The sequence below is a fragment of the Silene latifolia genome, chromosome X (assembly GCF_048544455.1).
Source record: "Silene latifolia isolate original U9 population chromosome X, ASM4854445v1, whole genome shotgun sequence".
NCBI lineage: Eukaryota > Viridiplantae > Streptophyta > Magnoliopsida > Caryophyllales > Caryophyllaceae > Silene > Silene latifolia.
Genome location: NC_133537.1, coordinates 36,614,132 through 36,686,220, shown reverse-complemented (window position 1 = coordinate 36,686,220; position 72,089 = coordinate 36,614,132).

Sequence of the window (72,089 nt, the reverse complement as noted above, 5' to 3'; positions counted from 1 at the left end):
GAATAGGGTCCATTCTTGGTCTGGGGTTTTATTTTCTAGTTGGTTGACCTCTTTTATCAGGTTTGGTTCCAGGTTAGGGCTAAAGTCAGCCACAAAGTCTGCTAGGGCCTTCGATTTAATCGCTGCCCTGGGTTCAAAGGAGACGTCGTATGTGTTAATCTGTACTGACCATTTGGCCATCCTGCCTGATAATTCAGGCTTACGTAGGACAGACTATATGGGTAAATTGGTCCTGACTATAATGGGGTGACTTTCAAAATAAGGTCGCAGTTTAGTATATGACATAGTTAAAGCTAAGACATATTTTTCAAGCAATCCTTACCTCAATTCAGCATCTAGCAAGCTTTTACTTACATAGTAGACTGGATGTTGCTGACCATCCTGTTCTTTCACTAGGACTGCGCTGAGTTTTGTGTCGGTAACAGACAGGTATACTGACAAAGGTTCCCCCTTCTCTGGCTTAGCCAGTAAGGGTGGAGATGATAAGTAGGATTTTAGATCCTGAAAAGCTGTCTCATGTTCATCAGTCCATTGGAACTGCTTATTCTTTCTGAGGAGGTTGTAGAATGTTTTGCACCTTTCGGAGGATCTTGATATGAAACGGTTCAGGGCAACTACCCGGCCTGTCAATTTCTGGATATCCTTGACAGACTTGGGTGACTGCAACTCCAGGATAGCCTTTGTCTGTTCAGGGCTGGCTTCTATGCCCCTTTTTGTGACCATATATCCAAGGAATTTGCCTGCAGAGACTCCAAAGTGGCATTTTGCAGGGTTTAACTTCATGTTGTATTTTTCCAATATCTCGAATGCTATTTCTAGATGTTTCACATGATCTTCTGCATTTTTGAATTTCACCACCATGTCGTCTATGTACACTTCCATGATGTCACCTATTTGGTCTTTAAACATCATGTTGACCAGGCGCTGGTATGTTGCCCCTGCATTCTTCAGGCCGAAAGGCATGGCAGTGTAACAGTATATGCCTCGGTCTATAATGAATGCAGTACTCTCCTGGTCAGCAGGGTGCATCTTTATTTGATTGAATCCACTGGAAGCATCCATGAATGTCAGCATCTCATGGCCTGTTGTGGCGTCTACCATGGCATCGATATGTGGCAAGGGAAATGGATCTTTGGGACAGGCTTTGTTCAGGACAGTGTAGTCTACACAGACTCTCCACTTTCCATCCTTTTTCTGCACAACAACTACGTTAACCAGCCACTCAGGGTACATTACTTCCCTGATCATTCCCATATCCAAGAGTTTTTCTACTTCCTCGTTGATAATGGTATTTCTTTCAGCTGCAAATTTCCGTCTTTTCTGTTGTACATGCTTAAAAGATGGGTCAACATTGAGTTTATGTGTAATTATATCAGCGCTAATTCCAGTCATGTCAAAATGTGACCAAGCAAACCAAGATGATTTATTTTTAAGGAACTTTACCAGTTCAGGCCTAACACAATCTGGTGCGTCAGATCCTACTAAAACATACCTGTCAGGGTACTCAGGGTCTAGAATTACCTGATCTGTTTCCATTCTGGGAGGTGCCACATAAGTTCTCCTTACAGGGTGCTGTAATTGCTATGCAAGGGACTTACCTGCCTTGGAAGGTTCAAGGCTGCTGTGTAGCATTCCTGGGCTGTCTTCTGATCCCCTTTGATTGTGGCTATGCCCCAGTCTGTTGGTATCTTGATACACTAGTGATAAGTTGACGGTACGGCCTTGACATTATGAATCCAGGGCCTGCCCAAGATCGCGTTGTAGGATGATAGGCAGTCAAGGACTCCAAATTTCTCATAAGATGAGACTCCTTCCACGTAGGTTGGGAGGTGGATTTCTCCTAGGGTGCTCCTGGTTTCGCCGCTGAATCCTACTAGGACACTGGATTTTTTGGTGATTTGGTCCTCGTTGATCTTCATGGCTTTTAGTACGTCAAGCATGATCAGGTTCACTGAGCTGCCTCCGTCTACTAGGATCCTTCTTACTGTGGTTGTTCCAATCTGCATAGAAATTAACAGGCCATCATGATGGACATCAGGGATGCCCACCAAGTCACAATCATTGAAAGTGATTGTTGGGATATGATCCGGCTTGCAGGGTGATACAGTCCTTGGCGTCCTGGCTATCTTCTTTCTTTCTTGAACTTGTCAGGCCGCAAATCTCTGAACCGCCAGATATGAATTTTACTTCATAAATTGGTGGTGGTGGAGGGAGACTACGATCCTGCTTATGCTCCTGATTCTCTTTACCCTGGTTTGCATTCCTGCCTTTTGTCTTGATTAGGTCTTTCAAGTATCCAGATTTTAGCAGGTAGGCCACTTCCTTCCTCAGGGTGAAACAATCATCCGTGGTGTGTCCAATATCCATATGAAATTTGCACCATTTAGAATTGTCTCTCCTAGGATTGGAATTTTCGACTTCCCCGGGCCATCGACACCGATCCCATGTTGTCAAGTCTCTGGATTAATCTGCAATATCAACTTGGCCGGTTATGTTCGGAAATAGGTAGATAAACTTTAACCTTACCTTGATACTCATGAGCCAGGTTAACTTCTCGACGATCGGCCTGGAATATGGAGTAGGCCTATAGTTGTTTCCTTTGTTGCTCTTCCTATTACTCCTTTCATGATCCTTTGGTCTACTGGGTGATCCAAGTTTATAGCTTTTATCTTCCTCTAGCCTGATGAAGGCAAGAGTCTTGGCCTGAATGTCCTCGAAGGTGTGGCGGGGATACTTAGTGAGCTCATTTGTATAAGTCACTATATGGTAGTAACCCCCGCTGAATGCCTCCACCTTTCTTTGTTCCAACGTCACACCTGGGTATGGATACTTTTTCCTTGTTGAATCTTGCGAGGAATGTCCTAAGAGTTTCATCAGGCTTCTGTGTAACTCGGTAAAGGTCACTGGATCGTTTCTCCAACTCCCTGCTACTTGCGAACTGCTGGTTGAAACTGTTGATCAGGTTGACGAAGGAATGGATGCTCCCAGTTGGCAGGTTGATGTACCATTGCAGGGCAGGGCCAGTCAGGGTTGTTCCAAATCCCTTACACATGCAACCTTGTCTGAATTCGCTGGTAATAGATGCAGCCAGCATTTTTTGTTTATAAAGAGCCACGTGATTTGTGGATCCGTGGTTCCATCATAGACCCTCATGGATGGAACTACGAACTTCTTTAGTAGGTCTACTTTAGCTATTTCGTCTAAGAAAGGCAAAGCAGCGTAGCTGTCAGGGGCAGCTTCTTCCATGCTGGCAGGTACTCCAGGTTTCTTATCGAATTTTTCATTGAGTTTCTTGATCTCCTGAACCACTGCCCTCATGATGGCTGCTGCAGATTCATCAGGTTTCTCCTTGTCATTCTTTGATTCACCATCACCATCAACATCAATAGATTTAGAAACATTTGGGCTCCCAAAACTGGAAAAATCGATATTTTTGATGATTGATGCAAATGGGGTTCCTGGTTGGAATCTAGAGCCTGCCCCTTGAGTTTTTTCTAATTTTTGTTTCAGGGCTGACTCGGATTCTCTTAATTGCGGATTTACAGCTTGGGGCTACTTTTTCTTTCAGGCTTTCCAACTCAGCGATTTGTTGGAGAGCTGCATTCAACTGTTCTTCAACGGTAGGTTGGGCCATTTTTGTAGGATTTTCGAATTTTTGTAGGATAAGAAAAAAGGATTTAAAGAGCTAGATGCCCCACGGTGGGCGCCAATTGTTTTGGTGGATTTTGCGCAAGGCGAAATCAGGTCAGGATAGATTTAAGTAGGGTTAACTAGCTCTAATCAGTCTATTGGTCAGGTCGTCAGGGTAAAAATGTATGCTATGAATATAACAAAAATAACAATAATGAGACAAAGAATTTTGTACGTGGAAAACTCTTGAATGGGAAAAAACCACGGGCACCAAGCCAGGAGAGGATTTCACTATATAATTGGGAGAATCAACGTATGATAATGACAATATTAATATTTCTCTAAGTGTGGAATATTTAGACGTATGCTTTCTCTTGCGTAAGAATGAGATATCTCCAATGTCTTCAAAGTGTTCCTTATATAAGCTCTTACTTGAACGGCTGCTTGATACTGATTTAAATGCGGATTATTCTCCTTAATTGCCTGTGATAATTGCCAATATTCCTCCCTTAATTACTGCATTTACTGCGAGATCTTTCCATTCAATGTTGCGTATATAATCCTTTGATAATACGCGTTTATGGTCTAATATCGTCCTGATATTTTGACCGTTGTCCTCTCCATGGCCTGGCGCCTGTCTTCATGTGTCCTGATAGCCTGACATCCTGACAGCCTGGCAGTCAGGTTTAGATGAGATACTGATCAAGGAGGTCTGCGGATTTCCAGGCCTAACACCTACCAAGAATTCAAACCAAGTGGCTCTAATGTCATGATAGGCAACGACTATTTGACCCAACTAATGCAACAAATGCATAAAGAAGCTCATGAAGATCGGGTAAATGCCTACCGTGCCCAATATCCACCCCTTCTACATCTAGTTAGGCAAGGACTTCTTGATCCTTCATGTACTTTGCCTAGTTGGGCGGATAGGGAGGTATTCTTCCCAAGTGCTTCTTAAGATGCCGAAATGGATAGTTGGGTGGCTAATGGAAAGGAGATTGTTTTTTTGAAGACGGGGAAGGTAATGATTCATGCCAAGAAGTAGAAGAGCAAGGTTCAAGTTCCAAAGTTGATGATGGAAATGGTGAATCCTCCGAGTCAATGGAGGTGGATGATGAAGAAGATAATGAAGAAATTGATGATTCCAATGATGATGATGACGGCAATGACGCCGGTGATGAGGATGTCGCAATGAGAGACAATTGAGGGTTGCCAAGGCTATTTGGAGGATACCACACATGTGAGGTTGATTACTTGACATCAACCTATTCTATTGTGAGTTTCCTACACCTCCTTTAGCTTTGTCTCTTTATCATGTTTTTAATCTTTATCTTGAGTGTTTGTTTTGAGTCCTAGCAAAATTAAAGGCCTCCCACCTCGGTTCCATTGAGGTGTCTCATTTATTGTTCCCAATTGAAAATCCAAAATGACAATTAGGATTCATGCATTGCATCCTTTCCTTGTGCATGAACTCTCCTTATTTTTGCATTAGAAATAGTGTCTTACTTGGTTTGGGGAAGTTCAAACACAAGAGATGCGATTTAATTCAAATTAGCTCTCCGAAAATAGAAAGCATGCATCATATAGAGTAGATTAGAATGCATCACTTATGTATATATGTCATATAGTTTGCATATTAGTGTAGAAATCATGCATATTCATTTAGCTTGCATTGCATAATTTTCTATCGTTTTGGCCATTGAGGACAATGTCCATACTAGTGTGGGGATGGGAAATTCTAACTTAACTTTTAAAATCAAAAATGATAAAAATTGAAAAATTTCGAAAGACACAAAAACATGTTCTTTCATTTCACAAAAACGAAAACCATAAAAATTTTAAAAATTTTAAAAATCCAAAAACATGTTCATTCCTTTGTAGTGTAGAATTGTATATTGTGTATATACTTGTGTTTGTTTGTCCTTTTATCACATTGGATCGACTACGCCACATCTGAGGCATGAGGAATATGAAGACCGCATGGTATGATCTTTCCAATTTTCTTTTTCCTCTCTATGTTAATGACTATGTGGCTTTATTTTGGTTGATGCGTTACAAACTAATGTGATCTTAGGAGTTGCATGTAGTCTATATGGCATACTAGTTGATAGAAGCACATGCATTAGGTTGTATAAATGTTAGTTGCATCATGGCATGTAGTTGCATTTTAGGAAAAGTTTTGTGAAAACATCTATTTGGGAAACTTGACAAGTGTATATAAGGCCCTTGTAGATACTTTTTGTTCTTGAGACTTTGCTCATTAGAATACCTCTAAAATACCGTAGGATGTGTCATGCTAGTATCCTTTGACCCATGGACTAAGGCCTAGTCAAGAGTACCTTGTGATGTGATGACTCCTTGGCTACCGTTTATTCCAAGGTGACCCTTGAAACCATGCAACTATCTTCCACTTCTATCATCATTTTTGTCAACAAAAAAGGGAATGAGCACAAAAATCTCAATTTGAGTTCAAGTACGAAAATGAAAATCAAGAAATTTGCATCAAAGAAAAGAGGAGTACAAAAATAAGAACTCCTATGCTTCAAATAAAAGTACCCTTGTTACAAATTGGGGTGACTTTGAAAATGTTCAAAAAATGCAAAAGTTGAAAATTGTCAAGCATCAAATTGCCAAATATCAAAGAAATGGCAAAGAAAATTGTTCTCAAAAATGTCAAATGCCACAAGAAATTTGGGGGGAATAACAAAACCAAAAGCAAACTCCCACTTTGAAACTCAAAAGCATATTGATCAGGTTTAGATGAGATACTGATCAGGGTGTCAGGCTATCGTCCCCTCTCCACCAGGATGTCAGGCTATCGTCCCCTCTCTACCATGCACAAAAGTGGGAGTTTGCTTTTGGTTTTGTGCATGGTAGAGAGGGGACGATCCTTCTTCTTGTCTAGGAAAGAGGGGGAATTTCGTGATCGTACAGTGTTTCTAACATCATAGGTAGTCTACTCTTGACGAAAGCATTTAGCAATTGAGGACGAAGGTACCCTAGCTTGACACAACTTGGAGGTGATTTATTGTTATCCTTCTAGGCTTAGTAATTTGAAGAAACCATATCTATAATAGAGTGTGTACCCTTAGATTGCTTCCCTTCTACATAATTTCCGCCACTTAGATGAGAAAAGTGGCTATTATTTGTAGATGCATCCATTACCTTCTTTTGTGTGCTTAATGATTGGATGTATCCCCATTTTGGTAAGCCCTACCTTGCCTTGCAAGAAGGCACCCTACCTCATGGATGTCTTGTTGTGAATTAAAGGGGCGGAGTGAGACCCGCTAATTGTCTCATATCGGCTATATTAGTAGATTAGTTTAAATAAACGTCATAGTTTTAGTCACCTCTTTACTCGGGACGAGCAAAGGTTCGGTTTGGGGATGTTTGATGTGACTCATATTTGAGCACATTTAGTCCCCGAATTAACCTCGTTCCCATGCTTTCTAGCATATATTAGGGTCATTTCTTATCTTTAGTTTCCCATTTTGTATATTCTTTGAGGTTTTGTGTCCTTGGTAGGAGAGGATTGCTAACCTTGCATTTCTGGAGCCAAATGGAGCTAAATGGATTGCATCTATTGACAAAGCATCTAAGAGGAGACCGATACTAGAGGCCTAAGCAAATAAATAGAGTGAAATGGGAAATGATGAAAAGATCCTTGCATCCCCAACACAATCCCCGCGGATTGTTAAGGAGCTAAACAAGAGAAGAACCCTATCCAACGATCCAAGCGGCTCGAGCTCAAGACGAGCGGATCAGAGCAACAATCCGAGCGTCCCTGGGCAGAATCCGAGCGTCCCTGAGCAGAATCCGAGCGTACCAGGGCACGATCCGAGCGTTCTGACTGCCAGCCCGAGCGGATCTTCTTACAGGACAGGCCGTGCTTCAGGTGAGGACGAGCGGATCCTAGTGGGAGTTTCAAGCATGATCCGTGCATGTCCCTCGGGAGTTGCAATTCCTCAAGCTTCTCTTAGGGTCTTAATAGTCATTTAAACCCTTAGTAACTCTAATCCTTATATTTAATTTTAGTATAAATACCCCCATTGTACTACCTAGATTATCATCAATTCTTAATCAAGCTTTATCATCTTAATCCTCTCTTAATTTAGTCTTATTTTACTTGTAATACACATTTCAATACTAATCACATCTTAATCTTTCATTAATCTCTCAATTATTCTTAGTATTATTTGGGTAATTAGAAGATTATTTGGGTTTAGTTGGAGGATTGACAACCTTCCATCAATCATCAAGTACTTCTATTATTCTTTGCTTTATTATTTGGATCATCTCTATAGGTATAATTCCTTTTTACCCTTGTTTAATCATTGTTAATCACATCATTTATTTATCATGTTTTGCTTTGTTAGTATGAGTGACAACCTTATTAGCATGCTAAACTTGATCATGAGTGAGTAGTTCTTTAGCTAGGGTTAATGGGGAATTAGGGGAAACAAACATGGGAATTGATCTATGCTTAATCTAATATGTTTTCATAATTAATTTGCTTGCTTGTTGTGATTTCAACATATGCACATGTTATGTTTGATGAAATTCGAGCCTATGAATCCTTGCATTTTTTACCCATCTCTAATCTTTTCAATGGGGCTTGTAAGACATAAACCAACTCGAGCCTCATTAGACCATGCATAGAGTTGAATAGGGGGAGACTAAGTCGACTTGTAGGTGTTGTACAGTCTAGACGACTCGACTCCGGGACCTAAATCTTCCTAGGGATTGTAAGATATACACCAACTCGATCCCATCACAACAATAAGTGCTTGCATCTATTTGAGAACATGTTTGTATAATCTATTTCCATGAATCCCCTATGAACCCATGACACCCTAGTGATTTTAATCAATTGTTTACAACCCCTTTATTTGCTTTACTTTGTTTTCATTAATCTTGTTGATTAGTTTAGACTACATCTCATCTCAACCCATAATTTGTGACACCCTAAGACACAACTACTTGCAATTGAAAATCCTACATCAATACCCGTCCCTTGGGATCCGACCTTTACTTACCTCTTTACTAAGAGTAGTTTGTGAAGTTATAAATATTGTTTTGGTTGGTAGGTTTTGACGACAAGTTTAAACCACACCAACCGCCACCAACAGCCGCACCGCAGCACGAAAATACCCGCATCACAACACGAAGTACCGTGCCCGGATCATGACCCGAGGCACAACAGCCACATCGATAGTTATCGCAACTTACACAATACCCATAAACACTAACTCAAGATAACTTTTCGGACAATAAAACTACTCAAAACCGCTTTACTAGATCACAACAACACATATTACACGGAATAAACAGATAAGAACCTCATGAATATCATCCATACCTTTTCACGGAATAAACATATATCATGAATACACATATAAGTATAACTACCCATGACAGATCACTCAAATTATTACTTTTTGAATATCATTCCATTAGGTTACCGTACCCAACATATATTACAGAACATTTAGATAACAACTTTATAACTATCATACCATACCACTTCTCGTGAGGTCAGAACCTCATACAAACATTTATGCACATCAGAGACCCGTAATCACATCCAACTAGTCAATCCTGATCACGTAAGTTACCACTTGATAAAGGTTATCGCTCGCCCGAGTTTAACTCACACGCCCTTCATAGTACATTCTCCCATTCGCATCACTATCACCTCCTCCTGACAAATGTAACCATGCCATTAATACTCAACTACTAGTAACTGCCTCCTACACCCACATCTCACGCACTCTCACAACCATACATATTAATCCGGCCTCTACAAAATCAACCTCTTTAGAATGGCTATCTTTCCTACTTATCATCACCCTTAACCACTAGTGACAACATCACAACACCACCACCGTTCGTCTAACAAATCTCTTACACCCACCTCTAAATATCACAATTTCTTTCCCACCTTCGGTTAACATCCCAAATATCGAACGTCAAATCCATCAACAAAATTTACCTGAACATTCATTCCAATTCTGTCTTTAATTGTATCATCACCTAACTCACCACCAAAATCTCGTAACGTATAAATACTCTACCATCTTTTTACTCCACTCAATTCCCCAAAACTCATGACTAACATGTCGTCCTGAAGTTCCTAAATAATCATTAACTCACACCCGCATGATAGCATCATGCATCTCGACGATTCCTTATTTCAATATCACATAACTCCAGTAAACATTCTCCTAAATTACTCCCCTCATTCTTTTCTTTTTACACCCGACAAAATCAATTAACAATTCAACTCCTTATTTCTTCTACCTAACTCTTTAGTGCTCCGGTTACCTTCTCATTGCTCCAAAACTCAAACTCGTTTATTTCATATCAGTACCATCTCACTCTTTCTTACCATGGATCTTCTCTCATTATGCTATCACTCACACTTGTCACCAATCCGTCCACACAAGCAAGTTTACTCTCCATTTTTTTTAGAAACCAAAACTCATCGCATACCGTTAGCTGCCAAAGAAATCACACATTAGTTTCACCTCTTGATGATACAAATTCCCAAACTCGGCCACTACCTACACATCGCTGCATAACTCGATCTCACTATACACCATTCGTTTTCATACCTCTATAACGACCTTTCATCACATATATCCTTAACCAACACACTTCTAACCATCTCCCTTCATAAATCCTTACACATTCCAATTTGCCACTATTTGTATCCCTCATCTCATCCTTTTCATTCTCACGTTCCTTACACTTACATCACCCCTGGCCCATATACACTTACCCCATATTACCCAAACTCGCAATCATATCACAAACCACATCTCACAAAACATGCTCCATGCCTCAATAAACTCATCAATCTTCCCTTCCCCTTTTCCACTATCCAACACAACCACATATAACTCATGTCCTTCCTTTCTACCAAACTCATACCCATCACAAGGTGTTACTTATTACATCATAAGATCTGGTAACTTATGCATCAGAACTAACACATACGTAAAACAATGCATAAAGAAACAAAAGTACACTTTTGAATTAAACATGATATGCGACGAGGTAAAAGATAAGCATATGACCCAAAACAGGGGTCACTAGATCGAGTACAGCCTACTCGATCGAGAAGGTGAAGGTCAGAAGCACGTATAATAAATTATTAGGGCTACTTGATCGAGTAAGCGGTACTTGATCGATTAAGGGCCACTCGATCGAGTACCCTATGCATTTCTCAGCACTGTCCAATTTTTGTAAAACGGTTATATCTCACTCATTTCTTGGTCATTTTGGGTGTGTGACCTATCGTTAGAATCATAAAAGAACAAGCTATCACCTCCAAGTGGAATCACATCAAAATGATATATACATATCAAGTTATAACAGTTTAAAGATACTTCTTTGTGATTGAACAACATAACTATTTGATTTTTCCTTTCAAACAACTTAAACATCAAGAAAGTGAACAAAAGCAACTCGATACTTGTAAAACCAGTATCCCTAACTATATGTTAATATCTACCGAAGCTCAAACAATAACATCTATCATGCTCATATAATATTCAACTTATCAATCACGTTCTTCCCGCACACTTTTATTCTATAACTTTTCGCAACAAAATATATATGTATGTATACATCAAACAAAAACATTATATTCACATGTTACTAACATAACAACATTATAAAAATTCACTTTCGTCATATAAACATGCTTAAATCATGAAATCATATTCTTATGCAATATTACTGAAGGAAATGTAGATTCATATACATATTAACATACTCATATATGTCTAAACTAATTTGTCATAAAATTAAAACGGATCTTATGCATGCAAACAATAAAATAAATAGAGGAGAAATCATGTCCTTACATTGTAGATTTCGGCTATTAGGGCACAAGAGAGATCACCTATCTCTCTTGTTCTTGAGCTTTTCCAATGGAAGAATAAAGATCTAAGTGTAAGATCTCTCCCTATGCTTTATACCCAAGGCTCCTCTTAATATAATTAATATTACAAATACTAGTTATAATATTAATCAAGGTAGAAAAATGGAACCAAAATATTTATAAACTCTTATATATTTCGGTTTTTAGAGAGATAAAGAGGAGGATTTTTATTCTCTCTAAAACTATATTTTGGATGATGGAATAATGGAATGATTTTACTACACTCATCAAAGTAGTGTATGTAGAAAAAAATATAAGACAAACCCTTGCCTTGCCCTCTTGGAAAACCGGGTAGGAGGAGAAGAGGAGGGAAGAACACCCACCCAATGCATGCCCTTGTTTGTCTTAACAATGCACACTAGGCTTGCAAGCCTATTCTTTTTAGCAATCATTATGTTTACTAATTATAAAATAAACACAATATGTAGCTAAAACTCCTCCAATTTTCGGCACTTTACATAATATGGATCCCATATTATTTTTGTCAATTGTCTATATGTTACATGTCACATGTCACATATATTTGTTATGTATTTTCAACATATTAAAAATCAACGTATCAATAAAATACGTCACATACAAAAATTGACTTAGTAATTTCATAATTACTTGTGCCAAAAATATTTTACCAATTTATAAATCACAACATATTGTATTTATAATAATTCATTCAATTCCGATTGTTTCTTTAAACAATTATTTCATCCGAGTAATGATACAATTCAATTACTCAGACCGTATCTTATTTAATCACATTTCAATATGATACGTAAATTTTACTTCCAAAATCGTCCGTCAATTTTCAAGTAATTTAATTAACTCGTAACATTATACGATTAATTAAATAATCAATTAAGAGTGTTGCCCTTTAGGTATGACCTAGGGGTCAACTGATCACCACCGTCACACGACAAGAATGTCAAACTCTAGTCAGCCAATCATTACCGATATATGTTGACCAGTTGACAGTAACAATATTACTTCCCAATTGTATTCATTTTAATGAGACTTAAACATGTGATCATTATGATCAACAGTCGTGATCGCATTATTGTCGGAGGACACATATTCCAACAATCTCCCACTTGTCCTCGACAAGTGTGCGTCACCAATTCTCTTGTCCTATTACTATCTCCCACTCAATGCAAGGTGTCTTTCAGGTCGTACTTGCAAGTGATCACATCGAGAGTGGTTTCCTCGATCCGAGAATAACTGATTGACCGGATTTATCCACTCTGGATGCCATCCGAGCGTGGCCACGCATTTCCAGTTCATTACTCCTCGAGTGGCCCTGAGATATTGTTATAACCCTGACTAGGGGTGGACAATTCCTATCGCACTCATTCCCTTCGACTAGCCACAACCATCATAACCCAAAATATGCCCATTTGACCCCATTTACGAAGGTCGTAGTAACACAAATCAAAGTTAATCTGAAACTGTGCCATCTTAGGCGAATAGTCTTTAGTCAAAAGAATCGACTCATTTGAATACTATAGTAGCTCTCGCCACGACCAGGCTATATAAATTTGCCAGAACTCTATAAGCGGTCATTAGGCCCGACAAAATGTTCCTAACAGTCTGCCTATGTGATCGACTAGTCATCTCACATGACTGTATGGCACTTGAACTTGCCATCAATCGCCTCACACTCTAGTCACTTCGAGACGTCACCTCATATAAGTAACTATGGGCAAAACAATGTTAATCCATGTTCACTTTAACGGGGTTCAATTGTCTCTACAACCCGTTTGGATATAACAGTGTTCAAGGTGAGTTAATAATAACTCAAACGACAAGTGTCGACATCACACTCGGGTAGTCAATATCATATTACAACCTTGTGATGTTTATCATAAGTGTAAACACTTATTGATTGCAATAGAAGTTTAACATCCCATGTGTCCACGTGTTCAAACTTCTTACACTTGCAATTTCCTTCACATTCATGTTCTTATACCATGAATTTTACCAAGTACACATCAAGGTTCTCGACCTTGGTTTTGGTTATTTAACTTGAAAGAACTTTCTTATCGATCATCTCATAACGAACGAATTTGCGATGAATAATACAACTTGTACCGATCAAGTATTCCATCCACACACAATGCACTAGGTATATGTTTTGTAGAATCTTGTAATAGTTGACAAGATTATTAGCTTAGTACTTCTCACAAGTCCTAGCTTAACTAGGAAAGATTATCTTTGAATAACTTCTTATTCAACCAACCATCTTTCCAAAACTTCTCATTTCTCTTTTCAAGTTTGAAAGATTTGGGATTCTCATAAATCCTTATATGTGCTCGGATCTTCTACAAAATGTGCAACCTCTTATCACATAATGGAACATTCCGTCAAGCACTGAAATCGCTCATCGGATTCTACTTGAGAGTTCATGACGTTTCTATTATGGCTTATCAATCAATCATCATGCTCTTATGCATATGATTCATAATTGGACATGTATATGATTATTCTAATGGCGGAAACATTAGTTATTGATAATCATGAGATCAACTTCTTCTCGTGTTCAATGAACTACCATGACTGCTAATGGTAATTCCATTTTCATACATATGAATATCCTATGTATATGTTGATACGATGTGTATCTCTTTAATACTAATCCAACATCCCATGATGTAATTGGATTCATCATTGTCCATTTTCATCCAGAATTGAAAACTCAAAAGCTTCTTTATGAAAGAAGGTATTAGCTCGTCATTCTTTAGTGAGTAATGAGTTTTATACATTCAAGGATGATAGCTCCCACTAATTTCCATGTCTTCACATGAGAATTTCCTAACTCCCACTCAATTCAACATATTTCGAAATTGACTTCTCAATCGAAATTTGTCAAGAATATAAATATAAATTGCTTTGCCAAGTTACTAGGATAAAACCATATATGTTCCCATCATATCCTTTCAAAATGCCTATTTTGAAGTGATCTCATCTCAACCTTACGGAAAGAAATTTCAATTCTCTAACACACTCATGTCATAATGATGTGTAGCAATGTCATTATTCAAATATAAACAATATCTAGAATACGTCCTTCGGAATACTCTTTCGGAAGGAGGATTAACCATTTCCTAGCGAGGTTAAGTAATGACATTTGCGTGGTTAAAACGTTGGCTATTTGAAGATATCGGAATATCAATCTTTGCAACTTAATCTTGATCATAACTAGTATGTTACTTTGATTCATTTAGGCTCTTAAGTAAAACTCATGGTTGAAACTAATGGTCAATTGTTTCATAAACTTAGTCAAAAACTTGTTAAGACTATACATTAGTCATTTTTCTTCCAAAACTTTCTTTTGGTCTCCTCGTGTAGTTATCTTGAGAAAATACTCTTATGATTACTACACTTGGTCTCTTTAGTCATATAGAACTAACTTGAGACCACAGATCTCATCTATTCGGCATACTATGTAAATAGATATACCTTTGTTCAAATCATTTTCTTTTGCGTAGATCTACATTTACACAAGTACACAATTTTATCTTGCCTTGTGTGATGTGTCCTCATTTTTCTCCCACTCTATCTTTAGAATAAATACACTATATATTCAAAGATAGCATATGAGACACAAATTAATGACGTTGAAGTATAAGGAGAACTATCTCATAGATAGACTAATAGTTATTGATTTCATATGTGTACTTGGTGATTGACATACCTTTAAGAGAGTTCATAGACTCAAAATCGCTTCAAAAATGATCATACACAAGCCTTAAGCATGTGGACATATAATGAAACCCGTCATTATATTTGTCTATTAGATCACCTTTAAGTGAATGATCTTATGTTTCAAAACGCAAGCATTTTAAAGATGAAATTTAGAACATTAAAAGGATAAATGATAAAACGGGTGACTTGGGTTGCAAACCAAGTCACCATCATCCAAAATACAAACCATTATCCAAAATACCTTTCCATGTCGAACATGGAAACTTAAAGTTCTAAAAATTCAAAACATAACTTAAAATAAGACAATGAAAAACAAAGCTCCACAAAAGCTATCCTTAGCTTCTCCATGGTTTCTCATGCTTGTTTTTCTTTTCCCTTGTCTTTGCTTGGTGGAGGCCCTATTTACAATAAAAAAGGAGATACATTATCACAACTTTGCATCATAATACCATAGTTGAATTTAGAAACATAAAAGAAGGTTAGTCATTTACCTCTTTGGAGTGATCTTTCCAGCTTTGATATCACCAAGGTATTTGGAACAATTCCTCTTCCAATGTCCCATGCCATTACAATAATGGCATTTGTCAAGAGGACCCTTCTTGACTTTGGATGTGCTAGCTTCACAAGACTTAGCTTTGGTGAATGTGGGAGCTAGCTTCTTGCCCTTTCTCCCATTCTTCTTGAACTTCCCCTTACTCTTTGTGCTTATGTTAAGCACATCCTTGGGAGGGTTCACATTTAACCCCATGTCCCTCTCGGCTTGCACAAGTAACTTGTGCAACTCCTCAAGAGACACATCCTTGTCTTGCATGTTGAAATTCATCCGGAATTGCACATATGCCTTAACCTTAGACAAGGAGTGTAGAATCCTATCTACGATGAGTTCTTTGGGGATTTCAACCTTTTGAATCTTCAAGGTCTCGACAAGCTCCATGAGTTTGAGCACATGAGGGCTAACCTTTTGGCCCTCTTTGAAGTCGAGATCAAAGAATGCCGCGGCCGCCTCATATTGGACGATCCGCGGAGTTTGTGAAAACATGGTCACAAGTTTGGAGTAAATCTCATTAGCATTGCCCATTTTAAAGGCTCTCCTTTGGAGGTCCGCCTCCATCGCAAATATTAAGACATTTTTCATTGCGGCGGACTCCTTTTGGTAAGCCTCATAGGCTTCCCTAGTGGCCGCGGTGGACCTAGTGGAGGGTTCGGGTGGAGAGGCCTCGGTAAGGTAACGAAGCTTGTCGTCACCTTCGGCGGCTAATTTGAGTTGGGCATCCCATTCGGAGAAATTTGACCCATTCTTTTCAAGTTTACATCGATCCATAAAGGATCGGAGCCAAGATGAAGTAGCGAGTGGTGTAGCATTAGGAGTTGGTGTTGATGTTGCCATTTGTTATGAAAAAGAAGTGGTCTACAAAACAAAATTTTAAGGAGTAAAACAAATGTCGTTTTAATTATACTCGTAAAAATGTATGATTTAAACAAGTTTTATGCATTTTTCTAGTGACCTCTACCCAACTAGATAAATGATTCCAAGACCCAAATTCATATCGACTTAGGCATGGTATGGCCGATGAAACCTTTATCAATATAACTCGGTGGATTAACATTTTAATCGATTCTATTTTTAGAACTCTTGGTCGATAAAATTACTCTAATAATTATCTATAGCCCGGAACACATGCAACTACGGTCGCGAATACTTCCGTTGAGCTCAATCCAAATTTCGAATAAATGTGTCCATTATCCAAATCCACATCAACTTGGGCACGGTATGGCCGATGAAACCCTCATTAACATGAACTCGGTGGATTAACACTCATCACCCACTTCCCCTACGTAACAAGGTTTGTACCCCGGTAGGGCCGAGTGCACTCCCTCGCGAAATAGGTTTTCATGGTTTCTACTATTTGGTAAGGCTATGTCTCAATTGTTTGTTTTAGCGAGAGGTCATGTCAATTTATTATCTATCACGTTTTAAGTGAACTAAAGCGGTGAACTACGATAATTCGAATTGACACGGTCGATAAACTCGATAAAAGAAGACAATGCATGTTTAGTTATGGCGATTTAGCGATGCATGTGACATAAAATAAAATGTAAGCATAAAGATAAATAAATCCTAGTATGGCCTTTCCTAAAATAGAAAAACTATTAATCTATTACATATTCGGAAACCAACTCCATTGGTCTCTTGAACTTCGGTTGTGGCACGCATCTCGAGGTAACACCGTCCTTTTGTATCGCCATTCTTGAAGTAATCCGCCTTTTGGAACTCCGGAATGAATAAAATTACATAATAAATTACATAATTTCCTATTATACATTTGTAACTAAAATAAAATAAATCTATTAAATTACAAAACGGTGATACGAGATCACAATAAAATTACAACCGAATCGATATTCCCATACATTTCGGGAAATACCAATTAAAATCTAAGGCCATACTAAGTAAAATTACATAATTCAAAATTTCATAAATTAAAATTATGACAATCATAAGGAAAAATGCAGCATTATAATATGTATGACCATGCTCAATTTTTATGCTAAATCGCCTTTTAATTAGCCAATATCGTATATTACTCGGTTTTTACGGATTTGCGTGATTTCAACATTTTATAATCACAAAAATGCATAAACTCATATTTATGCATAAGTTAATTACCCTAACCTCTTAGGACTCAAAATATAGTCTCCACTAGTAATTTGACCATAATTAACTTTTATTTACAAAATTGTTCATAATTGGACCAAAAATTACAAAAATAAGCTATTAAACTTCAAATAAATCTAAAAATTTCAAATAAATTCAAAATTTGAAATTTAAATTCATGAACATTCTGGAAAAAATTCCACGACACTCATAATGTTCAAAATCTTAGGTTAAAAATTTCGAAAATTTTCCGGAAAAACAATGTTGCGGTTTATCGATTTTAATAAAACAATCATTAAAAAACATGGAAAAATTATTTTCATTAACTTTTCAATTTTAGATCTGAAAAATATATTAAAATGCAACATTAGACGTTTTTCTTAAGTCATAGATTATGTTTTTATTAATTTTCACTAATAATGTCACCATTTATGCCATTTTTCTTCAAAAATTCATAAATCATGCAAAAAGACTTCTTTATAGCCAATTATTTTACACACATCTTGTAAAATTGCATGTGACAACATATTAATTTTCTATGACCAGATTCGAAATTTAACTCATATTAACCTATTTTTCACTTAAATCCGAATTTAATAAAGAAAAATTCATTTTTCGAGCATAACAAGTCCAAAAATTATGAAAATTTACAGGTTATCTCAAAATAATATATGTGACCACATATCCAAAAACCAAGTGAAAATTCGAAGTATAGCTATTTTTAGACCAAAAATGACATTTTTACTCATAAAATCACATTTAAATGTCATTATTATAAAATATGAACAATAAAAATCCGAAAAATTAACCAAAATATCCTAAAACATTTTAGGACCAGAAATATTAACATGCATGTAATAATTTCGTGATATATCATAATAACACAAATTTTACAAGTTTTATTTGTTATTCATATAACTCGGAAAAACTTTTAACCAATTTGCATGCAAACAACCGTGGCTCTTGATACCGATTGAAGGAAATGTAGATTCATATACATATTAACATACTCATATATGTCTAAACTAATTTGTCATAAAATTAAAACGGATGTTATGCATGCAAACAATAAAATAAATAGAGGAGAAATCATGTCCTTACATTGTAGATTTCGGCTATTAGGGCACAAGAGAGATCACCTATCTCTCTTGTTCTTGAGCTTTTCCAATGGAAGAATAAAAATCTAAGTGTAAGATCTCTCCCTATGCTTTATACCCAAGGCTCCTCTTAATATAATTAATATTACAAATACTAGTTATAATATTAATCAAGGTAGAAAAATGGAACCAAAATATTTATAAACTCTTATATATTTCGGTTTTTAGAGAGATAAAGAGGAGGATTTTTATTCTCTCTAAAACTATATTTTGGATGATGGAATAATGGAATGATTTTACTACACTCATCAAAGTAGTGTATGTAGAAAAAAGTATAAGACAAACCCTTGCCTTGCCCTCTTGGAAAACCGGGTAGGAGGAGAAGAGGAGGGAAGAACACCCACCCAATGCATGCCCTTGTTTGTCTTAACAATGCACACTAGGCTTGCAAGCCTATTCTTTTTAGCAATCATTATGTTTACTAATTATAAAATAAACACAATATGTAGCTAAAACTCCTCCAATTTTCGGCACTTTACATAATATGGATCCCATATTATTTTTGTCAATTGTCTATATGTTACATGTCACATGTCACATATATTTGTTATGTATTTTCAACATATTAAAAATCAACGTATCAATAAAATACGTCACATACAAAAATTGACTTAGTAATTTCATAATTACTTGTGCCAAAAATATTTTACCAATTTATAAATCACAACAGATTGTATTTATAATAATTCATTCAATTCCGATTGTTTCTTTAAACAATTATTTCATCCGAGTAATGATACAATTCAATTACTCAGACCGTATCTTATTTAATCACATTTCAATATGATACGTAAATTTTACTTCCAAAATCGTCCGTCAATTTTCAAGTAATTTAATTAACTCGTAACATTATACGATTAATTAAATAATCAATTAAGAGTGTTGCCCTTTAGGTATGACCTAGGGGGTCAACTGATCACCACCGTCACACGACAGTAATGTCAAACTCTAGTCAGCCAATCATTACCGATATATGTTGACCAGTTGACAGTAACAATATTACTTCCCAATTGTATTCATTTTAATGAGACTTAAACATGTGATCATTATGATCAACAGTCGTGATCGCATTATTGTCGGAGGACACATATTCCAACAATTACTTCACCCTTTTTCCACCAAATCATCCATCATACACTTTATCCAACATATGCATATGAAATAATAGCAAACAAGTAGCTTAACCCCTAATCATATTACCATATACGATTACTTTCATCCTTTTCACCACATCCTCCATTCCAACATACCATTCATCCGACAAATTCATATATATATACATATTCATCCAACATATGCAATAGAACATTAGTAAACACATAGCGGCCCATAACACCCCCATAGTGACTGGTTTAAAGTTTTAGAACGAGTTCACGACTTTAGAACGTCTCCCAAGCCTTTGCATTAGCTCCTACAACTCCTACCCAGGTTCATTTTATTTTGACTCCCTAGATTCATTAGGTTCATTAGTTATAGGTTCCAAAATCGTCATTCTGATACCACTTTGTAACACCCCCATACACCAAGGTGTCTTACCAAGACCACCCAATGCATGAAAGTGCTACCATCTCGGTTACCCGAGGATATGAATATCAAATAGACCATAAAAAATGTACTTTAATAGATAAGTTTAAGTGATTACAACAAAATCAACTGTAAAGTAAAATACAACTGTTCTAAAACCAAACTACAACTAAAGTAAAAAGGTCTCATGATAACACAACGGAAGACTATTATCAGACTCGTGGCGACTCCATCCCCAGCTAATCCCGCGCACATCCATAGTATACCTTCTAGACAACTGCTCACCACCCCCGAATAGATCACCACGGTTTTTAAAACATTTAAACGGGGTCAGTTACTGATTACACAAAACACAATATATAAGACACAATAAACACATTACCTAAACTCCGTCACAACTCTACACACCTGACTACACACTAAAGTGTGTCGTCCTGCCAGAATACCCATCGCAACAGATATTCCTCGCCGCCAGTGGAGGACCGCAGCCGTACCCACCTAATCCCCGCTCATCTCATCCGAGCGATAACCCATGTTCATTAATGTGCACATCCCCTTCTGTATCGGGTTCCACATAGGGCGAATCAAGGGCGTGAAGCCACTCCCGCAAGTGACTCCACTCAGCCGATGGCACACCTCGAGAACCACAGACAATTACACAATCAATTATGCAACAACAACTCCAACACAAAACCAACATGTTATATATCAACAATAACACAACCAACGCCAACAATTATGTAACTAATAACCGAGTAGGGAAACCCTACTTGGAATAAGCAATCACGAGATCGTGACAAAGCAGCTAATCAAAATCATTCTTCAACGTTAGGGTTTCGACTAAAATCAAACATACTCAATTAGGGTTTCGACTAAAATCATACAATCACCATCTAATAAACACAATACTCCCAAAACCCCCCTAATTTACCCAATTAGGGTTTCGACTAAAATCAATGAAACGATATAAAAATCATACTAGAGGCTTACCCACGATGCGACGGTCTCTACGGCGTAAAGAACTCCACAATCCGACGATTCTAGCCCTTAGAATTTCATAGCAATGTGAGAAGGGAAAGCTACGTAACTTGTGTTCTCTTGTGAAAAGTTTAGAATGAAGTAAGAGTAAAAAAAAATGACGAAATATGTTTTTATAACCTTCTCGCGTTGCTATCAAAACTCGGCAAAACAACCCGAAGAACCAACTTACTCGATCGAGTAAGTCACTTACTCGATCGAGTGACCCTTACTCGATCGAGTGCCACACTTACTCGATCGAGTACCCATCAGCAGAACACTGTTTCGTAAACCAAACATACTTACTCGACAGAGTAAGCCCCACTCGATAAGGTATCCCAAGACATAGAAAACCGTAGTATTACACCTTCTCAAAATACTTCATACTTTAAATTAACTACGAATATTACTAACTAATGCACCCCCTCCCGTCTTAATAGAATTGCACGCTTTTTTACTTGTTGGAGCAGGTAATATGTTCAGTGGAGCCCACCTTTTTGTTTATTTAAGACTTCATCTTCTCCTCCTGTGGACATGGGCCACGGGGGCGCTTGGGAAACAAGCGTTTGCATTTGTGGAGTCGCCACCAATTTATTGTGGAAAATTGGAAACCGTTCGAATACCTCGTGCCATGTCAAGACACAAAGTAGTGACATGAACACCAAGAACTCGTTACCCTTAGCATTCTATGTCTAGAATGGCTCTCGTGGATGCCAATGAACACGGATGTTCATAGAGATCTGGAGTAAGGGGTGAGGGTACATATTAGGAAGCTCTTTTGATCGAACACCTAATCCCGCCCGCCTCGATAGCAGCCTCTACTAATGATTAGGGAAAATCGTCTATACTCGATATATTGTCGATTATATGCATGCAATGCAACATCCAATAAATTGATCCTAGCATGTGAGAATTTAGACTAAGTCGGTGAACAATTAATTTAACATACAATTGAGTCGAAGTAGGGATTTAGATTTAATTACATGTGAAAACATACAAACAATGCGATAAAAGAAATACAATAATACAATAATGAAAATTACAATAATTCCAACGGATTAATGATTTATGTCGAAAATACTTTCAAAACGGATAATTTGAGAAAAAGAATAAAGGAATAAACGAACAGATTATTAATGATAATACGAATGACAATTAATTGAATACGTAAACTAATTAAACTAGGTCAAGGCAGAACGGAAGTTCAGAGACAGAAATCAACCTGGAAGAGGCGCAGATTCTTCGTCGCGTCTGTTCCAAGGTCGAGTTCTGTCGTGAATCCGAACGCAAAATCGTTAGTGTTCGTGGGTGAATTTAATGATTGATTACGATATTCAACTCGGATGAAAGTGATTTAATACATTAATTACATATGAATGAGTCATAAAAACGATAAAACATGGATGAGACGAATGTAAACGAATTAAATACATGAATGAAAGATTGATTATTGACATGAGTGAACTAATTAGGTTAAATATGACGAATTAATGAAGAACTAATGATGAACAAACAGATGGGAATATACCAAAGATCGAATTCCAGAAACTCGATATAAAAGAATCGAATTTCTACAACCCGGATTGATTTTAATGACGAAAACCCGCAAATATTGGATTATAAGGGATTTAAGTCGGGATTTAACGATGAATTATATACTAACAGTGATTAATAATATGTTAAATTATTATGTGAACGAAACAAGAGCAAACAATGACGAAAGAAAATAAAGAAACGAAACTAACAGAGGACGAAGGAAGAAGAAAGGAAGCGAGAATCTGCAGCCTCACGAAGAGGCGTAGCAGTCTGCGCCCCCCTTCAAGAGGCGCAGCGATTCTTTGCGCGTCCTTTCTCGACGTATGTCTCCTGATAATCCGTAAAAAGGGTTTTAAACATGGTTTTACAAATCGGTTTTAGAAGTGCTTTCGACATAAACCTTACATTAATGATTACAAAAAGTAAATAACAATAAATAAAGAAGGATTTACACCCTCAGACTTATATGTTTGACGAAACGAGATGAACTAAGTTTATGTTTTAGTGATGCTCGACTCGAATGTAACGAAAGTGCCCTCGTAAGAGGAAAACGAACAGATTAATTAAGTTGATTATTGTGGAGTGGGTCAAATTGGTCGGTCATGCAAACGAGGCTGGTACTCAGAAGGATCCGAGCTTACGTGGTCGAAAGTTCAAGCATGTAGACGCCAAATAGTAAGAACGTGGTCTAGAATGCAAAGGGAGAAGAGAAGGGCGGACACTCGTGAGAAATATGAGGAGCGAAGGCTCCTATTTATACTAATCACGTGAAGGAATTAGAGTTTTCGGAGAGACTTTGGAAGTGAATCTCGAAAAGATATGAAAAGATATGAAAAATATGCAGAAAAGGACTTGGGAAGAGGCGCAGCATGCACTGCGTCTCTTGTAAGAGGCGCAACACCTACTGCGCCTGTTCCCAAGTGGTTTCCTCCTGCGGAAGAAAGATTTCTGTGTTTAATTTATGGAATAACGGATTGATCTTATTTTCCTTAATATTTTGTGTGAATATTAAAAGATTGTGAAATATGGAATAGAAATATCCGGAACATTCCAGAACATTCTGACTCGGGATTTAGCGGTTATCAGAAAATGAAGACGGTTTTAGGCCCGGACTCCAAATGTACTCTAATTACTGTCAAAACGACCGTATCGGCGCGTAGATGACTATTAAGAGGTAGACATAAATGTTTGAGGAATCACTTGACAATAAACTTACGAACTGTCACAAATCATTCCACGTACCAAACATGCGGCCCAATCATCACTGGGTGGTTTGCGGGAGGTGCAGAAATGAGGTATCTACAGAGCCCCCACTTTGACTGAGGCTTGGACAAGAGTCAAAGTATAGCCATCAGGTCAATCGAAGATTACAGCCTGACGACTATGGCGATGCGAGGCGGCTCAAGGGGTCTGAACCAAGGACCTGTCGTCGGGAACATTTTAGAGTCTGTCGACTATCGGGTAGGGTCGTTTAAAGTCCATTAGACTACGTAAGGAAGCTCGCCAGCCATAAGAAGAGACCATACCTGAAACTTCTTTCTTATGATGCTTCCGGAGGTGCATAAGAGCTAAGGTTAAGCGTAGGAGCTAAAGTTAGTGTAGGAGCTAAGGGTAAGCGTAGGAGCTAAGGGTAAGACCTAAAGGATATATAAGGATTGTGCTCAAGGTATGGGACCCTAAAGGAAAGCATTAATGGGGAGGAGGCCAAATATAAGTTCAACCTGCGGGGTAACCAAGGCTCGAGTGTAAGAACTCTGCCGGTCTGGGAACTTCTGGGGAAGGACACCTTTATCGCACTTTGTGAGGAAACAAGAAATATCGTGAGTAGCAGGACACAGGCGGGAACTGCTGGGAGAAATCTGCTTGGGTCATCTTTAAACAAACTTCAGAAGAACTTGAGAAGGACGATTGTATGTCATGAACTCTCGTTGGGGAAACCTTATCGGGAACTGATCTCCATGTCTCGAGAGGGATTGTCTATCCGCTTACTCTCGCTGGGGGAATATAATGAAGGCGTGTCGAAACACCTGTCAGAGAATACTTGCTCGTTGTGACAAGCAAGGTCTTGGAAGCAATAAATAAGTAATGTACGATAGTCTGCAGTTGGCTTAGAAATGCGGGTCTGAGCGAAGAATAATCGTCAAACGGTCAGAAAAGATAAAATGACATCGGGGAAGAGGCGCACCAAAGATGGGCCCACAAATAACGAACTCATAACGAATTTCTGAAAATTCGTATGAAGGGAAGTTGAGGAAGAGGCGCAGCAAGAGCTGCGTCTCTTAGAAGAAGCGCAGCACCTGCTGCGTCTATTCCTGGGGGTGTCTTTCCTGCGTAAAAGCGCGATGAAACAGGGGTTTCATTTCATTATTTCGAAGCACAAATCATCAATTTCTCTCTCAAATCTCAACCATTTCCGCCAAAAGTTGATCCAAAAGCTTGCATTTGCCATGACCAATCGAGGTATGTATATCATTCTTGCATTAATCTTCTATAATGGACGAATTGGATCGACAAAATTTAGGGTTTTCAACCCTAAAATGTCGAAAAATTGGGGCTTTTCCCCCAAATGATCTTGCCTTGTAAAATTGACCTTGTAAATGGCTAATTGGTAGTATAAGGATCATAACCATGTATTTGTTTCGAATTTTCGTTGAGTTTTGGGCATTTGAGCGAAATTGTGACGGTTTCACAGCTAAACTGTAAATTGCTTTGAACATAGCCTTAGGAATGCCCATTTGCGATGAAAATTGATATTTGGAATCCTTGTATGATGGGTAAACTTTCTACCATCTCGGAATTTTGGTTTGTGACGGCTTTTTCAGGACACTCTTCTAGGGCATAATCGCCGTTATAACGAAATGCTGTTGAAATTTTGACTCGAACCCATGACTAGGCTTCAACTTAGGCTTGGCTTAACCCAAATTACCACATGAGCAGTCAGGTTTGTGGGAATACGACCAAAGATGGCGAGAAAAGAGCGACTTTCGGGCTTGTAAAACTCGAAAATCCCCGAATCAAGGTTCGTCGTCACTTGACGCGGCCTAAAATTACTTTAACATTGCAGGTGACGAGGCTTCTACTTCTGGTAGAGCTCCCATGGACATAGACACAGCCGTTGACACTTCTTGTGCTCTCGAGGAGGCTTTCACTGCTGTTGGGGCAGCTGCTGAGGTTGCTGAGGACGAGGTCCTCGAGGAGGAGGAGGAGGAGGAGGAGGAGACCCCGAGGCGGGCCAACGTTGGGCGAGGTGGTCGTCAGCTAAGGGGAGCACCTGCATGGGCTGAGACCTGGGACAGCAGGCAATTGCTTTGGGCTACGGAGGGTCACTTGTCCTATATGACGGTGAAGAGCTTGGTAATCTTGAATTCATCACTCATCACTCATCTTATTTTGTTTCATTTATTTATATCTTTTCCAATTTCATTCAAACTAAAGATAGCTTTTGTTTCAAATCACAATAGGAGGCCGGGAACATCAGATCGTTCTCGGGCTACACGACGGCGATGACGTGCTACGAGAGGCTGCCGGCGGAGGAGCGAGCCATGATCAAGAGGAGAGCATTTGGCGCCCTGGTGCAGGCTTGGAGTGATATCACGAAGAGGAAGCTGCGGGCTAACCTTAGCCTGGTCCGTGCTTTCTTGGACCGATTTTGGGACACGACTTCCACATTTCACATGCCTTTTGGTGAGGTGGGAGTCACGTTGGAGGACTACGACATGATTTCTGGTCTGCCGTGTTTGACCGAGGCGGTAGAGTGGCCGAAGACTGCCATGAGGGCGGACTCGGCCGAGGCTAGGAGGTTGATCGGCTGGAACTTGGCGCCGAACGCTGCTGCAGTGCCTGGTTTGGTGCCTAGTTCTTACGTCCGAGACTACTTTGCGGGGAAGACGCCGACGTCGGTGGTGATTGATGGGAGGGAGACGGCTCCTCCTCCCTGTACAGCTGAGCAGAGGGCCCGCTTGTGGCTCTGGTGGTTCTTGTCTTCGATCTACCTCGGAGACAAGGGAGAGAGGCTGTCGACGAAGCTTCTTCCCTTTCTTTCTGACCTGAGCTCCCTAGGACGTTGGGGCCGGTCACTTGCTGGTTTTGCAGTCCTCATCCGCTTCATGAGGGCCATGGTTCGTCCGGAGCTGATGGAGAAGGGGACTTCTCCTGGTGCTGTCGGCCCTGGACTACTGTTGGAGGTATGAACCTTCATTTAGACTAAAATCACTCCTTTTCCTTATCGAATTACGAAAGATCGTTACTGACTATCTTGCTTCACATGCGTGGGTGTACTCCTACTTTCCGAGCCTCTCGCCAAGACGACGGAGCCGCTGGAGAAGGCTTATCCCGTTGTGAGGGATTGGGTGATGTGTCGCATGAGGAGCAAGCGTTCCTCTCATGGTGTCTACCGGCGGGACGTGAACGCTCTTCAGCTGGACAGCGTGAGCATCTCACTTATATTCGTTTTGCTTCTTTACTATTTTTTAACCGATCATAAGAATGATTTTTTGCTTGTCTTTTCCCAGTGGATGCCCAGGCCTTGGGCGGAGTACACTGACGCTCCTCCTTTCGTGGCTGAGGTCCTTTGACCTAGGAGCTCGAGCCGGTTGCTACTGAGGACGTCAATGGGTCCTGTGTGGTATTTGGGCGAGCGCTTGACTCGTCAGTGCTCTCGGGATGTCTTGACGGTTCACATTGATCCTCCTAGGACGATGTTCAGGGAACCTTCTGAGGCTGAGATGGAGGCTGGCTTGGCAGGCGTTGGTGGTGACGCCCTTCTGCTTCCTGGTGAGGACTACTTGGCGTTCCTCTACGGGAGGTTGGCGTACTGGCCGGTTGTGGTGAGCATTTACTCTCCTTATGACCATTTCGAAAGTATGATGAATGATCATCGATTTAATGGCAATCCTTTGTCTTTGCAGGAGGTTGAGGCGGTGGGCATCGAGCCCCCAGAGTACCCCGAGACCCTCGAGTACACTGACGCGACCGGGAGGACGACGATCTCCGAGCTGCGTGACTTTGACTTGGCTGTGACGGATGCTAGCTTGGACGAGTGGCAGCATCTGATTCGGAGGGTGAGCCTCTAATTTGTATGACTTTTGTGTAAGAACACATTTGATTGAACTTATCCAATTATTGAGAACTTCTTATTTGAAAATGCAGGTTGCGCCATCTCGGTTCATGGCGTTATGGAGGGTAGCCAACCGGCTGCGAGCTACTGCCGTCTAGGCACTTGTCGGCGGTCGAGGTCGTCAGGTATGAACCTTTCGTCTACTTCATTTTTGAACTTTCTAACTTTTCTATGATTGCTTGAAATGATTGACATGAGCCAATCGTTGCGCTTGCAGAGGGAGCACGAGCTGGAGCGAGAGCTAGCTCAGTCTCGGGAGGAGACATCTCGTTTGTTAAGGGAGCTCGAGGTTCGTGACGCCGAGGTTGGTGCTCTCGAGGTGAGAGTTGCGGAGTTAGGCGGCGACCGGCAGTAGTTTTTGTTGTTGTTTGTTTGTTGTTGGCTGTATCTTGCACATTTGTACATTTTAGGACCTACATTTTGGACATTTTGGATTTTGCTTGGGGCTCGAGCCCCCAGTTTGTTGTACATATCCCTCTTTTGGTTGTGTATACGACGGTCTGAGTGCCTTTGCTGCTGGGTTGCGTTGTTTGTTCTTGCAGGTTAGCTTTGAACAGGTTTGGTATATGACGGTTTACGCCGTCATGCTGCCGAAATTTACATAGAAATCACGTAAAACATACATTTGTATATATGGCCTAAATTAGCGCAAAACGAATGACTCAAAAGTGCAAAAGTGCAAAAATGCAAAAATTTGCAAAAATTTGCGGGAAATGACCGGACGGTATGGAGGGTTACCCCCAAAAAAATGAAAAAATAGAAACCTATAAGTTAGAAATGTAATGTAGGACGGGAGTGGAATGATTCCCCAAAAAGAAAAATTAGAAGAAATATGTAAGTTTGAAATGAATTACATTAAATTGGATAAATTATTCCCCGAAAAAAGAAGAAATAGAAAGAAAATATATAAGTGTGCTAATATGACGAAAATGCTGATACTGCCGTGCCCGTGGAATTAGGAAACACGAACTATGGTAACTTTGACGTATTTACCAAAATAATAACCCGTAGGAATAGGAAATTATTCGCTAAGGAATTTAGGAAAGATCCAACGTGGAAAATCTAAGAGACGTTGCTGAGGAAGAGGCGCAGTCAGAGCTGCGTCCTCCCTTTGAAGAGGCGCAAAGCCAGTCTGCGCTTCCCCGTATCCGTCTGGCGGATTTCGGAAATGATTTTAGTATAAATAGAAACGTCGATGGAGGTTTTATTCACACAATTCTTCCGTCTCTTCCTTCGTCTTATTACATAAAACTCTCAAAATAATCATTCATCATGAATACTTTAGAGATTCGTCTAAAAGAGTGGACCAATGAGTTTTCCAACGTGGAGAAACACGACATGGGTGCCTATAATCTTGGATCATTGTTGAGTTTGAAGCTTATCAAGGTGGTCAAACCATTCCTAGATGCTTGTCTTGATTATTGGGACCCGAATTATCACGTTTTTGCTTTTCCTGGAGGTGACATTTGCCCATTTCCTGAAGAAATTGCCTCGATCGGTGGGTGAGACCCAGAACATTTGCCTGCTATTCCTTCTACTTCACAAGGGTATAAGAACAAATTTAGAGACTTGCTTGGGTTGACAAGAATTGAGGTGGACCGTCTAGTGACCTCGAAAGGAGTGCGAATGTTGGAATTTATTGACCGATTCATTAACAAGGCCGACCCCACCATCTCTTATGTTGCTAGGCGAAGGGAATTCGGATTTTGCTTGTTACATGTATATGTCCTTCAAGGGCATGTTGATGAGGATTTGAGAGGTGATCCCCGTTTCCTGAGCCTAGTTGAGCAAATACTGCGCAGGAGCCCAGCCTGTTTATGTTTAGGAGAGATCCTATTGGGTTTGGATAACAGGAAAGCCAATCGTGACCTACCTTATTTGGGAAGTCTCATTATTTTGCAGGTAAAATAATAAAGAATCTCTTCTTTTTTTCTTTTTGTTGTTTTCGTTTTCTTCTTTTTTTTTCGTTTTTTTTTTCGTTTTTTTTCTTTTTTTTTTCGTTTTTTTTAACACCTGCTTTTTGGTAGGTTTGGCTTATGGAGCGTCTTCGATTGATCGAGCCCCCAGTTAAAGTTTCTGCCTATCATGCTCGCTCAATTGCTATGAGGACTAGGCTCTACATGGTGGACTTCACTCGAGTCTTGATGTGGCTAAAGTCGTATTACCAAACCAAAGTAAATCTATCTCAGGGCTAACAAGAATAGCTAGTAGTAAGACAGGTATCGAATCCACAGGGAGGCGGTAAAAGCTAAGTTTGTAAATATTTAAGCTGTCTAAAGGTAGCCAATTTCTGGGGGTTTGTTTTGTTTTGATTCTAATAACTAATTGCAAGTAATTAAATGAAGGTTTTAACGATAATATTAAAAGTCTAGGATTTACGGTTCACTAGGTCAATCAGTCGGGGATTATCAATCAATTGCTAAATCTATCAAGTTGTTTAAGGTCATAAGATCGGTCGACTCAATTATGCCCTTTAGATCGATTCTAACATGCGGTCGCTATGATTAGATACTACCTATTTGATTATCGCAGCCTATATTAATTCTAACCCGGTCGGCGATAGGATCAATTCGCTACACTAATTAATAACTCAGGCCTCAAGTTGATTAACTAGAAGAAGTACAATAATCAAACAACAACTTAAACGATATCAATAGCAATTAATCGATTTTCCCTTTTAATTAACCTAGATCCCCTTCATCCTAGATGAGGGAATTAGCTACTCATAATGATAACAACAACAATAATGATTAAGAATGAAAACATGATTGAAAGCATGAAACAATAATTAATGAACATAAAACAATCAACGATTAATTAATGAGGAAAGATTAGTACCATACAAGGGAAAGATTAGGGTTCTAAGAGAGTTTTCCAAAGAGATATCAAGTAAAATATAACGTCGTCTAACAATAAAACACGAGTTTCTAATTTATAACAAAAGATAATCGTTTTAGGAAATTCCGGAAATAAGTCTGCCAGAGAGGATCCTCGATCGAGTCAGAGGTGACTCGATCGAGGACGGCTGCTCGATCGAGTCAGTGGTGACTCGATCGAGGAACTTGCTTCACAGACGGTTTCTTCTCTTCTTTCACTTCTAGTATTCATGCTTCCTCGTTTCTCGTGCCATGCTTCGTGTATTCTGCTATGCCGTCTCCGCCATGCTAATCTTAGCTTGATCATACTCATATTGAGTCATTTCTGCATCAAAACGCAAAATAGCGGCAGTATCGACAATTCATTGAAATAAAGCATATAAAAGGTATAATAGACACGAAACGGTATGTAAAATGGTATAAAGGGAGCTATAAAAGTATATATGAAAGTGATACATCAAACTCCCCAAACCAAACTTTTGCTTGTCCTCAAGCAAAGCAATCAGGACAAACAAAGAACAGCAAACATATGGTGAATGAATAACTCAGAGCAAATGTCTAGGCACATACAAGTCTCAGTTGTCCATATCTATAACAAAGTAATGACCAAAGTTGTGCTAATAAAACAAATTCAAAAGCACGGGTAATAGACTAACGCAGCTCTTACTCAAGATGTGACATGATACCGAGACTCAGCCAAATACTTTTCAACCTTGCAAGACAATTTTGTTGGATTCTCGCGGTTTCACTCATGCACTCATAATGGGTGAGATATATGTAATATAGAAAGAAATAAGACTCTCACTCAACTTATAAGATATACATGCAATCTAATGTGATAAGAGATTCTCCAACTAATGCGCATTCACGAAACAGACCATGTACATGTATCAAGGACAGAATGGTGGTAAAGTGGCATGGGTATAGAAGTGGCTTGTGCAAAAGCACGTATGGGTATGTGAGGCTCAGACGGTAGTCGCAGCGCTAGAACAATAGCCAAATCTAATAAGAAATAAAACAATCATCCAACTGGAGAAATAATCTCAACTTTGACAACATATGAGAGAAATGAAAAAGCTCTCCAAATGTGCATTAGACTCCAGTAATTACCACACACGACCTCCTAACATAACTCAATGAAGCAAACATTATTCTTCTTTTCTTTTCCTTTCCTTTTTTTCTTTTTTTTTTCTTTTCTGAATTCTTTTTTTTCGAAACTTTTTCTCTTTTTTTTTTCTTTCTTTTTTTTTTCTTTTCTTCTGCTTCATAATACTTCTCTTTTTCAACATAAGAGGTCACACAATTGCTACAAAAAGATAGCTACTACCCACATGACAATAAAAGTCCCAACCCAACCAAAGTAGCTATAACAATAAGGCTCAAACAACTGCGACTATCCCGAAAAGGTAGGCAAATTCTAGAATGTAGCTAAGAAATAGGATATAAAATGGCTACATGGTTCAAACGGGCTAACAAAACTGGGTAATGTAAGGCTTATTTGAACAAAAAGAACCGCCTATCCTCATGTACTTAATCATATGAACGCGCAAAAGCTAAGAAACTAATGTCACACTTATGCAGTTTGATATTACATATTCCACAAGGAGACCACACTCATCAGCCTAAATAACAATGAGACCGGTTTATTAATGTTCCCGGCCTAAGAAGCTCTAAAGACCTCAGAAATTTAAGTGGTTTACCAACAAAATAAAGTCAAGTCTACTCGGCATAAGGCATATTGTGACGGTCAAGACTTGAGTAAAGAGCTTTGTTCATCATAGCTAACAGGTCAAAACAATGTACATGGACAACTAAATGAGACTCAAATGCAAAGACAAAGCAAATTATCATCATTGCTATACAATTCACCAAGACTCGACTCAAAATAAATAAAAGTAAATAAAAACATGTTTTTGTATTTTATAATTTTTCAATTTTTTTTTGAATTTTTGATTTTTTTCACACAACAATAAATAAAAGCACACAACAGAAATAAACACACTCCCCCAAACCTAAATGTCACAGTGTCCTCATTGTGACGCCTACAGCATAGCAGTTACACAGAAATCCAGCAACCTATGGGACACAACTAACAAAGGGAAGAGAGAAAAAAGAAATGCAATAAAACAAAACAAGAAAGATAATACCAAATTGTAATGCAAGAGCCTCCCCAAACCAAATGAAAGAGAGGGATGTAGTGACCAAATTTGTCACTCACTCGGGCTCCATCATCAAAATCATCGATCTCGGCATAAAGAGACATCAGCTCAGGATCAGGAACTGGGGTACCACGACCTCTACCACGGGTGGGTCGCCTAACACGGCCTCTACCACGGCTGCCTCCAGGAATAGCAGCAGCGGAAGTAGAAGCACTAAACTGGCCAAACGGACCTCTTTAGGAGCAAGGAATACCGGCGTCCTCCGCAAAAACAGAAGTAGGCTGAGGGGGGCGGACTGGAGTGTAAATGGGACGGCCCAAGGCAGCGTAGGCAGTGCTAAACTGTCCAAACTCCGTAGGAGTGGCTCCATATAGATGGAAAACGCGGCTATCATCACCAGGAGTGGTGTAATAGCTAGGTGTCACACCCCTATACTGGCCCCCTGAAGCAAGAGACATGGCCTCCATCTGTTCCCACATCCTCCTCTCTGTCAAAGCAGTGTTGATGCCCGTATGCATCCTCACCTCTCGTGCAATAACCGGATCAAAGTGGTAGCCTGAAGCAGGATAGGCTGAAGGAGGTGGAGCAGGAGCAGGCTGAAATGAGCTAGGCAAATGGGTAGTGGGTGGACGACGTCTCCGACGCCCGCCCGTAGTGGTAGTAGTACTATACCCGGGAAAAGTGCCTAGAAGGTCCTCAGGAATCAGATAAGTAACGGGTGGGGGTCGCTCTACAGTCGTACTCTCCTCAAGGGGGTCGACAGCAGGTAAACGGGCGCAAGGTAGAAGCATGTAAGACTCGCCTCGGACTCTCCAGTAATGGTCCTTCCCATTCTTGATGTCAATATAAGAAATTTCATAACGGAGGTGGTCATCATCAACAAGTGGCTCGTGGTCATCCATGGGCTCGTATGGGTCATCACCCTCAAAATCACAAATAGCCCTAGCTATCTTGGTGACAAGAGCACCACAGTCAAGGTTCCCATACCTACCAACCATCCTATCAAAAGCCGAGCACACAAGAGCAGGGAGGCAGAACTGGAATGTCTCCTCCCGATAAGGATTCAAGTAACTAGCAAGGATTAAGACCTCAATAGTGGAGGTCTTGCTCTTGTCGTGCCGGCCATACAACAAATAGCTCAAATACCGCAAGAACATACGAAGACAAACGTATTGGACGTCCAACAAAGCCATAGCACTGACATCCGCATCCGCATAACCGGTAAACAATGGAAAATATCAAATATCGGACAGCCCACCAACACCGTACAATTCTCCGTCTGTATGCTTATCTATTCCCAGAATTTCTGACAGACGGTCAAAGGTTAAGGACCGTTCTACATTAAGCAATCGAAATTTGATAAGATTATCACTGGGAAAGTAAGTAAATGAGCTCAGAAACTCGAGAGTTAAAGCAGGGTAAGATAATTCATGGAGTGTGAAAAGACCCTGTAACCCTATCTCATTGAACATTGATACGTGCATTTTATATAGTCTTTTTAGCCTAATTCATGCACGTATTTTTATGCTTTTATCGTGGTTTTATGCTACGAAATGCCCCGAATATGCTACTTTGGTTTGTTTTGTCTTATTTGCAGGAATGAACCCAAAAGTAGTGAAATCAAGCCTTTTACCGTCCATTTAGCATGCATTTAAGAGATGAGTTGAGTCGGAGCTTGGAAAGTACTATTTTGAGATGCGCATTGGAGTAAGGAAGTTAGGCGAGCCAAGAGAGTGCTTCAATTTGCTAGTTCCTGCTTGTAAGAGCCATATCTCGAGTTCTACAACAGATATTCAGGTGATTCCAATTGGAGATGAAAGTTTGTCATCTTAGCTTTCCAACGCCACCGGAATCACCCTGTTTGACCAAGTAACGAAGAAATGGCAGCCGTTTGAAGTTCAGTGCGCGAAGCAGGAATTACGCGCTGAGAAGTGCTCGATCGAGAACTGTTTCTATTCGATCGAGAGCCACTTCTTCTCGATCGAGTGGTTTTAGGATGAATAAGTACTCGATCGACTATTTATCCTTTCGATCGACCAGTTCCTTTTATGCTTTTGCTCGATCGAGTGATTTAGTTACTCGATCGAGTGGATTTTGCTGACGGGCTGGGCTTTTTAGTTATTTTCCGTCATTAGGTTTAATTAAACTCCTAATTTCTTATAAATAGGAGTGAGGTCGTCGTTTATGCATCTCTTTTTATCCGGAGACACTCGACTCTCTTTTTCTCTTGGAACGATACACCATTTTTACTTTGCATTTTATTCCTGATCATTATTTCGAAATTTCTTCCCTCTTTTCTCTCTTTTTATTTAATGTTTATTATTCCCTCTCCCTCTTTATTTATTGTTCTTATTAATTTCATGTCTAGCTAAATCTCCTTAGTATGTTAGGATTAGGGAAACCGTGGTAGCAATGTTTTAACTGACTTATATAGATTAGTCTTGCGATAGGAATTGTATTAGGCAATTTAATTGTTATCCGGTCGAATGAATGCATGCAGGAGACCATAATTCTAGTTAACCCCGACCTGGATCGAAAGATTGGAAGGGAAGACTTGCTTAATTACAATAGGGTATTGCAGTGAGGGCGAAAGTTAAGCTGTTTACGCTCTAGGGCGGTTTAAGGACCGAAAGGTGACGACCATAGCTCTTCTTATCAATAGTCTAATCGCCTTAGTATTCATGATAGTATAAGATCCGATAGCTGCCACGGTGGACCGACTCCTAGCATACTTCCTTCCTCTTACTGTTAATTCTCTTATTCATTTCTCTTCTTAGTCTTTTTAGTTTAGTCAACACAATCAAAACCCCCATTGTGACATTAGACAGATAGAATAGACAAGTAGATAGTACACCGCCTCCCCGTGGAGATCGACCCTACTTACCGACTTCGTTAGTTGTACTTAGGTATTTATTTTTGGTACGAAACGACAGTATCAAATTTTGGCGCCGTTGCCGGGGAGGCAATCTATTTATTTATTTGTTTAATTTTATCTGTTTTTAGCCTCAGGGGATTCTTCCCTTGAGGCCGTTCTGATCTTTTTCCTTGAGTGCTGTTTTGATAGGCCTTACAGGTACTACCTAGACAGTTCTAGGTGAAAGACAGTCAAAGGGAAGGCTTGAGTACCTTTGACTCATCACCAATGTCCCATTATATGGAACAGCCGGTGATCTGCTACGGGAGATGTGGTTCTGCTGAGCACAATGCAGTTGTAGTTGTGCCGCCACATCCACCCTATCAATGGCCGCCGCAACAAGATCCTCCTGATATACAAGAAGAAGAGATTGCGGAGCTGAAATCCTTATTGCAGACACTTGCATCTCAATTGCAAGATCGTGACCGAGAGAGGCAAGATCATGAGAGACGCACTTCTTCGCGACTTGAAAAGCTCGAAATCGACATTGCTCGGTTAGCGGTGAGATACAAGAAGAAGAGGTTGCGAACCGAGGTCTTTAATGGAGATACTTGAGTCTCAAGTGCAGAATTATGATCGAGTGAGGCAAGAGAGTGATAGACGTGCGGATGCTCAAATCCTTGAGCTCGAGTCTGTAGTTGCTCAGTTAGCAGCTGAGATGCAAGAAGAAGAGGTATACCTTGTTGAGAGCGGTTTCTCCCCTGAGAAAACCGTGTTACCCAATGTTGAGGATGATCTCTATGACTCGGATGACGAGTTTCTATCATATTTCACTGCCCCACACGAGGATTTCAGCATTGTACAGGAGGAATCACTCGATCGAGTGACAATTATTGGTCGATCGAGTGATTTTCCAGGAGAAAGTGCTCGATCGAGTGAACATTCTACTCGATCGAGTGGAAATCAGGAGGAGACTGCTCGATCGAATGAAGATTCTACTCGATCGAGTAGTTTGGCCATTGGGAGCTTTGGTTCGTCATTTGGGTTTGATTTTGGTGACGATTTCGATGACGATAATGGATACGGTGAATCTTCCCTATTCAAAGCCGAGTTGGATGCACTTGAGGCTGCGATTTACGGGACGAATTCCACTAAAAAGGGTGTCAAAGAGGCAGCTGAGTCGGTAATTGCTCCTAGCACGGAAGAGGTAATATCTTCCTTTGTCGATGATTCCGTCATCGAGAGTGACCGACACGAGGTAGTAAACGATAATTTATTTATTGTTTGTTTTAATAGTAAATTGCCTCAGTTGACTTTTGCTGCGCATCCCAATGCTTTACCCCTTCCTAGTAGGTCGTACAATTTAATGATTTTTCACCATCCTTATCATCACAAAATCGTTAATCTGAAATGGAGCCCTACTTTATTGACAATTGCTCCCGCGCTCCTATATTTTGTGGATAAATTTAGGAGCGTCCATAGGAAATTTGTTAGACTTAAATGTTTACATATCTTTATTTCCTACTTTGCTATTCCACTTTGGTGCTACTTACTCTTCTGTGTAGCACATGCGCGGCTATTTGACAGATTGCTGCGCGCTTTGAACTGTTTTGATTGTGATTAATTATAGAGGCTCGAAGAAAAAGAAGGTCGAGCTGGGACCTGACTGAAGCTAGCGCTACCCGGGAGGCAACCCGGCGATTTTATTTTGCTTTTTATTCAATTTCAGTTGTAATAAATGGTTTTATACCATAGACTATCTCAGTATGCTTGTCTTGTTAGTTTGCAGGCTGTTTTTATTGCGTTTTGCAGGAATTACACCGAGGATCACTCGATCGAGTAGTCTTTCTACTCGATTGAGCACCTTTGATGATGAATTCACTCGATCGAGCAGATTTTCCACTCGATCGACCACCTGCAGATTAGAGAACCACTCGATCGACCACTATTCCAGTCGATCGAGCAGTTTTTGAGCGCCCATGTTACTCGATCAGCTACTATCCCTGCTATCGAGTGCTATTGACTTGGATTAGCTTCCTGAGACGGTTTTCCGGGCCCTTAGCAACCTCCCATTTCATGGTCGGTTTGGGGAGGTCCCCTTATTCGCGCATTTTGTGAGTTTTCCGCTTTTACTCTCTTTCTCCTTCAGTTTGCATTTCCTTTCCATGTTTTGGTACAATGGGGGAATTGTACGGTTTGGTTTGGGGAGGTTATGCATCCATATCTGTGTCTGCATCTTGTTTTTATTACATTTCTGTTATCATGTTTAATTTATGTTTGCATTGTTGTTTATTTTCGTTAAAATTCAAAAAATTCAATAAAAATTTGAAAAATTGATAAAATTCAAAAATTTGCACGTTTATTTTTGCATATAGGTTGAGTCGGAACGGTAGATTTCAATGATTAAATTGCACTGCAACTGTCTTTTTGCTTAAGCCTTGCATTAGACTGTTATCTTTTAGCTTTGTCTCTTTGCATATCTACGAGTTAATGTTTAATTTAGCTGAACGAATAGACTTGACCTGAAATTTTGGCAACCTACTTATAATTTCTAAGGATGAGAGCCTTATAAACTGGTGTCATTTATGACCAGTTTCATGTAGGATTGTGAGTAGTATACTCCTTGCATAGCATGTTCATCAATTTGCACGTATATGAAATTCAATTACTTTTTGCCATCATACATTCGGGTTAGTGGTTGGTGTCACATGCAGGGAGGTGCTTACATATTCCCTTTCTTTCATTTTTACCCATAAACTCCACATTAGCCAAATCTGCCAGTTGACCCTTAGCTACATCCAAATTTAGCCTGCCTTGTCAAGCTAGTTTAGATTGTTTTGCGGTATATTGTCTATTGTATCAAGTTTGGCTCATATCATATTGATTTGGAGTTGGTAATTTATGAAGAAAAGGAGGTTGATGAAAAAAAAAATAGAAAAAAAGAAAACGAAAAAAAAAAAAGAAGAAAAATAATAAGTTGAAAATAAAAAATAGAAAAAGAAAAGAAAAATGAGAAAAAAAATGGTTGACGGTTTCTGCTCCTATGTTCTATCTTATATCATTTGAGGAGTGTTTGCAGTTTGGTTTGGTGAGATTTTATGCCAAATGAAGGGCATGTGCTTTATTTCATAATTGAGTTGGAAATGGATATGTTTCATATGGTTCTGTTTAGGTACTAGCTTGGCCGCCTATACCTCCACATTCCCATAAATGTTTTGCCTTTTCTTACCCATTGCCTCACTTCACCATATTTTTGTAAGCCCTCGGCTGTGACAGGACCTTGTTTGGTTGGAATGTGTGTACGGTAGTTAGAATTGTCTATCATATTAGTTGCATGCATGTTTATGTGGGTCGTAGTTTAGGTGAGCGACTATTTTTCTTTCTCTCTTATACATATATATGTTCACCCTTTGCTTTATGAGAGAAGAGTGACCCGTGAGAGTCCATTGTTTAAGGTCTTGCAAGGTCGACGGTTCAGCTACTTTTATAAACATCTTACAACTCGTTTGCATTTGACTGTTTGCTATAGGTGTTAGTTTGTCTGCATTAAATTGGCTTAAGTGGGCATTTGTAGCTAGCTCTGAGTTATCTTTTCCGTTCCTTTAGTTGCATTTAGTTTACTCGGGGACGAGTAAAGGTTTGGTTTGGGGAGATTTGATACGTGCATTTTATATAGTCTTTTTAGCCTAATTCATGCACGTATTTTTATGCTTTTATCGTGGTTTTATGCTACGAAATGCCCCGAATATGCTACTTTGGTTTGTTTTGTCTTATTTGCAGGAATGAACCCAAAAGTAGTGAAATCAAGCCTTTTACCGTCCATTTAGCATGCATTTAAGAGATGAGTTGAGTCGGAGCTTGGAAAGTACTATTTTGAGATGCGCATTGGAGTAAGGAAGTTAGGCGAGCCAAGAGAGTGCTTCAATTTGCTAGTTCCTGCTTGTAAGAGCCATATCTCGAGTTCTACAACAGATATTCAGGTGATTCCAATTGGAGATGAAAGTTTGTCCTCTTAGCTTTCCAACGCCATCGGAATCACCCTGTTTGACCAAGTAACGAAGAAATGGCAGCCGTTTGAAGTTCAGTGCGCGAAGCAGGAATTACGCGCTGAGAAGTGCTCGATCGAGAACTGTTTCTATTCGATCGAGAGCCACTTCTTCTCGATCGAATGGTTTTAGGATGAATAAGTACTCGATCGACTATTTATCCTTTCGATCGACCAGTTCCTTTTATGCTTTTGCTCGATCGAGTGATTTAGTTACTCGATCGAGTGGATTTTGCTGACGGGCTGGGCTTTTTAGTTATTTTCCGTCATTAGGTTTAATTAAACTCTTAATTTCTTATAAATAGGAGTGAGGTCGTCAGTTTATGCATCTCTTTTTATCCGGAGACACTCTGACTCTCTCTTTTCTCTTGGAACGATACACTGTTACTTTGCATTTTATTCCGGATCATTATTTCAGTAATTTCTTCCCTCTTTTCTCTCTTTTTATTTAATGTTTATTATTCCCTCTCCCTCTTTATTTATTGTTCTTATTAATTTCATGTCTAGCTAAATCTCCTTAGTATGTTAGGATTAGGGAAGCCGTGGTAGCAATGTTTTAACTGACTTATATAGATTAGTCTTGCGATAGGAATTGTATTAGGCAATTTAATTGTTATCCGGTCGAATGAATGCATGCAGGAGACCATAATTCTAGTTAACCCCGACCTGGATCGAAAGATTGGAAGGGAAGACTTGCTTAATTATAATAGGGTATTGCAGTGAGGGCGAAAGTTAAGCTGTTTACGCTCTAGGGCGGTTTAAGGACCGAAAGGTGACGACCATAGCTCTTCTTATCAATAGTCTAATCGCCTTAGTATTCATGATAGTATAAGATCCGATAGCTGCCACGGTGGACCGACTCCTAGCATACTTCCTTCCTCTTACTGTTAATTCTCTTATTCATTTCTCTTCTTAGTCTTTTTAGTTTAGTCAACACAATCAAAACCCCCCATTGTGACATTAGACAGATAAATAGACAAGTAGATAGTACACCGCCTCCCTGTGGAGATCGACCCTACTTACCGCTGACTTCTGTTAGTTGTACTTAGGTATTTATTTTTGGTACGAAACGACAGTATCAAACATGCCAAACATAATGTCATCTATCTTCAATGTTCGCAAAATTTTCCTATCCACGCATCGAGTGGCACCCATAGATTTAGTTAACAGATACTCGAACCTGTCCTTTTGTGCTTTGTCACGGAATCCGATGAATGGGTAATCGTCCAAAGGAGACAAGTCATCCTCCGAAGACACAACTTCTTCGGGAATCACCTCGGGTTACTGAACTGGGGCTCTCCTTTCTCGAGTCCTCTTATTTCCTTGCCTAGAAGTCGACATTATCTACATAAAAGCAAGTAGACAATTAAACTTCAACCATAGCATATGGCAATCCCGGTTTTTGGCATAAATGGGTCAAAAAATCAATTTTTAAGACTCAAAATCACAATGAAAACATCCAAAAACTTAGGGGAACACGAGTATGTATCAAATAATAAAGATTCCAAGCATAAGAACACAATTTCTAACCAATTTAATGCATAATTTCTACCCGGATTTTGAAGAACCCTAATTCCCAAATTAGCAAATTAGGCATGAATTTCAACAATTAAGGGGCTAGAAAGCAAGAAAATAGCAATTTTATACTAGCAATGGAAGATTTAATACAATAAACTCAAGTTATAAGCAAGGAATTTCAGAATTGTTTGAGACAAAAATAGCAATTCGTGACATACCTTAACAAAATTAGCAATGAAATTGAGAAAGTAAGCACAAGAGAATTATGCAAGCAGGTAATAAGCAATTAAGCACAAGTTGTAAGAGAGATTTGATGATGAATGATGATGATTGAAGAGAGAAAGAGCAATAGAGGAGGAAAAGTTGCAGCAAAGTGTCGAAATAAGAAGAAGGAAATTGAAAGAAGTAAGAGCAATTAAACACAAAACCGGTATAAAGAAAACGCGGAACCGGGTTTATTTTGGATCCTCAATCGAGTCGCGCCTGGCTCGATCGAGGAACCAAATTCCTGACTACCCAACTTTCGTTTTAAACTTTTTGAATTGCTGCGTAGGTGCCTCGATCGAGTCGCGCCTGGCTCGATCGAGCTGACTGGATCCTCGATCGAGTCGCTCCTGGCTCGATCGAGGAAGTTGGGGTTGGCTTCTTTTCTCGTCATTTGTTACTCATAGCTTCAAATTCCATCAAAATCCCTACAAATAATACTTGAAAGCACATCAAGTACCCTCTCCTCATCTCTCAAAGTTCAAGGAAACATAAAAGCAATAACAAAAACTTAAATTTAAAATCCTAATTACAAACTAATAATTTACAAAATCCGAGCTGCCTCTCGGTAGCGCTGGTTTTCGCGGTCCCGCACGACCGTAATTCTTCATCAGTAAGAAGAATCAATGGGGAAGAGGTCAAAAGCCTCTATTACCCCCACATAAGCACCTTCATAGTATGTTTTCAAGCGTTGCCCATTCACTTTGAAGGTCTTTCCTGTGTCAGAATGCAGTGTAACTGGCCCAAATTTGTTCACATCAGTAATAGTGAACAGTCCAGACCATCTACTCTTCAATTTACCTGGAAACAAGCGCAAACGAGAGTTAAATAAGAGAACTTTCTCACCAACATGAAATTCCCTTTGCAAGATATGCTTGTCATGTCACTTCTTCGTTTGCTCCTTGTATACTTGAGCACTATCGTAGGCATGCAGTCGAAATTCATCAAGCTCATTCAACTGCATCAGTCGTTTCTCACCCGCCAGTGAGGGATCCATATTCAGCTCTTTTATGGCCCACATAGCCTTGTACTCAAGCTCCACAGGTAAATGACAGGACTTGCCATAGACGAGACGGTAAGGCGAGGTTCCAATCGGCGTTTTGAAAGCAGTACGGTAAGCCCACAAAGTATCATCGAGCTTCCGACTCCAATCCTTTCTGTTCTTGCTTACTACCTTTTCCAAGATCTGTTTCAGCTCTCTGTTGGAAATCTCTACTTGTCCACTAGTTTGAGGATGATAAGCCAATCCTCTGCGGTGTGTAACGCCATATTTCTTCAAGAGAGAATTAAGATGACGCTCATTGAAATGCTTGCCTCCATCACTGATCACTGCGTGAGGCACTCCAAACCGTGGAAAGATAATCTTCTGAAACAGCTTAACAACAGATTTAGCATCACAAGTGGGGGTGGCAATTGCCTCCACCCATTTAGAAACATAATCTACAGGTACTAATATGTATTGGTTCCCAAAAGATGTAGGAAACGGCCCTTGGTAATCAATGCCCCAAACATCAAAAATCTCCACTTCGGAGATCCCAGTTTGAGGCATCTCATGCCTTTGCGAGATATTGCCGGTTCTTTGACAAGCATCACAAGAACGGACAAAGTTAGTAGCATCCTTAAGGATAGTAGGCCAATAAAAACCCGATTGCATTACCTTAGCAAATGTCCGAGAAGGACCATGATGACCACCATATGAAGAAGAGTGACAATGAGAAAGGATGGCACGTACCTTACCCTCTGGGATACATCGTCTATAGATACCATCGGCACACTCTCGGAACAGATAGGGATCGTCCCAGAAGTACCTCTTCACATCATGCATAAATCTCTTCTTCTGCTGATAAGATAAGTCAAGAGGAAGTGTACCTCCCACCAAATAATTGGCATAATCTGCAAACCATGGGGTATTTGCAGCTACAGCTAGAAGATGGTCGTCTGGAAAAGAGTCATCAATGGGCAAAATCTCTCTTCCTGAAAATCTCAATCTGGACAAATGATCTGCAACAACATTTTCAGCACCAGACTTATCACAGATTTCTAAATCAAATTCTTGTAACAATAAAATCCATCTAATAAGTCTAGGTTTAGCCTCTTATTTGGTTAAAAGATACTTTAAAGCTGCATGGTCAGTATGAACAATAACTTTAGAACCAACAAGATAAGCTCTAAATTTGTCTAATGAATAGACAACTGCAAGAAGCTCCTTCTCTGTAGTAGCATAGTTGATTTGTGCATCATCGAGAGTCTTTCTTGCATAGTAAATGGCATGTAACACCTTGTCCTTTCGCTGCCCTAAAACAGCTCCAACTGCATAGTCACTGGCATCGCACATAATCTCAAAAAGAAGGCTCCAATCCGGTGATCGGATTATGGGAGCTGAGATAAGATCTTGTTTGATCCTGTCAAAGGCTTGAATACACTTTTCAGTAAACACAAAAGGAGTATTCTTATGAAGAAGCTGAGTTAGAGGATGAGCAATTTTAGAAAAATCCTTAATAAAGCGGCGATAGAACCCTGCATGACCAAGAAAACTACGCACACTTTTAACATTAACCGGGTACGGGAGTTGCTCAATTACCTCAACCTTAGCTTTGTCCACTTAAATACCCTTACCTGACACCAAATGACCGAGTACCACCCCTTCAGTAACCATGAAGTGGCACTTCTCCCAGTTGAGAACAAGGTTGCTCTCCTCACACTATGCAAAAACTTTAGTCAAGTTTCTCAAGCAAATATCAAAATCGCACCACCATACACTGAAATCATCCATAAAGACCTCCATGGTAGACTCTATGTAATCAGAAAATATGGCCATCATACAACGCTGAAAGGTAGCAGGAGCATTACATAAACCAAAGGGCATCCTCCTATAAGCAAATACACCATACGGACAAGTGAAAGTGGTCTTTTCCTGATCCTCAGGATGAATGGGTATCTGAAAGAAACCGGAGTAGCCATCTAGGTAACAGAAATAACTATGACATGCTAATCTCTCTAACTTTTGGTCAATGTAAGGAAGTGGGAAATGGTCCTTTTTAGTGGTCGTGTTCAACTTCCTATAGTCAATGCACATCCTCCACCCTGTACCAAGTCTAGTAGCAATCAATTCATTCTTATCATTCTTTACTACTGTAGTACCTCCCTTCTTAGGTACAACTTGGACAGGACTGACCCATTTAGAATCAGAAATAGAGAAAATAATACCAGCATCAAGTAATTTCTGTACCTCTCTTCTTACCACCTCTTGCATTGGAGGATTAAGTCGTCTCTGACCTTGCGCACTGGGCTTGTGGCCCTCTTCCAAATGAATTCGATGCATACAAAAATCAGGACTAATACCTTTGAGATCATCAATGCTATACCCAATTGCCTTTTTATAAGTTCTTAAAATAGTCAACAAAGCAGATAGTTGACCTTCAGTTAGGCTAGCATTGACGATCACTGGGTTCATTTCACATTCATCAAGAAATTCATATTTTAGATGAGAGGGAAGAGGTTTTAAGTCAGGTTTCTTTACCTCAGTTACCTTAGGTGTGACACCCAAACTATATACCTTCTGATGTGGGCATTCCTCTCCAGTTAGAAGCTTCTCAATCCGATGAACTTCTGGACTCCATGAACCCGTCTGATCAGCTGGATTAGAAACCAGGGCAATCTCCAGAGGATCCCTGTCCAAACACATAGGAAGACACTCATTAATGGTAAAATAAACAACATCTATACTATGACAAGTCTCTTCTATCATGGGGTTTTTCAATGCTTTTTCCAAGTTAAATATAATCGTATCATCCCCCACAGCTAAGGTCAATCTCCCTTGCCTAACATCTATGACCGCCCCCGCAGTATGTAAGAACGGTCTGCCCAAAATGATAGGGATTTGGTTGTCCTCAGCCATGTCCATGACAACATAATCAACGGGGATGGAAAACTTCCCAATACGAACGGGAACATCCTCTAACACCCCCAATGGGTGTTTAACAGTTCTATCGGCCATCTGCAGTGTCATATTAGTAACTGTCAACGGACCCATATTTAATTTCTTACAAATAGAATAAGGCATAACGCTGACACTAGCTCCTAAATCACAAAGAGCTTTACTAATATAAAGATGACCGATATGACAAGGGATAGAAAAACTTCCTGGATCCTTTAATTTAGGTGGTGAGTTAATTGGCAACATGGCACTGCACTTCTGAGTGTAAGCAATAGTTTCCACCTCGTCAAAGGATCTCTTCCTTGTCAAAATCTCCTTCATGAATTTTGCATAAGCCGGCACTTGAGTAATTAATTCAGTAAAAGGGACACTTACCTGTAGAATCTTCACGACCTCCATTAACTTACCGACTGCTTATCCAGCTTGGATTTTTGTTGTCGATGAGGAAAAGGTAGTGCAATAGTTATGGGCTCGGCTTGCTTGTCCTTAGAAACAACTTTTGAAACACCGTCGGCTGTCGATTTTGGTTCCTCGATCGAGCCAGGGGTGACTCGATCGAGCTGTCTGTATCCTCGATCGAGTCTCCTGTGACTTGATCGAGGAACCTCCTTAGGTTCAGCTTCTTCGTCTTTTTTACTTTTATCGTCAGCTCGTGTTTCAACTTTGTCAGGTTCTGTTTTATCATCACTAAGCTCCAAATTACCCAATCCTTTGGGATGCATATAAGGGACCTCATCAATAATAATGGGCACGTCTTTCTTAAGGCTTTGTAGGTCGGGAGTCACATAAGAAGTACCGCTCCTCAGCTGAATAACATTAGCTTGCTCATGAGCTTGCTTACCTTGAGGAGGAAGACCTACGGCCTGTTTTGATGGGTTTTGAAGTGCCATCTGAGCCACTTGATTATCTAGCATCTTGTTATGGGCAATCAGCTCAGAAATTTGGGCCGTCTGCTTTTGCTGCATCGACAAAGTTTGTTGCAAAAGGTTGCACAACTCTGCCATATCATTATTCGGAGCTTGTTGAGAAGTTTGTTGAGGTGTTTGTTGAGGAGGCTGCTGATATTGATTGTTAAAATGTTGTCCTCCTTGATTTTGCCTTTGATATCCCCCTTGTGGTTGACTACCACGATTGTTGGGAGGGATATAAGTATTCTTTTGCGGTTGTGACTGCTGCGGGTTTTGCACATTCTGGCTAGACCATTGAAGGAACGGATGTTCCTTCGTTCTTTCATTGTAAAAGTTGGAGAAAGGTGTACCTTGTGCACCTTGTCTATAAGCCTGAAAGGCATTAACCTGCTCCAATGTGCTCATACAATCAGCTGCACCGTGACCATCCAAACCGCATCTAGCACAAGACTCCTCTACTTGCTAACTCATAGCATGAACTCTCTCTTTGCTACCCAATGATTGGGCAGTCTTTATCTCAGCAATCTGGGCAGAGATAGTCTCCAGCTGTGCTGCCAGGGCACTATCAACTCCAATACCTCGCGTGCTTCCCCTAGGATTTCCATACCTGGCGGTATGGGTAGCAATCTGATCAATCAACTTCCACGCGTCACCATCATTGGTGTTATCTTGAAACCTCCCATTTGCAGATGAATCCAAAAGGGCACGATGATCGTCAAACAACCCGTTATAAAACTAGTTGCAAAGGAACCACTTTGGGAAACCATGATGGGGAACTGATCGAACTAAACGCTTGAAGCGAGTCCAAGCTTCATTCAAATCTTCAGTAGCTCCTTGCTTGAAACTAGTAATTTGATTCCTCAAAGCATTAGTCTTTTGAGGTGGGAAGTACCATTTGTAGAAAGCAAGAGCCAAGGAATTCCAACAGAACTCCTTCAAGATCCATATCCATGTCCCTGAACCACTCGGCACTCCATCTTTCGGAGAGAAAGGAAAGAGCACTGCTTAACTCGATCTTGTGTCACTCCAAATTTGTTAATGGAATAGAATAGAAAGAAGAAGTGACAAATTTTTCCATATGCGTCGCAGGATCCTCAGCAGCTGTCCCTCCAAACATGTTTCGTTCCACCAAATTGATGTATTATGGCCGAATCTCGAATGTTCCATTAGTAGTAGTGGGCAGCTTAAATCCTTGTGGGATAGAAGCTAAGGTCGGCTCAGAGTGACTGGCTAGAGTAGGCATGATGGTAGTTTTGGGAATATCAGTTGTGACTGGAATTTCAGGAATAGGAATTTCGTCCTCTTCCTCTTCGTAGGACCGATCGGCTGTCTCTGTTGAGCTCGCCGTTTCAACGTCAAGTATACTCAAGTCTTCTACTTGACCCACTTCTTGATTAAATTTCCGTCTGTAGCGAAAAGTCTTCTCAGGTTCAGGATCAAAAGGAATAATCTCGGGCCTATTAGACCTGGGCATAAACGGAACTAACAAGAAAAGTTTGAGAACGGTCTCAAGGAACTGGGTTCCCTGAGACAAAAAGACAAAATAAACACAAACAAACTAAACAATTGTTGCCTCCCCGGCAACGGCGCCAAATTTGATGTGGCTAAAGTCGTATTACCAAACCAAAGTAAATCTATCTCAGGGCTAACAAGAATAGCTAGTAGTAAGACAGGTATCGAATCCACAGGGAGGCGGTAAAAGCTAAGTTTGTAAATATTTAAGATGTCTAAAGGTAGCCAATTTCTGGGGGTTTGTTTTGTTTTGATTCTAATAACTAATTGCAAGTAATTAAATGAAGGTTTTAACGATAATATTAAAAGTCTAGGATTTACGGTTCACTAGGTCAATCAGTCGGGGATTATCAATCAATTGCTAAATCTATCAAGTTGTTTAAGGTCATAAGATCGGTCGACTCAATTATGCCCTTTAGATCGATTCTAACATGCGAACGCTATGATTAGATACTACCTATTTGATTATCGCAGCCTATATTAATTCTAACCCGGTCGGCGATAGGATCAATTCGCTACACTAATTAATAACTCAGGCCTCAAGTTGATTAACTAGAAGAAGTACAATAATCAAACAACAACTTAAACGATATCAATAGCAATTAATCGATTTTCCCTTTTAATTAACCTAGATCTCCTTCATCCTAGATGAGGGAATTAGCTACTCATAATGATAACAACAACAATAATGATTAAGAATGAAAACATGATTGAAAGCATGAAACAATAATTAATGAACATAAAACAATCGATTAATTAATGAGGAAAGATTAGTACCATACAAGGGAAAGATTAGGGTTCTAAGAGAGTTTTCCAGCAGTATCCAAGTAAAATATAACGTCGTCTAACAATAAAACACCACTTTCTAATTTATAACAAAAGATAATCGTTTTAGGAAATTCCGGAAATAAGTCTGCCAGAGAGGATCCTCGATCAAGCCAGAGGTGACTCGATCGAGGACAGCTGCTCGATCGAGTCAGTGGTGACTCGATGTAGATACCCAGTATCTGCTGAGACTCCAACAAACACCCGATGATTATCGGACTACAACATGTTTTGGGATCGCAGCGTTTGATCGACACTTTGTGTACAACTTTACGTCGGAAAACTTAAAACGATTTCGAAAAAAAACATTTCAAAACATTTCAAAAATACCTGGAGTGTTTAATGCACGACGACGGGGTCGCAATGACACTAACTAGAGTCAAAACCGACACCGGACCAAAAACCGACTCGAAAATTCAAATCCCGACTCCAACAACGAGTCAAACCGAGTCAACCACAAAAACAAAATATCTTCAAGCCTTCTATGCTAAATTTTCCCGGATTCATGTTGGTCAAGTACCAAACATGTGACTACAAAACCTAGGATAGAACAAATCATGATTGCGTTTGTTGTGAAAGCGACAACACAACTCGAAGACCCGCGAAATGGCTCACGCCTCTTTGAGCAGCCCAGGTGGCCACGTCGCTCAAAACTCACACAACCACTCAATCTCCTATAAATACCCCTCAAATGCCACCCATATGAGACTTACGCGAGTGTCCGACCCCTCTTTTCTCCCTTAAAATTCTCGACTCGACTTCTAAAGTCACAATCCGACGCGTGTTTACGACCTACCGATCATAAACACGAGCCTTACACGTTGTTTGGTACCGTCATCGTGCATTAAACCACTTGACCTACCACTTCGACCACTACACCATCACTAAACTTTTAAAACACTCTTTACTTACCAAAACGGTTTTAAACCGATTTTTTTCCGATCAAACGAGTTGTTACACTTACATCGGTCACTCGCCATAACCAAACATGTAAGTATGAGGGTGTAAAAATCCTCTTTTATTATGTTTTCATTTGTTTCATGACTTTAACATGCTAAAACATGCATAACATGAACCAAAACATGGGATAAACGAGCCAAAACCGATTTTTGTCCGAGGCGTAAAGCCCCTTAGGTCGCCAATGTGCTCGCGCCTAAATGGGGTACTCGGACCGAGATCAACCGTGTTTGTTCTCGTCATTTCCCTTAATCCATTTTTCATATTTGTAATCGGTTTTTACCATTTCAAGTATTTTCGAAACCTTTTTGTTTCATTTCACATGTTTTAACCATAAAGCATTTTTCACCCTTGGTTCTTCATACCATGACGGTTAAATCCGTGTTTCGGTGATAATATTTGGTTAATGACATTTAAGAGGTATTTTAAAGCCTTTTATTTCATTTCTTCACATTTTTCAAACAAACATATTAGTCACCAACACAAAGTCATCCTTGGTTATACATACCATGCCGGATTTTAACCCAGGTACGATGATGAGTACCGACTAATTACATTCAAAATGGACTTAAAACAATTAGTCCATAATCATTTTCAAAACTATTCATGTCAAGCTTGCCAAACCGAACCCGGCACCGAATATTATCAAACAATGATGATTATTCGAGTCTAGTTCTTCAAATCGACAAATGCGGTCTAAACGACCCTTTCAAATCAAACCGGGTTCAAATACCCATTTTTAACACGTTTTATAACGTTTTCTAAATAGTCAGAATACGACATACAACCGTTGGCTAACCCGCGCCTCAAGCAGGCCTTTTCTTTCTCATTTTCAAAACCAGCGGCAGGTCCCTTACACCGTCGGCTGGCTCGCGCCTCTTATAGCCGTCTGGTACAGGGCCTGTTCCCTTCCAGCATTAGTCTAGGACGATCCCGACTCCGGTTAACCCGGATATAGGACGGATTAGATGACTATTCAAACCATATTTGCAAAATGCCTTACTAAGACAAATGGATCATGTTATGCACCCTAAACCTAATACGGTAAATGGATGTTTAATTTCCGTCTTGCATGCAAATCAATCATTAATCCAACTCGACATCTTATACTTGATACGTGGATTAAATCAGCCGGCTTAGAAAGCTTTTATATGTTAGGTTTAAATCATTGGATGCGCATTCATGCATTTAAACCGTTTTATCAACTTTTGCATTCAACCAACCAAGATCGATCAGTAGAGGCCACTAAACGCGGGCGGGATTGGGTGTCTGATTAAAGGGCTTCCCAATACGTACCTTCACCTCTTACTCAGAAACTTTGGATAGTGGACGACCTTATCCAGGGCGTACGAGAGTCATTCTAGAGATAGGATGCTAAAGAGGGACGATTTCTTTATCTTTAGTACCTATGTCAAAACGCTGCTTTGTGCTTCGATTTGACCGAGGTATAAAGTGGAATTCGAACGGGTTCCAGGCATCCCACAAATGCTTGGTGGCGACTCCGAACATCTCTAATCGTTTCGAGACCCTTACCGAGACGAAAACGACCGATCTAAAACGATCCGGTCGAAGGCATCTTTACGCCGCTTAGCGTGGCTTTCAAAAGACCGTTGCATGCCCACAGATCGACAGGACTTGCAGGTGGCCCACGACTACGGACCGGTAGGCGGCCCGAATCCGCAAACCGAGACGTGGCCCATGACCACAGATTGGCGACTCCGCTGGGGAAAACTAGGACACTTACGTCTTTGTGATCCCTAGATGGTGAGACTCGAACGAGGTCTTGGTTGGAATGCATTATTGATATTACGGTCACGGTCGGGTTCCTTGTCCGGGCCCACAACCTAACCCTTTTCGACCAATTGGCTCGTCCCGTCGGCATGAGTTTTCTCATCCCCGCGTTTCGAATCCCGATTGAGTCAAGCATACCATTGACGTTACAAATTTCTGTTTCGTCAAAGAGCTTTCATCACTTTCGAGCACGAGGCTAGGGCACCCTCCTTACACATTTTGTTTGGATTGGTATCCCTCTCGCAAATCGGGGTTTGATTGCTTGGTGTGTAACCCACCCTTTTAAGCCAAAACCCGTGTCAGCATGATGCATAATATAATGAAACTGTGAGTGCTTATGTGCTACTTGATCATAAGTCCTTCCGTGTCATTTCAAACTTTCAAAACACCTTTTTGCGCCGTTATAATGGCCATTTCAAACCTCGGTCTTTCGCCGACCGATGCACGCCTCTCTAGGCCGTCATAATTACGTTTTTCAAACTCGGTTTTGTATAACCATTTCAACACGCCTCTCTAGGCCGTCGTAATGACGATTTTCAAACCCGGTTTTGTATAACCATTTCAACACGCCTTTCTAGGCCGTCGTAATGACGATTTTCAAACTCGGTTTTGTATAACCATTTCAACACGCCTTTCTAGACCGTCGTAATGACTTTTTTCAAACCCGGTTTTGTATAACCATTTCAAAATCACCTTTTTACGCCGTTATAATCGCCGCGTCTAGACACGGATTTTAACCCGTTTCGCGCCGACAATGGCTCTTTCAATCTCGAGACACTTTCGGGATCCCGAGGACCATGCACCGTCCCCGAGACCTCTTCAAACATTTCAAACTCGATTTTCAAAACATACAATTTTGAATTTCAAAACCGTCTTGGGAAACAATACACTGCTTTCCGAGCCGACTCAAACTCAAACCGTCTTTTGCAAATAAACTTAAGACAACCCATTTCAGCTGATCGACTTGCGGAGATTTCTATCTTCGGAAGCCGCCCGCTAAAGCGACAAATGAATCTTTTTGAAAATTTCTATTTTCGAAAACTTCAGTCCACCATTCCAATTCCGCCTCGTGTCTATCGAGTCAAAGCAAACGTACTTATGGGTCTTTACTTATGAGTCGTCTCACCACGAGACCCGTCCAATGGCGTCACGCCGTCATGGTTGGACTCGTATCAAAGGTTCGGTCAAACACCGCCACGTCATAAATCGAGTCAGCACCGAGGTACCACACACGGTCACCCCGTCTTGTTGAGTCGATCTGGGTCCCATCCTCTGTGTTGTCTGCTTTCAGTCTTAGAACCGTGTCGGATTGAGTTGTAATGTGAGCCGTTTTTCTGCCTCAGAGCCATGGCCTCGTCTTCAGCTTCGTCCAACAACAACAATGATAACAACAGAGATGTCACAACTGATCAGCTAGCCAGCCTGCTTACCGCTCTTAAGGTCACCCTGGATCGCGTCGAGACCCGTGTCGACGCCCTGGAGAACAAGGAAATTGGGGAACATAATACCCCACCTCGACGAGACTCGAAAAGAGGTCAAACTCTTGGAAGAACAACTCCTAGCCCCGGGTAACAACATCCACCTTGAAAATAACCGAAGGTTCGAACTCGTTGGGGATCGGTTTACGACAACTTCACCCTGACTGATGTGCCTAAGTTCAAGGGAGTGGAGGACCCACTCAACCACATCCGTGCTTTCAAAGACTACATGGCCATTAAGGGGGTCAAACAGGAACTTTTTACCAGGATCTTCCCATCCTCTTTGGAGCCGATTCCTCGCCAATGGTACTACTCCTTGGACCCGAAAAACCTTACCACCTGGGATAAGATCGCAGTTGAGTTTGCCAAACAGTATGCCGACAATGTCGAGATCCAGGCCAACACCCGTACTCTCGAGGTGTTAAACCAAAACGACAAGGAAGGATTCACTGAGTTCCTAACCCGTTGGAGGAGGGTGAGTACTCAATTGGTCAGTAAGCCGAGTGAATCAACTCTGGTGGAAAAATTTGTCAACAACCTCCGCCCGGTTTATGCCAACCTGCTGAGGTATCAGAATATCGAAACTTTTCAAGATTTGCAGATTCTGGGGACACGTATTGAGGACGACCTCCGAAAGGGTGTCTTAGCAAAGACCACCGGCAGGGGTTATCAAGGATCCACCTCAACCGGATCTCGCCCTTACGGTCAGACAAACAAGATTGATGAGGTTAACCTCGTCGAACCATCTGCCAAGAAAATTGAACGCCCCCAGAGTGTTCACCAACATAGGGTCGACTTATGCAAGTGCCTTGCAAAAGGCTCATGGACCAAGGGAAGTTACAACCGATCGGGCCCACCCCGGACCCGGCGACGCCAAGAAATCCCGATTTTGGAACCCCAACGCCTCTTTGCCGATTATCATCGAGGGAAAGGGGATGATACCAAAAATTGCTTCAAACTCAAGCACCTCATTCAAGACATGATTGAGAAGGGAGATTTGCCTATACCCTCACCAACTAAGCCAAACAACAAGACGAATCCTCTGGGAATTCACGCCATCTCAGACGATGAGCCGACCCTAGACTGCTCTCATCTCATCTTGCCAATTGACGACGAGGTGAATGTTCTGGAAAAGGATCCTTCAGACGGAGTGTTTGTGTTCAGTGATGCCACTATGCTCACTATGTTTCAGCAAGTTGAGGAGGCCATTGCCAGCCTTTCTGAGAGAATCACCCGACTCGAAGACGCCTACCGCCGACTCATCTTCAATCCCTCGGTACCACGTCCGAGGGAGAATTCCCCAAGAATTCAAAACTACCCACCCCAGGATGGATTTCTCCCGCGACCATTCTGGCATAGACCGCACGAAAATCACCTTCAAAATAACCACCTTCACGGGAACTACCCTCAAAATAACTACCCTCACAAAAATCGCCCTCACAAAAATATCCCCCACAAGAACTACCCACCGAGGAATACCCCTCCAAGGTATCCTCGAGACCCTGAAATTAACGGCATATGGCGGGATGATGTTGAGGATGTCTATGTCATCCCGGGGAAGGAAAAGCGGACGAAGGAAATCGGACATCTCACCCGGTTCGGACTCCCCTATCAAAATCCGAGCAACCCAACGGTCGTTCCAACAACGAATGACCTAATCGTCCCAGAGGTGGACACTCAACCAAAGGCTCCCGAGAACTCAATCTTGAAACAGCTCCAGAAAGCAAAAGCCGAGATCTCAATTTCGCAGTTGATCGCAACGTCTTTTGAGCACCGACAGGCCTTGCTGCAGGCCTTGGGGAAATTAACCGTGCCCTCCACCTCTTCCCCAGAAGAAATAATGGCACACATGACGAGAGACGCCCCTGATCTGAGTAACCCGTTTGTCTTCTCCGACGAGGATATCCCTCTGTTCGGAGCCAATCATAACCTGGCCCTGTACATCACCGTATAATGCCTCCAGAAAAATATACCGATGGTCCTCGTGGATGACGGCTTCGCCGTGAATGTCATTCCTCTCAAGACTGCCCACAGGCTAGGCATTAAGGAATCTGATTTAATCCCAACAAATCAAGGAGTACGCGCCTACGACGGCACGCGTCGCAAGGTCGCTGGGCTAGTCACTTTGAACGTCGCAACCGGGCCATTAGAAAGACAAACCAGTTTTCAAGTGGTCGACATCGACGCGTCCTTCAACATACTCCTGGGACATCCCTGGATTCACGCCGTCAAAGCGGTCACCTCAACGCTCCACCAAAAGATCAGGGTCCCCTTCAACGGGAAAACGATCACGATCCCCACTTCCCCAATCAAAGCAGTTATGAGAAGAGGGGTATCCTCCCAAGCCATTGAGGAGGACGACAATGAAATGTGGGATTTCCAGGCTGTAAACGCCGTAACTGATGAACCGGCAACCTCTGATGGTGACTTGTTCACCAACCTCACGATCAACCGTATCATGATGCGTCAGGGTTATTTCCCGGGTTTGCCGCTCAATCCACTAAAGGACCCTTTGCCTCCCTTGAAACAGGCTAAGGTCCCCAACATTCCCTTTCGGCTGGGGTACGAACCTACCAATGAAGATATCCAGGAGATGAACCTCCTAGTAATCCTCCGTCCATAACACCTGACTCTCAACGGATACTTCGTCCCTGAGGGAGAGTCTGAACTCTACCACGGCTTTCCGGAGCCAATCTATGACTCTGTGGCCAGGGCTAGATACCCGGGAGTGGAAGTCTTCCAGGACTGCTACTTTATCCCCGACAACATCGAAGCTGCATCAACTGAGTCCAAACCGTCACCATGCCTCGACGGACAAGCAAGCACTACTCTTTGGGGAAGATAACGTCAAACGCCTCGACTATGAGGACATCATCAACATCGCTCTGAAAGACAATCAGTTTGATCCAACCGCCTTGATCTCCAATACTGACCCGGAGAAAGCCACCCAGGGCTGGAGGAAGACCATCAAGTGGACCGATCGCCAAGGCCGCATTCTCAAGATCACAACTGGAGAAGGCCCTATGTTCAAGGAGGAAAGTGAAGAAGGATCTGAGTCTGAGTCTGAGGCGGAGTCAGAGTCTGTTATAGCTCCTAACACTCCGGAAGTCCCAGTCAAGGTCCCCTTCCCACTATTTTATCACAAAGTCGTGGCTGATTCAGAGGCTGAGTCAACTAAGGTCGCCCCCACTCCCATGAAAGGTGACAACCTGGAGCCTGTTCCAGGGGCCACTTCTTCCGTCGTGTCGCCTCTGACTGACCACGAGATGTCTGTCCTCTCCGAGCTTTTCGCTCGTGTCAACTTAATGAACTCTAAGTTTGCTTATGACTCGTCTCAATTTAACTGCAATGCGATTCTGAATGATTATGAGGAATTTGACTTGAGTGACTACCCACCTCACTTAGCCAAAGAACTTGACAAACGGGAAACCAGAACCCCCATCATTGAGGAAACCGAGCCTATTAACGTAGGAACCGACAATACACCTCAATAACTTAGGATAGGGACAACCCTGGACCCCTCAGAAAGACAACAGTTCATTGACCTCCTCCACGAATACAAGGACGTGTTCGCCTAGTCTTACAGAGACATGCCTGGGATTGACAGAGAAATTGCAGAGCACCGGATACCCATTAAAACCGGAGCTAAACCTATGAAACAGAAGCTACGTCGGATGCGTCCTGAGTGGGCCTTAAAAATCAAAGAAGAGGTGGACAAACAGTTCAAAGCCGGGTTCATCAAAGTATCTGAATACTCGGATTGGGTGGCCAACATTGTGCCGGTTCCAAAGAAAGACGGACGAATTCGGGTTTGCGTCGACGTCAGGGATCTGAACAAGGCAAGTGCAAAGGACGACTTCCCTTTACCACATGTTGACATTCTAGTGGACAACACTGCCGAACATGCTCTCCTATCATTCATGGACGGGTATGTCGGGTACAACCAGATTAAAATGGTTGAGGAAGACATGCACAAGACTGCGTTCACTACACAGTGGGGTACATATTGCTACACGGTCATGCCTTTCGGCCTCATCAACGCCGGAGCAACCTATCAGAGAACCGCTACCACTCTCCTACATGATATGATGCACAAGGAGGTAGAGGTATATGTCGATGACATGATTGTCAAATCAAAAGAACGGGACGGCCACATCAATGCTGTAACACCCCGTATTTTATTATGTTGAATAAAATTCTTTTAATTGCTATTTTGAATTTAATTACATCATTTAACGATTTATATATATATGCTTAGCTAATTAATTAATTTCATCATAATTCGATACGTTAATTTTAATAATCATTAATAAGTTTATTTAAAGTTAGTTCGAATTTATTGAAGTTAGTTCGGGTTTATTTATTTAATAATTTCCGTTTCTTTACGAGTCCTTATGAAAGTTGTTTTAAGTGAACCCGAGATGGATTTTGGGAACAAAACCGTCCAATTAGCTATTTTGAGCTTATTTCACTAAAATAGCAATTTTTATTAATATCCGTTAGTTTCGTAAAAATCGCTAATAATTCCGATTCAATCTGATATTGTATTATTTACGTTAACTAGCTGAGTTTATTTTATTTTCACTTATTAAATTAATTTCCGTCTCATATTTTATATAAAGATAATTCGTTAATATCGTCCTTTCACATAATTATTTTTTTTTTAGGTGGCTCATATGGGGTTGAAGATGAAGAGTAATTTTGGGGTTTTAGAAGCTTTCTCAAGTTTATTGCTTGTCTCTTCGCTAGCTTAAGGTAACTATTCCGAGTTACTCGACGAATTAATGTCACATTAGTAGTTGATGTTGTGTTTGTTGTTTGATAAGTGTTTAGGTGATTGATAATTATCACATGTTAGGATAGTTTATAAGTTGAAATTGTAATGATTAGGCTCAAGGTAAGTTTTATAGCAAAAATTGCCTTGTTTTGATGATTGTGCCGAAAACTGAGCCTTAGTCCCTTTGACTGATGCGATGTCAGTTAATTGAGTGATTGGTCGATCGCAATTTGACCCGCACTGCCGCAGGTCAGGGGTTGCGGGTAAAAATTCGGTTGAATGAATTAGATAATCGGCCTTTTCTTGTTTTAGGCCGTTTATTATATCTCTATTTCACATGTGTAGTTATTTGAATTTAAATAGCTTCTTATTTAGTTAGTTGAATTTTAATAGCTTCTTATTTTGTAGAAATGGCCCTAGTTTCCCCTAAAGCCTTTTATATTGTTATAATTGCTAGGATTGGAAATTAGTATTGAATTCTTATTGAGGAACTGTTGGATTGTATGCTGTAAATAGACATTTATATAGCCTTTCACATGATAGAATGTTATCATTTAGGTTGGTAAGTAGGACTTTTTGCCCTTTTAAGGTTAAGTGGGTGTCTTACTTGACTTCTGTGGTGAGTTTTGGGTGGTGTGGGCTAAAGTATTCAAGCTGGGACTAGCTGTGACTAGGTCCTAGGTGAGTATTTCGGCCTTCATCATAGATAGGTCTTTATAGTCTCTGACGAGTATATGTTCACTGCTTGATAGCCTTTGTGTTCCTGACTAGTGGATGTTTATCCAAGTTGGGGCATGACCTCAGGTACTTATTTTGATAGTATGGGGTCAGCTTAAGTACTAGCCAACCCTTCGGTGGTGTCCTTAGGGTACTCACTTCACTTTGTTTTAAAAAAAGTTGTGAGTCTTGGGTGCGGTGGTGTGTATCCGCATGTCTAGGTCTCTGTGATTTTAGGCTAGGGTTGTGTTGTCTCTTGGCCATGTTTTCTTAATAGTAACACGAGCCAAGATACCGGTTCGATTACCTTCCCTACCTCGTGGTATAGACTTGAGTTACAAAGTGACTATTGACGGGACTAAGAACTTATGCCTGTCTTTGATATATTGCCCTTTCTTGTATGGTGATTCTATGAATCATAGAAGGTGAGATGCAAGCCGGCTATGGTTGATAGAGTTTGGATTCCTGGATGTTATGTGAATCACATGATAGTGTAGTATGAGTCGGTCTAGTATTCACATGCTAGGACTATGTGTTGTTATATTGTTGTTCACATGATAAGCACGATTGTCTAGCATCTATATGCTAAGGCATTGTGTGATTCGTATTCATATTCTTATGTTTACATGTTATATTAATTATGACATTTCGTGGCTGGGAGAACTCGGAGTTACTCCCCACTGACTGTGGCTTTCGTATTTGTATAAAATGCGAATGACAGGTAGGTGATGCATATATGGGGTACATGGACGAGCTAGCGAGCAAAGTAACCTTGGGACCTAGACTGGTTTTATTTCATTGTGACCCTTAAACCCTTTTTATGTCACATACATTTTAGGGACATATGTCTCCCTTTTCTATTTTGGGTTTGTATCATTACATTTTCTTATCGTTAGCTATGGCATGTAAAGTAGTTCGTTAGCATTGCAGGTTTTGGCACCCGCCTCTTGGGATTGTTGGAAATGTTGTGATTGGTTTAGAAAATTTTTGAAATTACAGGTTTTTGGCTAGTTGAACCAATTACAAACATATCCTACCAGTTTTTCTGTAGAATTACGTGTTTACTTTTCCGCAATAAATGAGGGTGTCACAAATGCCCTCCGGAAATTCTTCGCTCATCTGCGGAAATATAACATGAGACTAAATCCTCAGAAGTGTGCATTCGGGGTCACCTCCGGAAAACTCTTGGGACATGTCGTCAGAAAAAGAGGCATTGAGATTGATCCAACCAAAATCAAAGTCCTTCAACAAATGCCTCGGCCTAAGAACGAGAAGGAGATTCAGGGATTTCTCGGTCAGGTCCAATACATCAGCCGGTTCATTGCCAAGCTCACTATGATTTGTGAACCAATATTCAAGAAGCTTCGTGCCTCCGATCACACCGATTGGGACGATGAGTGTCAGAAGGCATTCGACAGGATAAAGGAAATCCTATCCAAGCCTCTTGTCCTCATGCCACCTCAACCGGGGATTCCTCTATCCATGTACCTGACTGTTAATGACACAGCCATGGAAGCAATGCTAGCACAAACAGTTGGCAATGAGGAACGAGCCATCTTCTACATCAGCAAAAAGTTCATTGAGTACGAGACGAGGTATACTCAACTGGAAAAGACATGCCTTGCCCTAGTATCGTCAACAAAGAAGCTGCGGCATTACATGCTCAGCTACTCGGTCCACATCTACTCCAAGATGGACCCGGTCAAATACATCTTCGAAAAACCCGTGCTAAACGGAAGGCTGTCTAGGTGGACACTCATGCTGTCCGAGTTTGACCTCAAGTTCGTACCCCTCAAGGTTATCAAGGGAAGAGCAGTTGCCGATTTCCTAGCGGAAAATCCCGTCAACGAGGATCCAACGACCGACACATGGTCACTTCCTGACGAAGACATCCTTTGTGCCGACTCCGACGCATGGGACCTATACTTTGATGGTGCATCTAATCTAAGAGGCTTCGGGGTAGGAATCCTTCTAATATCACCAGAGGGAGAACATGTTCCGATCTCGGTCAAGCTAGACTTCACCGTCACCAACAATGCTGCTGACTATGAAGCATGCCTCATCGGCCTACAAGCAGCCATCACACTTGGCATCAAGAGATTGAGGGTCTATGGCGATTCCTCACTCATCATCAATCAGGTATCCGGATCATGAAAAATCCGATCTGACAGCTTAGCTCCCTACCGAGCAAAGATCAATCAAGAGGCCGAGTTCTTCGACCAAGTCGACTACTTCCACTTGCCGCGAGAGGAAAATCAATTTGCCGATGCCCTGGCAAAACTTGCCGCGCTCGTCAACATACCTGACGACATGACATCGATGCCCCTATGTATCGAGAGAAGGAGCGAGCCAGCTCACATTTGTGCCATTATCGACGACGAGGAAAGCCATGATGAACCTTGGTACCAAGCCATCTTCAATTACAAAACCAAAAACGAATTCCCTCCCAACTCTGATCAAAGAGGACAAAGAGCCATCCGTTTACTTGCATCACAATTCGTGATAGACCAAAATCAACTCTACAAAAGAACACCCCAAGGAATTCTCCTCCTTTGCATTGACCATCACAAAGCCAAAAAAGTCATGGGAGAGGTTCACGACGGAGAATGTGGCCCTCACATGAGTGCAATGATGCTTACACGGAAAATCATGCGGCTAGGTTACTACTGGACAACCATAGAAGCCGATTGTCGTAACTACGTCAAACATTGCCACAATTGCCGAATCTTCGCCAATATACAACATATACCACCATCCCTTTTATACACCATGACATCACCCTGGCCATTCTCGACCTGGGGCATCGACATCATCGGGAAAGACAACCCGGTAGGCACCAAGGGGCATTGCTTCGTCCTCGTCGCCATCGACTACTTCACCAAATGGGTGGAAGCGCAGTCATATGCAGTCTTGACCACCAAACAAGTGGCCAAGTTCATTCAAAACAACATCATCTGCCGATATGGGGTACCCCATGAAATCATCAGCGATCAAGGCTCTCACTTCCGGGCGGAAACTCAGGCTTTGCTGGACAAATACAAGATCAAACGACATCGATAATCCCCCTACCGTCCCCAAACCAACGGAGCGGTGGAGGCAGCGAACAAAACTCTTGTTACCATTATCAAGAAAATGCAAGACAACTACCGCGATTGGCCGAGCAAACTCCCATTCGCGCTCTGGGGATACCGAACCTCCATTCGAACACCGACAGGCGCCACACCCTTCTACCTAGCATACGGTATGGAGGCGGTTCAACCGGTGGAGTTAGAGGTCCCATCTCTACGCATCCTACTGGAGAGTCAAGTCCCTGAGGCGGAATGGACCCATCGAAGGTACGAACAGCTCACTCTTCTAGACGAACGGCGACTCAACGCCTTGCACAACGTCCAACTATACCAACGACGTATACAACGGGCATTCAACAAAAAGGTTAAACCCAGAAAAATCCAGGAGGGCGACTTGGTCCTCAAGTCAGTTCGAGCACCATTACCCGTCGATCCGAGGGGAAAATTCAAACCCAACTGGGTCGGGCCATACCTGGTCAAGAAAATACTTTCGGGGGGCGCAGTGAGACTGAGTGACCTAGATGGGGAGGACTTCACAAACCCGACCAACCTAGACCAACTCAAGAAATACTACCCTTGAACCCTAGCAACCAACAACCTAGCCTAGTTTTGCAACTAGCAACCACCTCAACCCTTTTCAAGTCAAGTTCCTCAATATGTTCTGATTTGAAATTGCATGTTTTATCGAGTCTAAGCTGCGGCACCTTGCCCGTTTCGAATGTCCTTTGATCCGTCAAAGGCAACGTCCATTTGCACTACAAAAAAAAAACCCCCTGAACTACGAGCATGGTTTGATTTCACCTCTTCAGGTGAATACGTAGGCAGTCCCTCTTATGCCTGAGGGATACAACCACAAAACCCCATTCAAATTCACAAAACGTTTCGAACTATGATCATGGTTTGATTTCACCTCTTCAGGTGAATACGTAGGCAGTCCTTCCTTACACAAGGAGGATACAACCATTCCCACAATCAAAAAAACATCCCCATCAAAAAAGAGAAAGGGAAAACCATCCCCTTTCCCACCAAATACAAAAACGAGCCTTTCTCCCTTTCCACAAAATACCACTTTCCCAAGTACAAATGCTGAGGACGATTCAAATCGAATTGCCTTCGCAAAATGGATGGAAGAAACAAGCGTTCACAATTTTCGACACGAGCAATCCACTTATTTAATTAATAATGGGAGGGATTACAATTTCAACAACAAATAAAGCACGACGAGTCTACAACTTGTCAAAGCTAAGGTGTCAATTAACACACCTCACATAGTAAAACTAGCACAACACACACAATAACTAGCTAGTACAACATAATACAAACTCACAACAATAATACAACATAATAATAAAGTGGGTAATGGAGGTCGTCACTCTTCCATTCTACCCTTGCCTTTTCCTTCGGGGTACATCTTCCCCTTGTTCTTCTTGTTGGCCCACCTAGCATGGACTTCCTCCTCGGAACGGATCCTCAACGGATCTAAGACGGCGACGGCCTCCGGTCTAGCACAAGACCCCATGTTCGACCCAAGACGAGCTAATGCACGGCCCACCATATTCTTGGGGCCGGAATTCCTCCTCTTTGGTGGTCTCATCACATCGGGAGTAGCTCCATCAACATACTCCTCAAAGAAGGCACGGTTGGCCTTGCCAACCTCTCGGTACTTCAAATCGACAACCTCGTCCTTACGTAATTTGGATCTCTCTTCCAAGGACGGAGCACGTGACCATTTGACATAAGCAGGAATCACCCATGTCGTGGCAACGGGGTTTGGCACCTCCCAAAGCGGCCGAGTGGCCCACCACCTTTCGAAGAATTCCACAAGCTCGGAGTTCCGGAAAACATTCTCTTGGACAAGAGTATCTTGAGCGGGCACCTTTTGTTGACGCCCCATTTGCCTCATGAGCCTTTCGGGATAAATGAAGGAAACAACCTTCAAACCCACCACCATCAAAGAACGACGACTAGCACCCGAAGCGGACAACCCCGTGAAGGACCTCAAGTGCCACCACGGCACCACCCAATGGATATGAGGACCACCCTCCTCCGCCAATCTTGCAGCCCAATAGGCCTCGGTGGAAGCAAAACTATCCGGGTACAACTTCTTCCTCATAGTAAGGTGACGGAAGGAGTAAGAAGAAGGATTAACCGGAGGCTCTACATACCTTAGCCTCTCTAATAGCCACACTTGAAGGATCCTTGGCGATCCAAAAGCGGGAGCTTCTCCACAAGAGCCCTCCTTGTCCAAAGCTTGGATAATCTCTCCAAGCACCAACCATGATGGATCTCTACCATGCTCCATTTGCTCGATCACATGGATGAGGGTCATGCTACCATGACATCTTGGCCCCTCCTTCTTCAAGACATCAACAAAGAGGTACACATGGACAAGGCAAAATGCAAGAGCCCTTCTCCTAGCCACCTCCGAGACATTAGCATCTAACCGATTCGAGAAGATGTTGATAAGAGCCAACATATCCACACCATGTGGAGCAAGAAGAAAGTTGACTTGGCTTGTTGACAAACCCAACATGGAACGGAATTTCTCCTTGTAACACAACCGAGTCGGAGGAAACACCGGAGCACAAACCGGCCACCCACCAATGGCTCCAACTTCTTCGGCAAGAGGACAAATCTCACCTTTCGGGAAAACGAAAACATGATGTATCGAATCCCAAAACCGAGAGCATGCTTCAAGAAACGGAGGTTGCACCTTGACTTGACGAAGCACCAACAATTGACCAACTCCCATGCAATCGAGTTGATACTTCTCGGGAGGCGACAAATCCCGGCACCATTGTCGCAATGCGTTCTCAAAAGCATCCATGAAATAATTTTGTGGAAGAAGAAGAGGTTTTGTAGAGATGTTTTTGTGTTTCAGATGATGAAACAATGAAGCGCAAACGTCCCTATTTATACAAAATGATCAGCGCATTTTTCAGAAAAAGAGGAGAGCCGGCTTCCATCGCCGAGCAGCTCGCGCCTGTTTGAGGCTTCTCCAGGATTCCGCTGTTAACTTGTCTCTTTCAACATATGTTTTCTCCTGACACCTCAAACCTCCCGCCAGGAACCTCGCGCCTCTTCGGGATGATCCGGGAAATTTTGTGTTTCTTCACACTCACATTTCCTTGTTTTCGCGTTTTACGAAATCCGACACGGTTTCCATGACGCAGCTTTAAACATACGGATTTTTCTTTCTTTTTTTCAAGGGGGGAAGGGCTAGTCGCCCCGATCCGCGACGGATCGTTTCCAAGTCAGTCGAAATTCCGAAATTTTTTCGCTTTTTCGCAAAACAAAAATCAAAATCGAAAATTGATAACACGACATCAATTTTCCTCAAAAATTCAAGCACTCACAAATTCGAGTCTTGACATCAAAAGCCAAATATACTCGCAAAAATCCTTTTGTAAAATTCTTTGATGGTTTGAGTTTTATTTTTTCGAGTCAATTTTCAAAAATTTCGATGCAATTTAATTCGCGACACGAGTTAATTGCTCAAATTTTCAAATCAATTCCTTTTGAATTCCAAACGCGACGATTTGTCACGGAATCTTTAAAATTCATTTCAAAATTTCAATTTTAACTTCAAGTCATCTTGGTTAATTTTGATTTTCAAACAAACGCTTTACGTGATTTTCAATCAAATGCTTTTACGTGTTTACGTTTATGTGTATATGCTATCTGTTGCCTGTTTTCTACACTAACGATGCAGGACCTGGTGCAAACATCAAAGGAGAATCAACAGCCGACAAGCGCTCCTTCGAAACACAACACAAAAAGCCAAAATCAAAAAATAAACCACAATCCAAAAACACATATATACGAACCGCCTTACGCAAAATACATCGACAACCGTCTATCATATCATAATAAAACCTAAAACAAACGCGTCTATCATACGTACATCGGCCTAAAACAAACGTCTATCATACAGACACTGGCCTAAGACAACGAACTGGGGGCTATCCGCCACCTACCGAACTAAGCACTCTCTATCCTCTCAAACGGAAAAGAAAGAGAGCAACAGGGGAAACAAAGGAGCAATAGCGGAAGCATAGGTGATTACCATGACGGTAATACCCCGTTTCTGCTCCTCGACAAAAAGGAAGACAGTGTCTTGCAGACTTCGGATGATGAGGAGGCCAAGAACCATGATGCGATGCACCATTCCGATACTGAACCCCACTCATCAGCCACCCTGTCTATGAGCCACAACGAAAAGGATAAACCGGTCATATCAGCCGCCTATCCTCCTCTACGGAAGCATCCTCCACCACCGCCTCGAATACGGCAGCCTCCTCGGCCACTACATCCCCTCCAGGATCGACTTCCTCCTCAAAAGACTCAACAACGGACCCCATCGGTCCCAGACGATATCCTGCAATAAAAAAAACAAGCAAAAAACGTCAGCCGAAATTTCGGCATTACGACGGCATGAAATGGATAAATCCAAAAACAACAACACAAACTGCAATGCAAAAGCAAGGGCAATCCCGCCCAAAATCCAACCAAACAAAACGGTTCACAAAAAAACACAAAAACGACTCGCCCCTCTTTTCAAGCAAAAGACGAGTCAAAATCACAAAAACGGCATTTCAAGACCCATACAAGGTCTGACAATAACCCAAAATACATTCCCGACACAATGGGGATTTTTCTGCGGCTCAAAAAGGCAATTCATACGCAAATTTGAGCCCGAGCCGGTCAAAAATTCAAAAACGACCGCAAAAAGGCAAACGTGATTTTATCACGCTTCAACACGACCTAAATTTCCAATAAGGTCCATTTCAAGGCAAACTGACTCAATTCAAGCCCAGACAGGCGCTTATTTGGTCAGACGTAAGACCGTCGCAAAAGGCAAAAATTCAATTTTGCCCAAAAACATCCAACGAAGGTCCTTAAATGGCAAATACCGGTTTTCTCAACTACAATGCAACCTAGTGGGACCCACTACCCAAGCAAATAAACTTGGCATTGTGAAATGAGACGGTTTCTCGCCTCAATCACGTTTTTCGAGCCTAAGGAGCGGGAACGGGGACCAAAATGCAAACTAAAAGCACCCCTATACTCCTGAACAGGTTTCTAACCTAATGCAAATATCAATTTCACTCGAAATTGGCTCAATCAAAAACACCCAATTCGATTTTTTAGGGCAAAATCCGCCCTAATTCAACTAAGCTAACAATCAACAAATTTGAAAGGATTCAAGAGGAAATACTTACCTTGAGATGACATTTGTTGACAATGGCACAAGTGAAAGCAAGTTTGAAGGTCCTTTAACGGCGATTTTGCGGGATTTTGAGGTTGAAGATGAATAATCATCCGCAGCTCAACCTCGCGTGTTTTAACAAGAAATAGGGAAGCCGGCTTGCATCGCCAGGTGGCTCGCGCCTAAACCAGGCCTCCCCTTTTCTTTTTCAGCGAAATTTGGGCTTTGGCCCAATTTCCCATGAAAAATTCCAAAATTTTCGTTGACGATATGAATGTCGTCATTTCCTCGAAAACAAACAAAACAAATAGTGAAAATTTAAAACTCGCTTTTTCAAGCAAACGGCGATCAAAACCGCCAACTTCAAAAACTAATAGCGAAAGTTCGAAAACCGCTATTTTCTCCAAATTTCGAGCAAACGGCGATCAAAACCGCCAATTTCAAAAATAATGGCGAAATCAAAATTCACCATTTTCCTTCAAATTTTCCAAAATAATGGCGAAAATTCAAAAACCGCTATTTCAAGCAACGGCAATTAAAACCGTCAATTTCAAAATAATAGTTGGAAATTGAATTCCACTATTTTCACCACAAATGTCAATGGCGGCACATAAACCGTCACTTCAATCGATGGCGAAAATTCAAAAACCGCTATTTCAAACGGCGGCACATAAACCGTCACTTCAATTAATAGTGAAAATTCCAAATTCACTATTTCTTTCAAAATGTCAACGGCGGCACATAAACCGTCACTTCAATTAATAGTGAAGATTCCAAATTCACTATTTCTTTCAAAATGTCAACGGCGGCACATAAACCGTCACTTCAAACGCTATAGCAAAACTCAAATTTGCTATTTTCCTTCAAAATTAGAACAAACGGCGATCAAAACCGCCACTGCAAATTCAAACCGAATGGTGAAGATTCCAAATTCAATATTCCTTCAAATACCAGCAGGGGGCTTCCTCGCGGAACCCGCTCATTCCAAAAACAGTGATAGTGAGAATCCATACTCGCTATTTCCCCAGCGACATCACGAGTTCGCTACTTTCAAAACAAGCCCATTCGACGCGGCTACTCCCATGGTCCATTAACCGACCATACCACTGGCTGGCAAGCCTTTATCCGCGACCTTTTCAGGAACACATCCCGAAGATGCCTCGGGTACATTTCCTTACCTTTTCAAGGACACATCCTGAAGATGTCTCGGGTACATTTCCTTGTCTCGGCTGGCGAGCCTTACAACGCATCGCGGCTGGCGAGCTCTCCTCACATACGCACCATGGCTGGCGAGCCTTACAACGCATCGCGGCTGGCGAGCCCTCCTCACATACGCACCATGGCTGGCGAGCCTTACAACGCACCACGGCTGGCGAGCCTTACAACGCATCGCGGCTGGCGACCCCTCCTCACATACGCACCATGGCTGGCGAGCCTTTGTCCGCAACCTCTCAAGGACACATCCCGAAGATGCCTCGGGTACATTTCCTTGTCTCGGCTGGCAAGCCTTACAACGCACCACGGCTTGCGAGCCTTACAACGCATCGCGGCTAGCGAGCCCTCCTCACATACGCACCATGGCTGGCGAGCCTTACAACGCACCACGGCTGGCGAGCCTTACAACGCATCGCGGCTGGCGAGCCCTCCCCACATACGCACCACGGCTGGCGAGCCTTACAACGCATCGCGGCTGGTGAGCCCTCCTCAAATACGCACCGCAGCTGGCGAGCATTTATCCGCAACCATGCAAGGACATATCCGAAGATGCCTCAGGTATGACTCCTTCTTATGGCTGGTGAGCCTTCGTACGTAGTCTAATGGACTTTAAACGACCCGAACAGGACAGTCGACAGACTCTAAAATGTTCCCGACGACAGGTCCTTGACTCATACCCTCGAGTCGCCTTGGCGTCGCCCTTCCCGACGGCAGGTCCTTGGCCCGAATCCTTTCGAGCCGCCTCGACGTCGCTTGGGTCTTCAGGTTGTAATCTTCGATTGACCTGGGGACTCTACTTTGACTTTCGCTCTGTCCAAGCCTCAGTCAAAGTGGGGGCTCTGTAGATACCCAGTATCTGCTGGGACTCCAACAAACACCCGATGATTATCGGACTAAAACATGTTTTGGGTTCGCAACGTTTGATCGACAGTTTGTGTACAACTTTACGTCGGAAAACTTAAAACGATTTTGAAAACAAAACATTTCAAAAATACCTGGAGTGTTTAATGCACGACGATGGGGTCGCAATGACACTAACTAGAGTCAAAACTGACACCGGACCAAAAACCGACTCGAAAATTCAAATCCCGACTCCAACAACGAGTCAAACCGAGTCAACCACAAAAACAAAATATCTTCAAGCCTTCTATGCTAAGTTTTCCCGGATTCATGTTGGTCAAGTACCAAACATGTGACTACAAAACTAAGGATAGAACAAATCATGATTGCGTTTGTTGTGAAAGCGACAACACAACTCGAAGACCCGCGAAATGGCTCGCGCCTCTTTGAGCAGCCCAGGTGGCCACGTCGCTCAAAACTCACACAACCACTTATTCTCCTATAAATACCCCTCAAATGTCACCCATTTGAGATTTACGCGAGTGTCTGCCCCCTCTTTTCTCCCTTAAAATTCTCGACTCGACTTCTAAAGTCACAATCCGACGCGTATTTACGACCTACCGATCGTAAACACGAGCCTTACACATTGTTTGGTACCGTCATCGTGCATTAAACCACTTGACCTATCACTTTGACCACTACACCATCACTAAACTTTTAAAACACTCTTTACTTACCAAAACGGTTTTAAACCGAGTTTTTTCCGATCAAACGAGTTGTTACACTTACATCGGTCACTCGCCATAACCAAACATGTAAGTATGAGGGTGTAAAAATCCTCTTTTATTATGTTTTCATTTGTTTCATGACTTTAACATGCTAAAACATGCATAACATGAACCAAAACATGGGATAAACGAGCCAAAACCGATTTTTGGTATGAGGTAGAAGCCCCTTAGGTCGCCAACAGGCTCGCGCCTAAATGGGGTACTCAGACCAGAGATCAACCGTGTTTGTTCTCGTCATTTCCCTTCATCCATTTTTCATATTTGTAATCGGTTTTTATCATTTCAAGTATTTTCGAAACCTTTTTGTTTCATTTCACATGTTTTAACCATAAAGCATTTTTCACCCTTGGTTCTTCATACCATGACGGTTAAATCCGTGTTTCGGTGATAATATTTGGATAATGACATTTAAGAGGTATTTTAAAGCCTTTTATTTCATTTCTTCACATTTTTCAAACAAACATATTAGTCACCAACACAAAGTCATCCTTGGTTATACATACCATGCCGGATTTTAACCCGGGTACGATGATGAGTACCGACTAATTACATTCAAAATGGACTTAAAACAATTAGTCCATAATCATTTTCAAAACTATCCTGTCAAGCTTGTCAAACCAAACCCGACACCGAATATTATCAAACAATGATGATTATTCGAGTCTAGTTCTTCAAATCGACAAATACGGTCTAAACGACCCTTTCAAATCAAACCGGGTTCAAATAACCATTTTTAACACGTTTTATAACGTTTTCTAAATAGTCAGAACACGGCATACAACCGTTGGCTAACCCGCGCCTCAAGCAGGCCTTTTCTTTCTCATTTTCAAAACCAGAGGGAGTCCCCTAACACCGCCGGCTGGCTCGCGCCTCTTATAGCCGTCTGGTACAAGGCCTGTTCCCTTCCAGCATTAGTCCAGGACGATCCCGACTTCGGTTAACCCGGATATAGGACGGATCAGATGATTATTCAAACCATATTTGCAAAATGCCTTACTAAGACAAATGGATCATGTTATGCACCCTAAACCTAATACGGTAAATGGATGTTTAATTTCCGTCTTGCATGCAAATCAATCATTAATCCAACTTGACATCTTATACTTGATACATGGATTAAATCAACCGGCTTAGAAAGCTCTCCTATGTTAGGTTTAAATCATTGGATGCGCATTCATGCATTTAAACCGTTTTATCAACTTTTGCATTCAACCAACCAAGATCGATCAGTAGAGGCCGCTAAACGCGGGCGGGATTGAGTGTCTGATTAAAGGGCTTCCCAATACGTACCTTCACCTCTTACTCAGAAACTTTGGATAGTGGACGACCTTATCCAGGGCGTACGAGAGTCATTCTAGAGATAGGATGCTAAAGAGGGACGATTTCCTTATCTTTAGTACCTATGTCAAAACGCTGCTTTGTGCTTCGATTTGACCGAGGTATAAAGTGGAATTCGAACGGGTTCTAGGCATCCCATAAATGCTTGGTGGCGACTCCGAACATCTCTAATCGTTTCGAGACCCTTACCGAGACGAAACCGACCGATCTAAAACGATCCGGTCGAAGGCATCTTTACGCCGCCGAGCGTGGCTTTCAAAAGACCGCTGCATGCCCACAGATTGACTAGACTTGCAGGTGGCCCGCGACTATGGACCGGTAGGCGGCCCGAATCCGCAGACCGAGATGTGGCCCATGACCACACTGGATCGAGGAACTTGCTTCACAGACGGTTTCTTCTCTTCTTTCACTTCTAGTCTTCATGCTTCCTCGTTTCTCGTGCCATGCTTCGTGTATTCTGCTATGCCGTCTCCGCCATGCTAATCTTAGCTTGATCATACTCATATTGAGTCATTTCTGCATCAAAACACAAAATAGCGGCAGTAACGACAATTCATTGAAATAAAGCATATAAAAGGTATAATAGGCACGAAATGGTATGTAAAATGGTATAAAGGGAGCTATAAAAGTATATATGAAAGTGATACATCAAGTCTGCAATTATTGGGAAAACAAATTGAAGAGTGATGATGGCCCCTTGATTAGATGGATCGTACCATGATGGCATCTCAAA